The sequence below is a fragment of the Poromitra crassiceps genome, assembly GCF_964638095.1.
Source record: "Poromitra crassiceps genome assembly, chromosome: 14".
Lineage (NCBI taxonomy): Eukaryota > Metazoa > Chordata > Actinopteri > Beryciformes > Melamphaidae > Poromitra > Poromitra crassiceps.
In genome coordinates, this window is record NC_139633.1 from 32,830,915 (window position 1) to 32,890,914 (window position 60,000).

The following is a 60,000-nucleotide window of genomic DNA, read 5'->3' on the forward strand; positions in this document are numbered from 1 at the left end:
TTTATTTAAGATACAAAGGGTGTGTTCCCAGTGGTGCACAACATGCACAGCATCCTGAAATATATTTACATATTCTAGTTGGAGGCAATACTGTCAAGCCCTCACTTTAAAGACACCCCAAGTAAAAACTGGCACAACTCACCCCACTCTCCCCTATGCAGCGTAGCGGTCAGGTCAATATACAGAGATAAGAAGTAGGAAAGATAACAAAAAGACAATCACAACGTTGCAAGTGCAATCAAATCAAATGTATATATATATACAATATGTTAGCCTACATGAGTGGAGGAGTGTTCCGTGGACATTAAATATGAATTTACATGTCAGTGTTTTCTCGGCACAAATTGCTCATAATCACAAAGCGCCGCCCCCCTGGAAAGGCTTGTTACTGTTGCCTGCTTATCACACAACAAAGTTTCCAGTTTGTCCAGAGTCCAGCCACTTCCAGTCCCTCACATACCAAGGCCAATGATGGTCCAATGTCTCCTGGGGCCGGTTGCACCAAGTGGTCTTAACTATGCCTGGTCGTAACTCCTACGTCGGTCTTAGTTAAGACCAGTCTTTAGAGTGGATTTATGCCTGTTGCACCAACACGGCTTACGTCTGGTCTTAACTACGCCGGTCGTAGCAATGCGCGTCCATGTGAATTGCCAGGGAATGCACCCTGATTGGATGATGTTGCAAAAATGTGCCTCGCGACCTGCTTGGAGCACTGTGCCACTACGCTCTATCAGCCACTACTGTATGTGCATCACTACACCCTCCCTCATCCCACCCTCCCTCGCTCCGGGGGAAAAATGGCGGTGATTGAGCCAGACAGACAGTCTGAATGAAATTGAATGTAACGTTCCCAATTCTATGTATTAAATTCTAAAAAATTAACGGCAACATTTGGGAAGGCTGAGCCACACAACTAGTTAGTTATAATCTAACATCGTGCTTCAAAGACGGAGAACTGGCTGTGTTACGACGATGACGGTAAGGACTCAAAAAGGTCTTCGCGGAGATCTCTGTTACAGGCAGGCTCTACGCCTCCTCCTGACCAGGCGTAAGAGTTACGCCTGGTCGTAGTGAAAAGAAGACTTAAGCCGTCTTGGTGCAACCGGCGTAGCTGTTCGGTCGTAAAGTTACGACCAACTCAGCTTAAGACCAGTGTAAGACCAGTTGGTGCAACTGGCCCCTGATGTCCTCTTCCTTTCTTCTTCCACAAGCAAAAGACCAGGTGAGGGCCGACAACGCGCCATCAGCGCCATTTGCAACTTTTGATCAGACATCATTCCTCCATTAGAAGTAGCTCTATTAGGAAACCGGAGAGTAGTGTGAAAATGGCAGGCATGCTTTGTTTCACGTAGGCTATGTATCATAATAACCATTGACAGTATATAATTATATGGACCCACTGAGCCCCTTGGTTTCTAATACTTCAAAATTAAGCTCAAAACTCTTATTTCCGGGTCATGTTTCCTGGAGCATTCTGGGATTTCCGTTCAACTCTGGAGTCCATGTTTGTTGCTCTTTCCGACCCAGAGCATTTGAACGGTGTCCTGTCGTAATGACCACGTCACCACTGGTCAAATGCGATATATCCGAGGAGCACCTGAATGCACCATGTGTCACGTGAGTGGGGTCTCAGCCAGGCTGTGTGAGTCTCCTACAGTCAATAGGCTCCTCCAGGCCAGCCTAGTAGCCCCTCTTAAGCCTCCACAAAGTCAAACCCTTTTCAAAATAAGCTTTATTTTTGATAAAGGACCTCCCAATGAGGCTCTATAGAGTTACGTGTCTAACATTATTAAAACATCATCACACTGTTTCCGATAGTTTACTAAATGACTACTTGCAGGCGTGTAGTGGTAAATACAGAGGTGAGTAGTTTACCCGCCTTGTTTCCCATTCATTCATTGATTTATACAGGTGATCTGAAAATAGGTGAGTAAACTATCTGCCTCATTTAAAATGGTGGGTTAAACTGTGTTTACTCATGTTTACCCTCCACACGCTGACTACTAGCTGCCAAGCTTCTTCTTCTGCTCCTTCTAAAGCTTAATTTATACTTATTATAAAGTGTCGCTCAGCACATGGTCGCAGACGAAAAAGAAAGTGTCGCTCATGGTGTTGCATTTATACTTCAGTGAATGTTCGCCTCGGTTCAACGGTCACGTGACACTCGAACGCTATTAAGTGCAGACAGCCAAGAGAAGAGAGGGAAGCACAGTGAAACCACATCGGAGGCAAGATGTAACGTACTTGACTGCAGCCGCATATAAACGACACACAACTCACCTCCTCTCTCTCTCTGGGAAATGTACAACGTTCTTTGTGATTTTCACGAAGTCATACATCAAGGACAGGCTGATAAAAATAGCGGAGACACGTTCATTCATTTCAATCGAGTGAAAACCAAAACAAGGAAGTCAAACGCATGCCGTCTATATAGCCAATCAGACTTGCGCAACACTGTGACGTAGTCAGCGACACTAGACATTTCACTAGGTAGCAGACACTGCTCGCAGACACTTAAAAGTGTCGACTCAAGTCCTCATTTCTGTCGGCAACCGTTTCAAAAGTGTCGGCAGACGAAGCATAAATTGGGCTTTAGCCTTTGTTCACCCCTGGCACTTAACATAATAAGCAGAACTGGAGTTGAGCTCACGCTGAAGTTGAGCTCACGCTTAACCGGTCACACCATAAGCATTCTCCTTTCCTCAACACCTCGCTCGGTGTGCCGAGCGAACCCGTCCACAACTCCCATTGACTTCATCCCATTGACTTCATGCCTGGCAGCTTCACGCGTCACACTGGGAAAATAGGACTGAATCCTGAACGATCACTTGAGCGTGGCTTCGGCGCGACACGCGCGCGGCTGGTGTGAACGGCTTCGCCTGCTAACAAGGACGCCGAAATGAAACTTGTGGGTTCAGCGTAGGTTGAGCTTAGGTTGAGCGTTGCTTCGGCGTATGGTGTGAACGGCCTGTAATAGCTTTTGGGCAGACCAGATGCCTTGCGGCACATTGCTGCCTGCCTTTCTACCGGTCGGAAGTATTACTGTTCTTACTTATCCGATATATTTATCGTCTATTTCACTCGAAATGGGGCCATCATTTAGAAAACAGAGACGATGAGAGCATGAAAAAGACTTGAAAGTGTTTTTTCAGACCATAAACTCATTTGGAAAGTTTGTATAATTTAAGACATAGGGACAGAGAGAGAAGTCGAGTCATTTTCCCATTGAGAATAATACATAGACATGTCCTTCCGGACCGTAAACGAGCAATAACGAGCAATAATCGAGCAATAATCGACATAATGCAATTTCCGAGTAGGCTTGACCCAGACAGAGGCTGAATTGGCCACTGATCATAGCAATGGTTTGTATTATGCGCAGTCCGAGGTTGCTCCCCCGACACAGGAGACGTGTGCCCACGCAACAGTCGGCCTTCGTTGTCGCTACTCCTTTGCTTTGGCGCGCGTGTGTCCCAGGCTTTCAGTTTGCTTGACTGGGTCAGGCTGATGGCCCCAAACCAGAACAAGTGGCCCGAAAAGCAAACAGCGCACAGCTGGTGTGAAGGAAGAGCTGTAATCAGGAGACAAACACTGCACACAGCCTTGCCTCAGGGTGGTATGGTGATTGCAGACTAGTGTTGGGCAAGTTACTCAGCGAGTGTAATTAAGTAACAAAAGTAATTTGTTACGTTACTTGTTACATTACTATGTTATACTTTCGCTACCACCCTCCCCCCCCCCAAAAAAGTGATGTACAATTTGTTTAGCCAGCTCGTTTTAGAACTGAATCCACTTTATTGGAACAATAATTAATCTTACAGGAGGAGTCAACAATCAGCCAAACTGCAGACTTTTGATGTTATTTGCCTCCCAAGACAAAAAAACGAATTGCGCTGGAGAAAGTAATGGAGTAACTTGAAGTTACTTCGAGTAGTTGACTGCAATATAATTACTTTTCGGAACTTGCAATCCCTTACATTACTATTTACTGGGAAAAGTAATACAAATACAGTAACTAAGTTACTGTAACTAAGTTACTGCCCAACACTGATTACAGATGGTTAAAAAAAAACTGCCTTCAAAATGATGATGTGACAGGAGACTCCGCCCTGCTGAGGTGTCCTTACGAGTCCCTCTACCTCAGGCCCTGACCTCTAACCTCTTATCTAGAGTCCGCAGAATGTGTTTGACCACATTTGCCTGGACCTGTTAGGCCTGTAGGGCAGAGACAGACCGAGACAAAATGGCAAGTTCACAAGTGCAGTTTATTTGAATGGAGTTTGGTCCAGCTGGCAGAGTGAACGCTGAGGACTGACAGACGGAGGAGGTCCAGGCCGGCACAGGCTGGGAACAGACAAGCAGCAGGTGTGGATTGGAGCAGGCAGGCAGCGAGGAATCTGAACAGGAGACAGAAGTTAGGGTTGTTGCACAAAGAAAAGCTCAGGCTCGGCAGGAGCGTTTAGCTGAAGATAGACTGACATGCTGTGAGTTTACAATCTGGAGTCTGGGCCAGGTATATGAAGAGAGCAGGTAATCAGGTGATGAGGAGTCTGGGCCGGGTAAGAGAGCAGGTAAACAGGTGATGAGTGGCAGCTGTGGTAGCTGGAGCCCAGCTCCAGCTACCACAGCTGTTGAGGTCCCTTCATTTGTTTGTTGTTGTTGTTGACGTGAACGTTGTTTGTTTTGAAGTGTTAATCAGAGTGATGGCCTGTGGGTAGAAGCTGTCTTTGTGTCTGCTGGTTTTGGCGTACAGTGCTCTGTATCGTACAGTGCTCTGTATCGTACAGTGCTCTGTATCGCGCCTGCCGGAGGGGAGCAGTTCAAACGGACAGGGCTCAGTGTTATGGCTTTCACAGACAAGTCGACTATCAAAACCACTGGTCGACACTGTGCACATAGTCGACTAATCGTTCATCTGTGGTTTTAGGAATAAATAAAGGAATCAATCAATAAATAAATAAATTAATCAATAAATAAATAAATAAATAAATAAATAAATAAATAAATAAATAAATAAATAAATAAATAAATAAATAAATAAATAAATACTTCTGCCTCCTGAGATTATTATTATTATTTCTGCTTCTGAGTAGAACCAAAACTACAAGGTGCAAAAATACTTGGGAGACTTGTGAAGTGTGAGTGCAGGAGTTTTACACTGGCTACCCGTATACATCCAGGATATATAAGCTGGAGATAGCCTTTCCTATAGCCTAGCTGTCGCTGTATGCCGTATAAATACAGACGCAAACGCTACAGCGCCACTCAGGCCACTGTGACCTTTCTTGCGACTGTGGAAGACCAAATGTCCAGAACAATGAAAAAGAAGAGAAAAAAACAAAGTGACACGTTTACCGAGAGGCGAGGAGGGAGGGAAACGTGACTAGGATGGATGGAAATAAGTGGGCGGGGTCTAAGGGCGTCGGAAGGCGCCAATTGGCTGCGTCCACTGTCTCACCAGAAAGCTGCTGCTCTGATTGGAGAAAGCCCACTGTCTCACCAGAAAGCTGCTGCTCTGATTGGAGAAACCCCACTATTGTTTGGTGTCAGTACATATAGTGTGTTTGTGGTACTAGGATCCAAACACACACAGCACACACTCTCCACCAACAACAAGTCTTTTCTTTCCCCAGCAGACGGCTCAGTGGCTGTTGTCTTTTAGCTGGCTGTCTGATCAGTGCTGCGCTCCATTGTCTCAGCCATAGAAACTAATGAGGAAACAGCAGCAGTAGACACATTGAATTTATAATAATACAAATAATTATTATTATTATAGTCGTGACCAGTGTTGTAGTCGCCACTAGCTATATCTCGAAGTCAGAGTAGAGTCTCAAGTCCCCAGTGTTCCAGTCCACGTGGAGTCCCCATTACCTGAGTCCACGTCGAGTCCCCATTACCTGAGTCCAAGTCAAGTCCCCATTATCTGAGTTCACGTCAAGTCCCCATTACCTGAGTCCACGTCAAGTCCCCATTACCTGAGTCCACGTCGAGTCCCCATTACCTGAGTCCACGTCAAGTCGCCAAGTCCCCATTACCTGAGTCCACGTCCAGTCCCCATTACCTGAGTTCCCGTCAAGTCCCCATTACCTGAGTCCATGTCAAGTCCCCATTACCTGAGTCCATGTAAAGTCCCCATTACCTGAGTCCATGTCAAGTCCCCATTACCTGAATCCAGGTCAAGTCCCCATTACCTGAGTCCATGTCAAGTCCCCATTACCTGAGTCCATGTCAAGTCCCCATTACCTGAGTCCACGTGGAGTCCCCATTACCTGAGTCCATGTGGAGTCCCCATTACCTGAGTCCACGTCAAGTCCCCATTACCTGAGTCCACGTGGAGTCCCCATTACCTGAGTCCACGTCAAGTCCCCATTACCTGAGTCCATGTCAAGTCCCCATTACCTGAGTCCATGTCAAGTCCCCATTACCTGAGTCCACGTCAAGTCCCCATTACGTGAGTCCACGTGGAGTCCCCATTACCTGAGTCCACGTGGAGTCCCCATTACCTGAGTCCACGTCAAGTCCCCATTACCTGAGTCCACGTCAAGTCCCCATTACCTGAGTCCACGTCAAGTCCACGTCAAGTCCCCATTACCTGAGTCCACGTCAAGTCCCCATTACCTGAGTCCATGTCAAGTCCCCATTACCTGAGTCCACGTCAAGTCCCCATTACCTGAGTCCACGTCAAGTCCCCATTACCTGAGTCCACGTCAAGTCCGCATTACCTGAGTCCACGTCAAGTCCCCATTACCTGAGTCCACGTCAAGTCCCCATTACCTGAGTCCACGTCAAGTCCACGTCAAGTCCCCATTACCTGAGTCCACGTGGAGTCCCCATTACCTGAGTCCACGTGGAGTCCCCAATACCTGAGTCCACGTCGAGTCCCGATGTCCCCATACCTGAGTCCACATGGAGTCCCCATTACCTGAGTCCACGTCAAGTCCCCATTACCTTGGTCCACGTCAAGTCCCCATTACCTGAGTCCACGTCAAGTCCCCATTACCTGAGTCCTCGTGGAGTCCCCATTACCTGAGTCCACGTCAAGTCCCCATTACCTTGGTCCACGTCAAGTCCCCATTACCTGGGTCCACATCAAGTCCCCATTACCTGAGTCCGTGTCCACAGTTATTGAACATGAGTGTGATCCACATGTACTGTAGGTGGAACACACCTGCCTGCAGCCTGTCCTTCCACAACATTGAATAATGTCACGGTATTAATATAGCTATATCAATATCTTGTGCCAAATTATCAGGGCCTATACCAGGGGTGTCAAACATGCGGCCCGGGGGCCAGATCCGGCCCCCCAAAGGGTCCAATCCGGCCCAAAGGATCCCTTTGCAAAGTGTGAAAATTGCACTGAGAAGTCCTTCAATCCAATGTGATGCACTTGTGAAGGCTAAGAGGCACCAGGTTTCAGGAGCAAGTTAAATATTAAGTCACCTATTCATGTTATCTGTATTAATCACTAAATGGTCAGCTCTTTCCATGACCTTTGCTTGACTATAGAGAATTGCACAGTTGCCATCAATTGTAATCAGGGTTGTAGAGATGGGTAAACTATTGTAATCAGGGTTGTAATTGATAAATACAGAGATGGGTAAACTATCCAAGGTGAGTAGTTTGGGCTCAAACGTGCCTCAATGTGGGCTCAAAGGTCTAAGGTGACTAAAAAGACTAAAAACTCACCTTTTCAGGCTCCACCTGGGCCCTTCTTGAACTAACATCTTTTAATTATGAAAAAAAACAAAAACAAAAAAAACTTACTAATGCTACATGGTACTTATTCCTTCTCAAACTACTTCCTACATGGTGCTACTCTAGTCTATCAAAATATCTTGGCTGTCATTGATTGTGTTGCATAGTTGTTTTCTGTACTGTTGACGACAAAATGTGATATCGTAAGTCGCTTTGGATAAAAGCGTCTGCTAAAAATGACATAATGTAAATGTAAATGTAGTTTACCCTCATTGGTTGATACAGTTTGTTAGAAACTACACGTTTTTCCCCTGATCTCCACAAGGAGACACCAAGTGGTTGTTCAGTGTGCCTGTGCTAGTACCTCCCACTTTATAAATAGAGGCAGGGACCAGGCCTTCCTCCTCTTTGTCTCCAAACATCTTCACCTCACCAGAGTGCTTGTACCTGTGTGCCATGTGTCTTTTGAATAACCTTCAATGTAAGTAGCAATTCAGTTTCTTTATAAAGTATTTAAGTTTGCTTAAGGATTGATATGAAGGTTAATTAAGCAATATAGCATGAGAGCAAGTGTGTTGTGATGAATATATCACACTGATAAGCTGTTATCCCACGAGGCCGCAGGCCGAGTGGGATAACAGTTTATCAGTGTGATATATTTCACAACACACGCTGCTCGAGTGCTATATTGCTTTTATAAAACGGTTTCCAAGTATAATAATATAATAATAATAATACTATAAGTCCGACTGGCATGGTTTTTCTTTAAGAGTCAGTTGAAACACTACTGTAAGGCGGGACCTCTAGCAAGAAGATAGACGTGCGGGTGATTTGATTGGATCGTTCTGGAGACTGAAGTCGACATTGGCCAATCCTGGCGCTTGCTGAGAGCAAAGCCCGACCAGGGGCCGGTTGCACCAATGGCGGCGATTGAGCCAGAAAGACAGTCTGAATGAAATTGAATGTAACGTTCCCAATTCTATGTATTAACTTCTAAAAAACTAACGGCAACATTTTGGAAGGCTAAGCCACACAACTAGTTAGTTATAATCTAATGTCGTGCTTTCAAAGACAGCGAACTGGCGGTGTTACGACGAACACGGCTCAGTTGACCGCAGTTACGACGATGACGGTCAAAAAGGTCTCCGCGGAGATCTCTGTTACAGGCAGTTAAGACCAGTGTAAGACCAGTTGGTGCAACCGGCCCCAGAGCCGTATGCCGACACCAAGTAACGTACTTTTAGTAAGAGAGTTGCGCCATCATGCGTCCATAATGACTCATTGTACAAAGACTTGAAGGACTAGTGACCCTCCATACAGCAGATCAGGAGAAAGCTGTTTGGCTCGAGCGCAGCGCTGCCATTTAGTAAGAGAGTTGCCATGGTAACCAATAACCCATGGCCATGGGTTATTGAACTCGGTTACTGGAATTATACAATGGCTGTGAACCAATCAGATTGCTTGATTTGAGGTACCCATTTTATAATTGGTATTATACCATGGTCTGGGTGAATACTCGATTCTGATTGGCTGCAAGGTGTCCATTAATTTGTGATAATGTACAGTGATAATGTACACCTACCTAAATGGTCTGTTCACTGTTCATATCAATGCGCCAGGATCACGACAGAGCCGCTTGAGCTCTATACCACCGTTAACGCTTAATATGGCACTAAGTTTAGAAAGAAATTGAGTCGGTCAAAGTAACTATTTAGATGACCTCTGAGTGCTCAGTTTATTAAAATAACGGCTATTTAGAAATCAGATTTTCATTCTGGTCAGCTGACAGAAGCCGGGCTCTCAGCTGTCAAGAGGAAAAAGACGAGATCAACAAAAAGAAAACAACAAAATGGGCAGTTTTATAGTAATAGTAGTTTATTTGTCATTGCATAATAAAATCATACAGCGAAATTGCAGTTGCAAACTCCCCTTTGTGCAAACATACAGTACAACCAGACAATTCACCAATGATTCACCAGACCCCACAGTAGATAGACTTAATAATAAATAGGGTAGTAATGGTAGTAATAGTAGTAAATAACTATATGTAATATACATCTATATATATATTCATAATACATATATACACACCTATGACAGCAGCATAATACTTTATACTTTATAATTTGGGAAGTGATTGTGATTTATTGAGTATTGTGACGGCCCTTGGGAAGAAGGAGTTATGGAATCTGGAAGAGCGAGTTTTTAGTGTCCTGTAGCGCCTTCCGGAGGGTAGGGGAGTGAACAGGTGGTAACCGGGGTGAGTGGGGTCTTTGAGGATGCTCTTAGTTCTGTTCAAGCAGCGGGTGTTGTAAATATCCTCGAGGGTGGGGAGTTGTGTTCTGATGATCTTACCTGCTGTTTTGATGATGTTATGTAGTGGTTTATTGTCCTGAGCCGTGCAGCTGCCGTACCAGGCAGTGATGCCATATGTCAGCACGCTCTCTATTGCACATCTGTAGAAAGACACTAGCAGGTCCTTTCTTATATGTGACTTTTTCAGTGTGCGGAGGAAGTACAGTCTTGTTTGTGCTTTCTTTGTTATTGCTGCTGTGTGTTCTGACCAGGTTGCCTCCTCGGAGATGTTGATGCCGAGGTATTTGAAGGTTGGTACTGTCTCTACTGGCTCGTTGTTGAGTAGTAGTGGTGCTGCAGGGTGGGGTTTCTTTTTCCTAAAGTCCGTGATGATTTCCTTTGTTTTATTTGCACTGAGGTCCAGGTTATTTGATGCTGACCACTCTTTGATGCGTGTGACTTCCTGCCTGTATGCAGTCTCATCATTGTTCTTTATTAGACCTATGATGGCCGTGTCGTCCGTGAATTTGATCAGGGAGGTGGAGCTGTGGGAAGCCAGGCAGTCGTGGGTGTTACAGTGTGTAGAGCAGAGGGCTGAGAACCCGCCCTTGTGGTGTACCGGTGCTGATGGAGAGAGCGGATGATGTGTGTGTGCCCGAGCCGTACTGTTTGGCGACGGTTCGACAGGAAGTCCACCTGCAGATGGAGTGGTCCAGACCGATGTTGAGTAGCTTGGGGATGAGTAACTGGGGGCTTATTGTATATCGAAGGCAGAGCTGTAATCAATGAAAAGTATCCTGGCATCCAGGTGTTTGGTTCTTCCAGGTGCGACAGTGTGGTGTGTAGCAGTGAGGCGACGGCGTCGTCTGTGGATCTGTTTTGCCGGTATGCGAATTGATGTTGGTCCAACATCGGGGAGATGCAGGACTTGATGTGTTTTAAAACATTTTGATGCAATGGATGTTAATGCTATAGGTCTGTAGTCTTTTAGGCTGTTGGGAGTTTTATTTTTCGGGACAGGGATGATGGTGGCCTCCTTGAAATTGGATGAAACAATGGATTGGACCAATGACAGGTTGAAGATGTCCGTCAACACCTCTGTCAGCTGGTGGGCACAGTCTTTCAGTACCCTACCGGGCACTCCATCAGGCCCCGTGGCCTTCCTCGGGTTGACAGCCTGGAGGACACATCTCACCTCTCCTTCGCTTAGGGTGAGGCCCAGACCGTGTGTAGGTGGAGACAGTGGAGCAAGGAGTGTGGCAGCCCCCTCCTGGAGCCGCTGTGTGTCAAAGCGGGCGTAGAAGATGTTAAGTTCCTCCGCCAGGGTGGTGTTGCCGCTGACAAATTTAGCAGCAGTTAACAGCAACACAATGAGAGACATCCTTGCACAAAACATACCCTGGACTCCAACATAGAAAGCTGATGGTTTTCAGTCTCCTCCGAGCGCAGCGCAAGCCATTTACGTCTTATAAGACCCGCAGACGTTAATGTAATTCCCTTGAATGCGAGAATTAACGAGCCAGTTGCATGGCGTTGCATTCTTAGACATTGCCGTTTGCTTTTATTTCGTATGTTACATACAATTGGCTAAATTATTAGTTAGCTTGACTCTAGAATTGTGCCAGGTGCAGGCACTAAGCGGCCATTTTATCCAATGATAGCCTAATCTTGAGCAGGGGACTATTTTGTCTCGCCGGTTCTCAACTCATATTCAAGGTTATGAAAACTAGATTTTGATTGCAAAATGCATGGAAAAATAAATGAATGGTCTTGTTTTGTTTCTTTGGCAAGTGGCCATGGTATAAGCGGGTTAATGCACTTCGAGGTGTCCATTATCAGAAATTATTGCACTTCGCCTCGGACGGTTCACGCCTCCACGTCGTCCAATAATTTCTGATAATGGACACCTCGTCATGCATTAACCCTTACATAGTTTATACATTTGGTTAAATAATGTGTGGTGTGAACATTTGCCTAACCATTATTTTGGATATTTATGGTACTTTAATTTGCATATTTGAAAAGATTGAAATGCTGTATTTATGATTTGTTTGGACAAGATGTAATTTGTCTTTCCTTCTGTTCAGAACCATGGCAATCTTTGGGCAATCCTCATCAACATCAACCTTTAAATAAATAAATTGGACAATGGATTGCAACTCTTGTTTCCTGTTGGTTTGTGGCTCCAGTTAGAACTTTAAATCCAGTACACAGTTGATCTGAAAATAGGTGAGTAAACTATCTGCCTCATTTCAGAGGGGTGGGTAAATTGTGTTTACTTGCATTTACCCTTTTTTTTATTTGGATTTTGATTCTGACATAGTAGTAGATGGCTTTGATGAATGAGGAAATAGGCGTGTCTGGCGCTGTAAAAGCTACGGTTCTGAGCTGGAGCGGTCCATATTGCATTGTGATTGGCTAGTTGTTAAAAACCACGCCTCTTTTGCGGGCACAAGCTCCAGTGCACGGGCATTTTCATGTGCACGCGCTCTCAACTTGATTAGAAAAACCTGGTTCGAGTTAACGACTGGCAAACGAGGTTCGTAGTACAAGTTAACTACAATCGAGCTGATCTGGTTTAGACAAACCAGATCAAGGGACAGATCCTGGATCTTCTTATAGAACATTCGTAGTACAGGCCCCTGGGACATTGTCCAAAGGCTTATCTTTTGTCCCCACTGCTAGATACCAGTCTTTTAACACTAGGATTGACCTACATAAATTCATCCGCAAACTGAGACTCAGACTATACTTCAGGCATAACACTACGAGCAGCGCCCCACCGACCTTGGCCCCCCCCTCCTCCTTCATACCCCCTGGCAATATTGACTCTGCCATAGACACCTACAGCAAACTGGTCCACCAAGACATCACCAAACTAGAACAGAGCATCCCCTTCGTCAAACAGAACATCACCCACAGGGAAAGAACAGCTCTAAATGAATTACAACAGGACGACTCTATTGTCATTCGCCCCGCCGATAAGGGTGGAGCCGTAGTGCTACAGGACTACACCGATTATGTAGCAGAAGCCACCAGACAGCTCTCTGACATCAATACATATGTCAGACTACATAATGATCCCGGGACGCCCACCCGCAATTAGCCTAGGTAAACCCAGCCCCCACGTGACCTGCTCTCTCAGTTCCCAGTCACTAGCATAGTGACTGAGAACAGGTCTGAGAGCAGGTCACGTGGGGGATGGGTTTACCCAGGCTAACCCGCAATGGCATTAAAGCTATAATTGACACGGCCCTCCAATCTGGCCACATCACTAAACGTGACCACAGATTTTTACTCCGTAAACACCACAGGACCCCAATACTCTAAAACACCTTATCCTGGACGCTCTGTTGTATCTGGCAATGAGTCCCTACTTGAACCTCTATCCCAATATGTTGACCATCACATCCAACCATTTGTCCGTACATTACCAACCTACGTCCGTGACTCCTCTGACTTCTTACTTAAACTTGACCATCTTAACCTAGACCTTTCTGATGTCATCCTAGCCACCATGGACATAGAATCCTTGTATACAAACATCCCACAACAGGCGGCTATTGACACGATCAGACAGACTTTACTCAACAGAACCACTGAACTCCCCCTAATGACTTCATCACCAAACTGGCTGAAATAAGCCTCCGCAATAACTACTTTTTGTTTGGTGAGTTCTACCTACAGACCTCTGGAGTGGCGATGGGTTGTGCCGCAGCCCCCTCTGTGGCTAATCTGTATGTGGGCACCTTTGAGAAGGATTTTGTCTTCAACCCCGCAATCAACCCGTTTATCGCCCACATCAGTCTATGGCTGCGCTACATAGACAACGTTTTCCTCATTTGGAACGGCACAGCAGCCTCCCTGCTTGAGTTCCATCGCCTCCTCAACACTTGGAATAGACACCTCCAGTTCACCATCGAGCACTCCCCGGTCTGTATCCATTTTTTGGGGTGTTTCTGTCTTTAAACACAACAATAAATTGAACTCCACTATCTACAGGAGACCCACAGACAGAAACACCCTCCTACACGCCTCCAGTTATCATCCCTCCCCCCTCAAAAATAACCTGCCAGCCGGACAATTTATGCGCCTGCGCAGACTGTGCAGTGATAAGCGGGACTTCGTATCCAAGTCCTCTGACATGCGACTGAGATTTCTGGAGAGGGGCTATGGTCGCCGCCCTGTCTCCCACGCCTACAAGCGTGCACTCCATGCCCACAGAGACATTTTGCTGGAACCCAGAAAAACGGACACTTCCCCTCCAAGAATCACTGCGACCCTCCAATACTCCCCTCTGGCCAACAAAATCAGACGCTGCCTCCTGAAACACTGGAATATCCTTCAGATTCACAACACCTTCACACTACCCCCCACGATTGCTTTTACACGCAATCCGAATATCAGAGACAAGCTGGTTAAGACCTCCCACACTCCCAGCATTACACAGCGCACCATTGACTCGCTGCCTTCCCCCGTTGGACACTTCCCTTGCGCACACTGTTCTTGCTGCGCACAATCACTTAAACTCAAGACGTTCACCACCCCGGACAATCAGACCTATAAACTTAAACACCTCACCACCTGTGCATCACAGGGGGTAGTCTACGCCATCAGTTGCCCATGTCCCTCCCTATACATTGGGAAGACGACCCGCCCATTGCGCACACAAATCACTGAGCACAAAAGTGCTATCCGCCGTGGAGACACTAAAGCTCCACTAGTCGAGCATTTTTTGAACAAGTCTCACAGTGACATTGATCTCCGCTTCTGGGCCATTGATCTGGTCAAGCAACACCCGAGAGGCGGGGATTTAGACAGAGCACTCCTCCAACGCGAGGCGCGCTGGATCCATGCGCTACACACAGCCGCTCCCCACGGCCTCAATGAAGACTTTGATTTATCATGTTTCCTATAATCTGTGCCTGTAACTCTTCCCCCTCCCCCCTCGTTCACATGTTTTACATGTTCCAACTGTATAGTGTGGTGTCTGACCTTGATGTATCCACATCCCAATGTATGATTTATAGCCTATGTATATTTCATATATGTATACTTCTAATAGCCTATAATGTGTGCATAGACCCATGCATTTTGCCCTATAGCCTATGCTGTATTTCACACAGCCTATTGTGCTATTTCTATGCCTGATTTATTTTCTCTCTCTTTGTATATATTTCTGTTTTTGACGTAGTTCATACGTCACAGTAACACTTCCGCACGCCACGTCAGCTCACCTTGTGCCACGTTACGTATTTGCTTTTATACAGGAGCGGCCACCAACTTTTCTGCCTACAGCCTGACGAAGACCAAAGGTTGAAACGCGTGCCCTTGTCCTGTGAAGATGTATTGTGTATTAACTATTTAGTATACCTGTACATTACTTCTTTATGAATTAAATTCTTTATAAGCATCAAGAAGCTCCCTTTTCTCTATTTACTATATAATGATGCTGGAAATATGAAGTTCAATCACATCATACAGGCCAAAAGCAACACAGTTGCAGCTGCAAAATGCAGGAGTAGCCTAGATATGAATCATCTTAATATGGGATCGCCTGTGTGCAGGTGATCCCATATTAAATTGCTTAGATGTAGTAGGCTATTCCAGCATGTAGGCTATGACCATTTCAATTCCAACCCAACGTCAGTCTCAGCTCCGTTGCGCACACGGCACCGTGCGCTTTGGAGACGTTTATGTAACCTTTTTATGCCGGTTTAGTGATATGTCTCCACTCACTATTCAGCTGCAATCGATCAGCGGGGTCAACACAACGTATCTAGGCTACTTGAGAGCACAAAAATGAATATATAAAAACATATTCCAAAGTGGTAAGTAGGGCTTAAAATCTAGCCTGCAACAAGTGCAAGGCTTTAGTCCTTGGTTAATTCAACATTACAATTCGTGCTCCTTCCTCGTCCAGAAAGGGGTTGGCCATTTTTCCAAACTGCTAATTCGATTGGTTCGTGGGCGGTGTATTTAAGGTCTAATCTTATCCTTGCAACTTAACCTGCTGCGGACCAGGTTAAGTGTGAAGCATTGCTATGGAAATATATGTCGGTAAGAAGTTAACTTGCTTTGTAATACGGCCAAACCAGGGTTAAACCTGAAGTTACCTCGCTAAACCACTAATCTTGCTTTGTAGTACAGGCCTCTGGCCTATACAAAACAACAACAACAACAACAACAACAACAGAGTCGTCGTCTCCAACTTCCGAGTCCGAGATTCTGAGATTGTTATTGGTAGTTTGCGTGTGTCTGTTTTGTAGTCCTAAAATGGATGGCTATTTCCATAGTTTTGGAGGGGTTGAGCAGGAGTTTATTGTTGGAGCACCACCTCACTGCCCTGTCCACCTCTTTCCATGATGAGGAGCCGTTTGTCGTCTCGTCTGCATACTTATAGACCATGACTGTCTGAGCTGTCCAGGGAAGTGGAGTGATTGGTATATAGCAGTGCTGACCAATTTGGGGCCTGCGGGCCAAGTTTGGCCGCGCTCTGTTTTTTTGGCCCGCCACGGATTTGGGGATTATTATTTTTTTCTAAATATTTTTTCCCGATTTTTCTATCCCATTTTTATCCCCCTTAGTGCTAATTTTACTTTTATTTATCCTGGTTGCTACTCCACCCTCTGCCGATCTGGGGAGAGCCGAAACTAGCTCCCTCTGAGACATGGGCAGTTAGCCAGCCTTTTCTTTTCATCTGACGGGAATTCTTCACTGGTAGGACATATCACGTGGGAGGTTCACGCTATTCCAACCGGTTCCCCTCCCTCCGAACAGACGCCCTTAACGACCAGAGGAGGAACCACATTAGCAACCAGGATATTGCATGTTCTGGTGAAGGGCGTTCCTATATGAAAAAAAAATGTTATTAACGTTCATTTTGTGTAGCTGGTATTCTCTCTCCCCGACTCTATCACACGGGTGTGAGGCATTGCTGTCTGAGGATTGATCGCTCCTGATTGGTTGGCTGAATCACCTGGTTGGGGGGTGAGCTCTGATATTTGATCCCTCCCCAGTCACTGGCTTTATACCAGCTCAGCAAGATGGACAGATCATCATCACGGGATTCACGGCAGTGGCACACTGACAAAAGAAAGTTTAGGACGGAGTGGCAAGACGAGTATTTTTTTACCGAAGTAAATTCAACAGCGGTTTGTCTCATTTGCAGACAGAGAGTGGCTGTTTTGAAAGAGTACAATATACGTTGCCACTACGAAACGAAACGAAACATGCCCTCGCTTTTTCAAACAGATAAAAAGTAGATTATTATATTGAAATGTTATTTTAAATTTAGAATGTAAATTTTCTATAAAACACAATACATTTTAATGTAATTCCACAACGTTTATTTTTGGCCCTCGGCCCTCCACCCAGATTGAGTTTTGGCCCTTCATGGGAAAGAATCTGGGCACCCCTGGTATATAGGGAGAAGAACCAGGGGGAGAGGACACAACCCTGAGGGGCCCCAGCGCTGAGCGCCAGGGAGCAGGATGTACACTTGTTCACCCTGACTTAGGATCCAGTAGGTAGTAGTAGATCCAGTAGTTTATGGCTGGCTTGATGTTCATGTCCTGTAGCTTGGAGAAGAGTTTATTGGAGAAGAGTTTATTGGGGGGTGATGCTATTATAGGCTGAGCTGAAATGGATGAACAGGATGCAAGTGTATAGGTGTTAGGTGTTAAACAAATATAAGTATATTTACACTGGTAATGAGTTAATTTAGCCTCTGTCTTTGTCCCTCTGCCTGGTTGCTTCTACAGATCACCTGTCAATCAAACCGTGTGGGCAGAGCTTGGATTCTCTGTTGCTGATGGCTCTAAGCTCAGCAGAGGCTAACGAATACTACTACTACTACTACTACTACTACTACTACTACTACTATACTAATACTATACTAATATGAACACACAGTGTTTCACTCGTTCTCTAGAGATCACACCTTCACAGCAGTGACAGTGAACTCAGAACATGTTCTCGTATTGTCCCTCTGCCCTGTTGATAACGTGCTTCTCAAGGCAGGAACAGCAGCGTGTGTTCATTAAAAACTGCATCTCAGCAACATGAGCTAATCTGCACACTGTAGCACAGAATGCTATAGGCTACCAATAACCCAGATCATGCAGGGTGACGTTAATCCTCCTGGTATAGTAATCTTCAAGGGAACAAAAGAGATGGAAAATATGTATTTCAGCAAAAGAGCTACAGTGCATTGTAAGTGCTTCATCAAGTTGTTAAATAAGAAGAGAAGAGAAAGTAGCCAATCACACAAAAAATGCAAACGTAACCCTCACATTAACTCCTATTAACTCATATCAAGCCTTTGGTGAACTCACAATGAATTAAGTTGGGAACTCAAAACTCACATTTCAACGAAACACACATGGGAGGATACCTGACTTACTGAGCATCTAATGGGTTATGCAAGCAGGTGTGTGTGTGTGTGTGTGTGTGTGTGTGTGTGTGTGTGTGTGTGTGTGTGTGTGTGTGTGTGTGTGTGTGGGTGAACTGGCCCCTGGCCTCCTATCATTTCACGAAAGGGGCCCCCGGGCAAAGCAAGTTGAGTATCCCTGCACTAGAGGGAGATAGCGAGTGTGAGTGAAAGATAGCCCCGGCAGACAGCAGATAAACAGACTGTGTTTCTGTTTTTACACTTTTTGTCGAGTCACTGCCGCTAATCCCACTGCAGTAAAGATCTGTTGTTTTGATCTAACACAGCTATTCTCAACCACTGGGCCGTGGCCCACTGGGGGGCCCCAGAGCACCGTATAGTGGGGCCGCAGAGGCAGCGGTACTGCCAAATAGATGAATAAAAATAAAATAAAAAATCATGATTAAAGCTAGTTATTATTATTTATTTTTTTATATCTAAATATGCTCGAGAATTTATATGAATCAAAAAGTTCCCAATTAAAATGCATAATTTCAATGACTTTTCACTCTCTCATTTATGTGGGAAGGCGGTCCTCGGAAATGTTTTGACAATCAGAAGTGGGCCTTAAAGTCCCTGGAAACCTAAATCCACAAAAACGTTCTAACTATGTTATTTAGGGTCTTATGTTAGTAATTGTGTGCCTCAGAAATTATGATACGTTACTTTCAACCCAAAGCCTTAAAATCGCCACTTTTCTACAAGGTCTGGATTTCCACTTCCTCATTGAAGAGAGCGGAGCGCGCGGTGCTAAAATGCAGGAGCTTATCACGTCATAAGATTTAATCGAATCACACACACATGCACGCACGCGCGCACACACACACTGACACACACACAGTAGCAATGTGCCCTCGCAGCGCAGCGGCGAGTGTGTTCGGCGAGCAACGCGCGAACACACACACACACACACACACACACAGTCCATCTCTCTTTCCTTCTCTCTCTCTCTCCTTCTCTCACTGATCTAAAGGACTCCGGTGTTTTCTGTCTGAATCGCTGATCTAAACGACTCCGGTGTTTTCTGGAGAATCACTGATCTAAACGACTCCGGTGTTTTCTGTCTGAATCACTGATCTAAACGACTCCGGTGTTTTCTGTCTGAATCACTGATCTAAACGACTCCGGTGTTTTCTGTCTGAATCACTGATCTAAACGACTCCGGTGTTTTCTGTCTGAATCACTGATCTAAACGACTCCGGTGTTTTCTGGAGAATCACTGATCTAAACGACTCCGGTGTTTTCTGTCTGAATCACTGATCTAAACGACTCCGGTGTTTTCTGTCTGAATCACTGATCTAAACGACACCGGTGTTTTCTGTCTGAATCGCTGATCTAAACGACTCCGGTGTTTTCTGTCTGAATCACTGATCTAAACGACTCCGGTGTTTTCTGGAGAATCACTGATCTAAACGACTCCGGTGTTTTCTGTCTGAATCACTGATCTAAACGACTCCGGTGTTTTCTGTCTGAATCACTGATCTAAACGACACCGGTGTTTTCTGTCTGAATCACTGATCTAAACGACACCGGTGTTTTCTGTCTGAATCACTGATCTAAACGACACCGGTGTTTTCTGTCTGAATCACTGATCTTAACGACACCGGTGTTTTCGGTATGAATCACTGATCTAAACGACACCGGTGTTTTCTGTCTTTTCCCAGAGGCGGCGGAGGACAACGAAGGAGGTGTGACCGGAAAGGAAGAAATCATCTTGATCTACCATGCACCTTTAACAGACGAAATCTCAGCTTCTTCTGCACCAGAGGGGAGGGGCTACCCATGCTGATCCGGCCTGTGATTGGCTGTGACGACGGTTACCATGGAGCGGAAGCTGAGGGGGGTCAGAGCGGGGTTGGGAGGCGCGGCCCCACCGGACGGCGGCTGGGGCTGGATGATCGTCGCTGGCTGCTTCCTCGCCACGATCTGCACCCGCGCTGTCACCAGGTGAGCGTGTGTGTGTCTGTGTGTCACGTGTGTGTCTGTGTGTGTCTGTGTGTCACGGGTGTGTCTGTGTGTCACGTGTGTGTCACGTGTGTGCGTCTGTGTGTCACGTGTGTGTCTGTGTGTCACGTGTGTGTGTCTGTGTGTCACGTGTGTGTGTGTGTGTGTGTGTGTGTGTCACGTGTGTGTGTGTGTGTGTGTGTGTGTGTGTGTGCCGATCACAGACCAATAGCAGACGGAGCTGTGGCTCTGCCAACTTGTGCGAGCTGCGCAAGAACCCCAAGATGGAGACACACACTAGGCTTCCAAACAGAAGTCCACAAACCAAAGGGTGACGTCACACCGACTTAGATGGTCTAATACATCGATCCCGATCTACTGGTCGATCCCAAAGGCCATGCTCGTCGATCATGCCATTCATAAAAATCCCCCCCCCCCCCCTCCTGCCCCGACACATGCACACACACGCACGCACACACACACACACACACACACACACACACACACACACACACACACACACACACACACACACACACACACACACACACACACACACACATTCACTCACAGCACTTTAGCGTTCAGCCATTTCGCTCTTTCTGTCTTTCTCTCTTCTCTCTCTCCCCACCGGCGTGCTCTGCCTCTGATCCATGGAGTGAACAGATAGACAGACGAGGGCTCAGTTCAGCTCCAACAAGACGTTTGTTTTGGAAGTGTGGTGCGTTAAACACCCTGTTGTGTTATGCAAGCATAGCACCTATCTGTTGGATCCACTGATGCAGTCAGCAAGTAAACGCCAGACATGGTAACACTTTATAATAACGTTCAGTCGTAACTAATCACTTACAAAACATGAATATACATTTGTAGATGATTAACTCATTGAGTGCCAAGGACGTCGATCGACGTCAAAGTAAATAGTGACGTAGAGTGCCAAGGACGTCGATCGACGTCAAATGCGTTTTTTGACGGTGGGACGTGGATCAAAGCCTCCTGCATCTCCTGTACAAATATTGTAGCTATTGGAGGTGTATAACCTATTTTACGGACTCATTAGGTGGCAACAGTGCTCTCCAGATTAGAGAAAGGTCCGGAAAACAGCAGGAAAAAGACCCGTGATCAAAGAGAAACCGCTCATGCTGCAGCCAGAGCCATATAGATTGCTCTGTCTGCAGCTGACGTTGGCTGCGAATAGCAGTCAATCCGCGCCCACAACTGAGCCTCTCTGTCTCTGCTGTATAGTTTCTCCACACAATTAGCCATAGTAAAGCAGCACCCGACGCCGAAGGGCAAAACCATTCTCAGCAGTCCGGTGTGGCTTTTCCCTGTCGCGCTGGGAGCCGGCGCACAAAAATGGAGCACTCCGAAAATAGACTGGGTGCGTGTTAGGCTGTGTGTTAGTGTGGGGAGGAGTTTGCAGCTGAGGGGGGGAGAGGGGGGTGGGGCACGCAGGCACCACACAACTACACCACGTCACTACATCAGAAAATATTATCTTCAGAGTCAGTGAATGTGCTTGAAATGCTTCATTTCACAAAAGGCGGAATATCTCAGCTTATAATTTGAAAAGCATGTTTTTGCTCAAAACAACCTATCTTCTCCGGCTCATAACTAAAGAACGGAAAATGGTATCAATAAACTTTTTTTTGCTGATGATACAATAGAGTCTCCTTGTTCTTTGTGCGTGTTCGGTGTTTACATAGTAATATCACACAATATTCTGTGGGCCTCGAGAAATCACTGAAAAAAGCTCTGAAACTCTGGCACTGGGAGCGTCCGTTCTCCAAAAGTGGCTGGCACTCAATGAGTTAATACATGTTATGTTAACATATACAAATGTGTTGTAAGTCATCTATAAACCTTTTGTAAATGAAATGTTCCTCACCTGTAGCCAATTTACAAGGCTTTCTGCATCCCCTAATCTAAAGTGTAAACCATTCATCACACATAAATGTGTTACATACAAGGGGGTAGCTCTGTCAAAATTGAAGACAATGTGGAAGTGCACTTAAACCTGCATTCTTTCAGATAGCCTGCAGGGGGCGAACCATTGGTCTGTGGACTTCTGTTTTTTTATGCCTCACGTATGGCATACGGCTTATAAATGACTTACGACTGAACGTTATTATAAAGTGTTACCTAATTGGGTAATACAATGATTTTCTTTATAAAAACAAGATTTGGCCTTCAAAAAGTATTTTATCCAAAAAATGACTTAAAAAAGGGGGGTCGTCTTATAATCAGGGTCAAGCTGCAGTAATAAATAAAACAGCTTAGTATCACGTTGAGCTGCCATTTCAAAAGTAGCTTGCAAGGCAAAAACCACCCCTGGTCTATGGTGCGTACGTGTGTGTGTGTGTGTGTGTGTGTGTGTGTGTGTGTGTGTGTGTGTGTGTGTGCGTGCGTGCGTGCGTGCATGTGTGTCTGTGTGTGTGTGCGTGTGTACATGCGTGTGTGTGCTTGCGTGTGCGTGCGTCTGTGTGTGTGTGTGTGTGTGTGTGTGCGTGCGTGCGTGCATGTGTGGGTGTATGTGTCTGTGTGTGTGTGTGTGTGTGTGTGTGTGTGTGTGTGTGTGTGTGTGTGTGTGTGTGCGTGCGTGTGTGTTAGACATGGAAATGAGACGTGAGAATGGGGGTCTGTGAAGGCAGGTGTTGACTGGGTGAGATGGGTTATTATTGGCTCGGGTTACAACAGGGAATGCACACACACACACACACACACACACACACACACACACACACACACACACACACACACACACACACACACACACACACACACACACACACACACAATGCAGTTGTTCTCATATTACAGTCTGTTCCCACCTCAACACCTCTCGTCATTGTTTTCAGTTGCTAAGGAGTTTGAGGCTCCACCTGTTAGAATGAGACAGCGCCCCCTAATGGCCGAAGTTCTCAACACATTGTTAGTCTCGGCTCCCAGACGTTTGGTGAGCGGCGCCAACAGCGCCATCTAGAGACTGAGAACTGAGTGTAGTGTAGTCATGTAGTCATTTTTTTCAATATTTTATTTTAATTCTTTTATGGAACAATACAGGAGACAATACAAGAAAAACAGGTTCAGACACAGAAAAAAACAAAAACAAAAAAAAACACATCCATCATCGACATTCAACATTGTAAATAGAGCCGGACTGATATATCGGTCCACCGATATTATCGGCCGAAATTGGCCGATAACCGATATATCGGTATCGGCCGATATGTTGGCCGATATTGCAGATATTTTTTTAATTTTCTATTTTTTAAGTTATTGTGTCAACAAGCCTCATAGGATGGAATCGCCGTACCCTAAAAATAATCCAAGGAGAAACATGCAGCAGGTGAAACCTGCACAAGATGCCCAGTTTAAGTGAAATATGAGCAGGCCTGAAGGCCCAGAACTCATTTGGATTTCTGCTGTAACAGAAAGAGGAAGTTACCATCCTACAGTCGGCGCGACAGGGAACATCTGTCAGGCGCTTCCTGCAGAGAGCGGGAAAAGAGGAAGTGAAAGTAGCCATGCGGCTTTACTGGCGGGAATGGATGAGATCACTGAGAGGCTTGTTGACAAGACAGCATGTTGTGTGGCCATATTTCTGCAATTTCCCACTATTTAGATGCTTAGTACGTTATAATAGCCAGTCCCTCCAGGAAATTGCGATTTTGCGATCGCAATAATGAATGCAAATTCAACCAAACTCCGCGATATTTGCGGGGGCTTGCAATTTTTCAAAATTCCCGCAAAAAGTTAGTAAAATGCCGCATCTTTACCTGGGTTTGAGATATGTGTGCGCTGTCATCTTGCCTGGTTGCTGTGGGAACGAGGGACAACAATAGGAAGTGACGAGAGTATGGGACGTAACGTAACACGTCATCGCATTGCGATGAGGAGGGCAAACCCCTCACATTTGCCAACAAAAATAACCGCAAAACAATGACCAAATGTTTTGCATGAAAGTGGAGGCAAACTATTTTGCACTCCGTGCAACACTGTCGTGGAGGAACACAAACGGAAATCGTCACTGGACAGCCACTTTGCTAGTGCGAAGCATTTGAGACCCACGCACACACACACACACACACACACACACACACACACACACACACACACACACACACACACACACACACACACACACACACACACACACACACACACAGGTGGCATATTTAGCTTAGGGTCTAGTAGTTTGAATATTTAACAAGGAACAAGGGATGAGGAGGACAGGGAAGGCATGAAAAGGAAATAAGGATACGAGGAAAAATATGAAGCACTAAGTATGAGAAAAGGCAAAGTGATAATAGCATTATTGAGGATGAGGAAGAAAGGAGAAGAGAAATGATGAAGGGAGGAAAAGAAAAAATGTAATTAAAAATTAATAAATTAAATTTTTTCCGCAACTCCGCAATTTTTGCCAGTTCCCGCAATTTTACCGCAAAAAAATCACATAAAATGCCGCAAATTGCATCGCAAATTTTGAGAAAAGCCGCCGCAAAATCAAGCATTTATGATCGCAATAATCACAAAAAAACTCTGCGAAATCCTGGAGGGACTTAATAGCTAGCTTTGGTTGAACTTTTATTGTAGTTCCGTGTTAATTGAACCTACCTCAATGTAACGTGAATGTGGGACGAGTCCTCACTGCCTCATGGACCTGACCGGAGCAACGAGAGCAGAGGTGGATGGCCTGGATGTAGCCGTAGCCTGTTCAGCTAGCTTGTTGTTAGCAGGTTGTCTGACCTAGCTTCAGCTAGCTTGCGGAACTTCCACTTCGAAGCTAAGGTGGGCGTGTTTGTCAGCACGTGAGCTCACCCCCATAGGCTGTGCTAAACGACGCTCATACCACGCTACCCCTAGCTCCACCCTCTCAACCTCCTGTGTCCCACTAAAACCAAGATGGCGACACCCGTCATTTGAACTCAGCCAGCGAGAAGAAATTTAATTGGATAGCTATGTCCATATTTTTATACAGTCTATGGTACAATATAATAAAGGCAAAAAAGAAAGGAAAGCTCCACTATGAACAGACGATGTTTCACAAGCCCCACAGGAATGTTGTACCGTTATTCTGCCTCACCCATAGGCAGATTATGACATGATATGATAGATCGGCAATATGGTCCCACCTCCTTTTGCACGTCATCCACCTCTCTGCCCCGAGCCCAGGACCTTCACCACACACATCATCCACCTCTCTGCCCCAGAGCCCAGGACCTTCACCACACACATCCACCTCTCTGCCCCAGAGCCCAGGACCTTCACCACACACATCATCCACCTCTCTGCCCCAGAGCCCAGGACCTTCACCACACACATCCACCTCTCTGCCCCAGAGCCCAGGACCTTCACCACACACGTCCACCTCTCTGCCCCAGAGCCCAGGACCTTCACCACACACATCCACCTCTCTGCCCCAGAGCCCAGGACCTTCACCCTGCATGTCATCCACCTCTCTGCCCCAGAACCCAGGACCTTCACCACACACGTCATCCACCTCTCTGCCCCAGAGCCCAGGACCTTCACCACACACGTCCACCTCTCTGCCCCAGAGCCCAGGACCTTCACCACACGTCATCCACCTCTCTGCCCCAGAGCCCAGGACCTTCACCACACGTCATCCACCTCTCTGCCCCAGAGCCCAGGACCTTCACCACACGTCATCCACCTCTCTGCCCCAGAGCCCAGGACCTTCACCACACACGTCCACCTCTCTGCCCCAGAGCCCAGGACCTTCACCACACACATCCACCTCTCTGCCCCAGAGCCCAGGACCTTCACCACACACGTCCACCTCTCTGCCCCAGAACCCAGGACCTTCACCACACACGTCCACCTATCTGCCCCAGAGCCCAGGACCTTCACCACACACATCATCCACCTATCTGCCCCAGAGCCCAGGACCTTCACCCTGCACGTCATCCACCTCTCTGGCCCAGTTCACCCTGTCAATGATCAAAGAAAGGCCAACATGTCGAAAAAGAACCCATGGTCAATAATGCACTCCAGCTGCCCGGCCTTGATCACATCGGAGTGTGGGCTGAAACAAAGTTGACGTTTCTTTTTTGTGCTTATACAATCTTTTCTGAAGCACGTGAGCGTTTCATATACAGAAAAGGAAGTCAGTCTGCTCATCATATTGATTATCATATTAAGCACAGTAAAACCTAATTTAATTTGCTGCCTGAATGAAGACAGAGAGATTGAGTCTGTGCTGGAGGACTGAACCGTCTGTTTCCAACAGTAATGAACTTGACTTTAACTGTGCAGAGAGGTTTAGCTCCTGGATAAGTGGTTTTGTGCGGCCTACAGTTGTGACATGCAGCTGTTCTTAACAAGGCAACATGTTCTTAGCTCAGGATTATACCAGATATCTTATTAGCTGGCCAGGCATTACACCCAGCTCACAATGCAAATGATCTCAGCTGCAGCCACTTTCCCTTTGCTTGACTTTGGATTTTTACATCCTGCTGGAATGTTTCCATGTCTGGTTTAATATGCACAGACAGAAAATCTCCTCCACAACTCAACTATAATTGAATAATAAATCAATTTGACTTCCTCTTAAGCTGCGTTCACACCAAACACAATTTTGCAAACTTCGCGCGGCCAGATTACATAGAAAGTCAATGCAAACGTGCGAGACGCGAGCCCCGGGCGGATGACGCGGTGTGAATGATGCGTGTGTGAATTTGCTTCAGCCGCTACTCGCTTCAGTTGAAGATTTTCAACTTGAGCAGAGAAACCATGCGGTCGTCAAACTCGAGCGGGTAACATGATTTTCACGTTTGAAGTTAAACAGTTAAAGCTACAACATGCAGATTGTCACCAAAGCCCCTCAGCTTTCTCAACGAAACCTCAATGTGGAATATCTGACTGTGAATCTGCCTAGCAACAGAGTGAGAACTCTTTAGCATTCATATATATATATATATATATATATATATATATATATATATATATACGGTATATATATATATATATATATATATATATATATATATATATATATATATATATATACATACATACATACATACATACATACATACACACACACATCTCGTATGCTATGTGCTATATATATATATATATAGATATATATAGATATATATATAGATAGATAGATAGATAGATACTGTAGATACATAGATAGATAGATAGATAGATAGATAGATAGATAGATAGATAGATAGATATACATACACACACATCTCGTATGCTATGTGCTATATATATATATATATATATATATATAGATAGATAGATAGATAGATAGATAGATAGATAGATAGATAGATAGATAGATAGATAGATAGATAGACAGACAGACAGATAGATACATTATAAGTACTGTATAAGTACAAGTTCATGTTAAACTTGTGATATTTCAGAACAAATCACTTCAGTCTGTATTTTTCGGGTGGATGTTTGATGCGACTCAGGTTCCAGTTTCACTCCTCTGCTGGCATTGAACTGTTCCTCGCTCTCTCTGGGTCGCTTAAGAAAAATAATTCACATTCTTGGCACTTATTCTGTGTGTGGGCATCTCTGTGTGTGTAAGTGAACGAGTATGTGTGTGTGTGTGTCAGGGGCGTATCTACGGGTGGGCCTGGGTAGGCACAGGCCCACCCACTTCTTGCCCTGGCCCACCCACCCAATTTTTTTTTTTTTTTTTAATTGGTTGTTTTCTAGAGGCAAACTTGCTGCTGCATTGCTAGCCAATGGTTTTGTTACTTTTGTAAAAACGCAGGGCACATCATCTCCAGAGTCTAATGCATGACAACTTCATGACATCTAGGAATTTTGTTCTCTCTGTGGATAAATAAACCAGAGGGCGTCTTGTTCAAACTTGAAGCAGCCTCAGTGTTGTTATTTTTTAAACTCACAGCAGTATGGATCAGTGGTTCTAATTTCTGTATAAAGTAACAGTATACACACAAGTATAAGCATTCATGTATGCAACATTTGGCACCTATATGTAACCTTTTAAGGTTGAGATAATTGTATTATCATTATATGGTCCAAATATTTCAGTAAAGCACATGAAACACTTGAAATATTCTTGCTTGGGTGGTATCATTCTACTTGAAATGATGGTCAAATGCATTATTTTTAGTAAAATAACACGTCAAATTTTTCAGGCCCACCCAATTTGATCCAGGCCCACCTATAATTCAATTTCTGCATACGCCCCTGGTGTGTGTGTGTGTGTGTGTGTGTGTGTGTGTCTGTTTGTGTGTGTGTGTGTGTGTGTGTGAGAGACACACACACACACACACACACACACACACACACACACACAGACAGGTTGAAAAAAGTGGTAGCTAGAAAGAGAAAATGGGTCTGAAACAGCCTTAGAAAAGGTGAACGTGGGCTCAGGAATGTGATGAGCGTGCGGCTCGGCTGGCTGTGTCCTGGTCACATGACATAAGCCTTAGCACTGTTAAACCTGCTGGCTGTGTCCTGGTCACATGACATAAGCCTTAGCACCGTTAAACCTCTGCTGGAGTTACATCATAGAAACTCAAAGGTTACTGAGTACAGAGCGCTCGGCTGATGGGTTCATCTCGAGTCCAAGGATCTGGACAGCCAGGAGCGATGGCTGTCAAACTGATAAACGGCACACTCAGCTGTGTTTCATGGACTGGGCACTGAGACCTAATAAGCCATTACTAATGCAACATGTCAGGCAAGTGAGTGGTTGGTTATTTTAATATTGATTGGACTGTTTCCCCATTTTAAACCGAAGAGGAGATTTTGTTTCTTCTTTTTTTTCCTATTTAAAACCAAAAACTGAAAATGTGAAAATGGGCCCGTTTTCTCTCTCTCTCTCTCTCTCTCTCTCTCTCTCTCTCTCTCTCTCTCGCGCCCCCTTGCAAAAAATTTTTTAGGGAAAATGGGCTATACTTGAGTACCCTGGCCTGGTCTATTTTGCACTGTTTATTTTTTATTTTTAACAGTGAATGTTTGTGAAATTATTTGTCTTAACCTTTCGGTACAGGAATTGAAAATACAATTTGAAAACATCCAGAAATACCCATTGTAATAGGTGAGCAGTGAGCACATCAATAAACTATGTGTCATACATTTGTTTAGTTAGAAAAAAAACTCACTTTCACACTTTTTTCTTTTTCTTTGAAAACTGCCACGCTTAATATTGTTTGGCCAGCGACTCCTTATATTTTTGTGTATGCGGCCCACAACCAAATCGTTTTGGCCACCCCTGTCATAGATAGTAGCTGACACCTGTTGCTAACCTCTCCAACATCACACACACATGTTGAGTACGTGGAGGTCAGCAGAAATATAATCACTCTGTTGTTGTATCAAATGGTGTGAGAGTAGCAAAATGGATATGAAGTTAACCTGGGAAAACCATCCTGATCACGTAACCTCACCTTCTGTGATCTTCTTCTGATCATCTGGACTTCCACCCGCCCCCAGCCAGGAGGCCGCGCCGCGCCCCCAGCCGGGGGCCGCGCCACGCCCCCAGCCAGGGGGCCGCGCCACGCCCCCAGCCAGGGGGCCGCGCCACGCCCCCAGCCAGGGGGCCGCGCCACGCCCCCAGCCAGGGGGCCGCGCCACGCCCCCAGCCAGGGGGCCGCGCCACGCCCCCAGCCAGGAGGCCGCGCCACGCCCCCAGCCGGGGGTAAACAGCCGTGCCGTTACTGCAGAAATAGATTCAATAACAACAATTAAACAAGAACAAGTGGAGTTTTACCGGGCCAATATGAAATTTATGCCTTTGTTATCCTTCCTTTATTTATTATATAAAAGGGAGCACGTGGGCAATGTTTGTTTCAATTTTTGTCCCACTGATGATGTCTCAATGTCTATGACATCATCAGTGACATCATCAGTGACAGCATCATTGACCAAAATCATCTTATGACATCACTGATGATGTCATAGGCACTGATGATGTCATAGGCATTGTGCGAGGCAGCGCAGCACCCGAAATGCGTGCGGCGAGCCCGCACGGGGTCCCGTACATGGTTTAAATCAGGACTCTCCTTGCCTCTGTGATGATAAAGGAGTTGGATCTTGGATCTAAACATGGTGAAAGTATCAAAACACACGGGCGCCAACTAAATCCATACAATCCAAAAGTGAGCTTTTAAATGAGCCGTTTGGACTGAACTGCAGAGCTCTCTGCACAGGAAATATGAAGGGAAGGTAAACACTTTCCATCTGCATAATAATAATAATATATAATATATAATAATATATTATATTAGGTACATTGTAATGATACAAAGTCCTCCTTTAAACGTTGATATTCCTTTGATCCAGCGGTTTTCAAAGTGGGAGGCGGGCCTCCCCATGGTCCCTGCAAACAGTTTCAGGGAAGGCTCAGTGAATGGAAGTGAAAAAAATACAAAGCTGTACTTATCAAAATGAGATCACATAGAATAGCCTAAATGTGTGTGATTTGGTGAAAGAGATTTGACTATTTTTCCCACTTTCCCAGAGACAGAAACAAATAAATGCCTCCAGTCCAGACAGATCTTTTGATGTATTTGTTGTAGTCTGACGTCAAGCAGCAATATCAGGCTAGCTTGGCTCAATTGTTGAGTGTCTATATAGACACTTATATTATACTATACACTTATATTATAACCATGATCCCATATGGAATTGAGCAGGGGGGGGGGGGGGGTGCCTTTTTCCAAGACTTGTCTGGGGGAAAGCCCACATTCTCAGACTTTGAAAACCTTGCTTTAATCCATTGTCTCCTCTCTCTTCCTTTTCAGGTGTGTGTCCATCTTCTTTGTGGAGTTCCAGCTGCGCTTTGAGAGAGATTACGCCACCACCGCCTGGATCCACAGCCTGGTGGACTGTACCACCATGCTCTGTGGTAAGTGATCCACAGCCTGGTGGACTGTACCACCATGCTCTGTGGTAAGTGATCCACAGCCTGGTGGACTGTACCACCATGCTCTGTGGTAAGTGATCCACAGCCTGGTGGACTGTACCACCAGGCTCTGTGGTAAGTGATCCACAGCCTGGTGGACTGTACCACCATGCTCTGTGGTAAGTGATCCACAGCCTGGTGGACTGTACCACCATGCTCTGTGGTAAGGGATCCACAGCCTGGTGGACTGTACCACCATGCTCTGTGGTGAGTGATCCACAGCCTGGTGGACTGTACCACCATGCTCTGTGGTAAGGGATCCACAGCCTGGTGGACTGTACCACCAGGCTCTGTGGTAAGTGAGACTCGGGACTAGTGTCAAAACATAAAAACCTCTTCTGTATTGGCCACTGTTTTCCTGGCAGGGTGTTCCAAAACAATCCAGGGGATTCGAACCAGTGACACCTGAGTCACAATACATTATTGCTTCTGGTGCCTGACAAAATATACTTAAAAGATGGCTTTACCAATAATCAACCCACTTTGTATCATACATGGTAAAATGGTAAATGGACTGCATTTATATAGCGCTTTTATCCAAAGCGCTTTACAATGTGCCTACATTCACCCATTCACACACCGAGGGCGGCCAGCTGCCACGCAGGGTGCTGGCACAGCCATCAGGAGCAATTTGGGGTTCAGTGTCTTGCCCAAGGACACTTCGACATGCAGACTGGAGGAGCCGGGGATCCAACCACCAACCTTCTGATTAGTGGACGACCTGCTCTACCGCCTGAGCCACAGCCACCCCTATATATCCCTGTATATTGATGTGACTGCTACGCTGCATACAGACACTAAGACAAATTCCTCGTATGTAACTTGCATACTGTGGCAATAAAAATGATTCTGATACTGATTCTGATATAATCTCGGTAATGTAAGCACATGGGCAGTGTTTACCTTCTCGCTCTGTTTACCTCATGCAGAAAAATCTGCAGAAACTCCGCCCCCTGCCAGCTGCAAGTCATTAAGGCTTGTTAAGGCTTTCAATGTGATTCTCTGTGGATGTGCGCATACTTAAAACATTAAAATAAACAATAACAGCCGCATGTTGGAGCAGATTCCGCGTCTCGAGCAGAACTTCCGCAGCTCCGTTGTGACGCGTTGTGACGTAAAACGTGTCAGAACGGAGAGCTTTGCCAGAGGAGGAAATGGGAGATCTCTGTGAGGAAAACACAGAGAGAGAAGGTAAACACTGCCCATGTGCTTATATTACCCAGATTATTAATGATACAAAGTGGGTTGATTATCGGTAAAGCCATCCTTTAAATCCAAAATTAAGAATGTGATTTTTCAGTGTTGTTTTCCCCAGAATTGCAGTTTCAACGAGTAGCCTACATATTAATTATTTTTATGCAGTTAGGATTATTTGTCCTGCCTTTTTCGGTTTGATTCTGTGTGTGTGTGTGTGTGTGTGCGTGTGCGTGTGCGTGTGCGTGTGCGTGTGCGTGTGCGTGTGCGTGTGCGTGTGTGTGTGTGTGTGTGTGTATGTGTTCCTGATGGTTGCTTATTATTATCACATTACAGTCCCCTTTGGAGAAATGTGTATTAGTTTTGTTTTAACTTGTTTTAGTTTTAAAAAGAGGTCCTCCACCCCTCAAAATGTTACTTAAAAAGCGATGTTTCTTTTTTAATTTAAGATAGTAATAGCGGGGGCGGGGGGTGTGGGGCTGTGGGTCAGGAGGTAGAGCGGGTCGTCCGTTAATCACTTTGGTCGGTGGTTCGATCCCTGTCTGCATGTTGAAGTGTCCTTGAGCAAGATAATGAACCCCAAATTGCTCCTGATGGGTGCGCCAGCACCCTGGTGGTAGCTTGCCACCATTGGTGTATAAATGTCTGTGTGAATGGGTGAATGTACTCATTGTTGTCTTTGGATGAAAGCGCTCTATAAATACCGGGCATTTACCATTAACAGTAGCAACAACAATAGTGAACTGGACAGCACGGTGGCTCAGTGGTTAGCACTGTTGCCTCACAGCAAGAAGGTCCCTGGTTCAAGCCCCGGTCTATCCCAGGTCCTTTTCTGTGTGGAGTTGTGCATGTTCTCCCCGTGTTCGTGAGGGCTTCCTCCGGTTGCCCAAGGATAAGGATAAATGGTTAATACTCGTGTCAAAGACATGTATGTTGGGGTTAATCCTCCTGTCAGTGCCCGTGTGTGGAGCTCCAAGGGACAGCAGTTCGGAATAAAATAAAATGAATAAAAACAAAGCCAGCAAATTTGACTTTGCCCTTTTGATATGAGACAAGATTACTGTGAGATAAAATAACAACAATAACGTAACCATAACCCTTCTCTGTACCTCAGTGTTGTTTCCCATTTCTTTTAGGTTTAAATAACTAATCAGACCAGACATTTTTTAAATTGATGCAGTATTGAGCGAGATCCAGCCGCGCCACGGGCTGGACCAGAGGTCACGGGCTGGACCAGAGGTCACGGGCTGGACCAGAGGCGCGCGGGGTCACGGGCTGGACCAGAGGCGCGCGGGGTATTGGGTATCGGGGTCACGGGGTATCGGGTCACCGTGCATGTACGTCCTTCTTTTTCTCTTCTTTTTTTCCATATTATTATATCATACAAGACAGAACCCTTATTTAGCTTCATCCGCTCGTATCATTATCATATAATCTGTGTCCCTGTTAATTCTGTTCTGTTTTTTACATGCAACCATGTACTCTTGACGTGTAACTTCTCCGCCTTCTTGGCCAGTTCTCTCTTATAAAAGAGACTCCGCTCTCAATGGGATTTTAACTGGTTAAATAAAGGTTAAATGAAAAAAATTAATAACAAAAAATATCATACAGACAGAACTCTTATTTAGCCTCATCTGCATGCATCAATGGCTCTGCTCTGGGACTGTGTAAGCCTGAGAGTCTCACATGAGTCTTGCAAGAGTTGCGTTGTTGCAGGAAAGGTCAGCTGTATTTGGGCAGCCAAGTTTCGCTTGGAGTAATGTAACAGGAAGCGCAGCTAAAATATTTTGGAACTTAAGGCGGAAATAATATATTATTAATAATAATTAAATAATTAATATTTCGCTCATTTCGAGAATATGGACGATGCATTTGAATTCCATGGCTGCCCGTATTTATTTGAGCTGGAGTAACACTATATGACTGAGCTGCCAGGCATGGGGAGACAGAGGGGAGCAGCAGGCAGAGGGTGTGAACCTTATTTCTAGCTGCCATGATGCCTGATGGGTGCTTCTTCCGCTTTCGGTGTAATTTTTACACTGTTTTAACTTGACAAAAAAAACGTCTATGAGGATTTTGATTGAGGCCGTGTCGTTCGGGTGCTGGGATAACGTCATGCATTGTGGGTAGTCGGCTACTGTGGCTAATGCTAGCGGCTAGCGTAATAGTTACTTTACATTGCAGTAAAACGCCACTGAATGACCAAATTGATTTAACTTTTAACAATTTTCGAGTAACACTGTTTCCATACGGACCCGCAGCGTTGGTTAGTTGTTTATAACGTGACTATATTTATAACTTTTATAACGGACTCCAGCTTCCGGTTTATAATTGGGGTCTGCAGCCGAGTACAAAAGCTGCAGAAGAAGCCTGCATGACCTTGCAACAATGAGACACGTTAAACCGGACCTTGTTCTCACAATTATTTTTTACAGTGGGGCATTCAAAAATAAGGTGGATACGTGTAATCGTTCATTCTCTCTCTCTTTGACAATACCAATCTGAGCCTGTGTCCATTGCAAAAAATAAGCTTATTTAGTGGCGAGGAAGGAGCGACAAAGCTGCTGCGATCTTCGTCAATACTGCACCAATTAAAAATAAATCTGCTCACATTAGTTATGGTAGTTATAGATAAAGAATCACAAAAATAAATTCTCACTTAATGAAAGTAATCCAGTGTAACGTGTCTCCAGCTCCACTGGGCAGCCTCCTTGGGACGCGGCTGTCCTGCAGAGCCACAGTGGTGCTGGGAGGACTGCTGTCCTCCAGTGGCCTGGTGCTCAGCTGCTTCGCCTCCAGTCTGGAGTACCTCTACATGTCCCTGGGCATCCTCACAGGTACTTTTATGATTGAAATGTCCGCTATAGGCCTCGCGGATGAAATTCAACTTGGTTGCCAAGAGTTGCATGTTGGGAAATTTGAGTTATTAGCACAATAAGCTAATTAATCGCCAAACACAGGAGAGGAAATGGCGATCATTTTGCTTCTACAGTACTTAACTTCAAAAGGTGACCGAAGAGTCCAAATCCATGTTTGTGATGTACAGAAATTCATAAAAATGATTACGGTGGTGCAGTCATGCAAAATTTCCTCATTAGCATAATCTGCATAAATTATGTACAAAATAGGTCAAAGTCAGGAAATGGCCATGTTTTTCACGTTTAGTCAACGTACAAAGATAATCTTAGTTAAGTCTATGTTCTGATGTCCAGAAATTAATATCTTGCCATAACTAGGCTAATGCAACCTTCCCTCATTAGCATAATTTGAATACATTATGTAATAATTAGGCAGACACCAGGAAATGGCTATACTCTGCTTTATCGTCTATTTGACTCTAACTGGGAGCATCATTGACTAAATGAACATCAGGCTGTATTGAAGAAAAGTTGAAACTAGAGATTGAGATAATAAACTGATTAGGAAAGTGTTTACTGAGGTCATAAATCAAGTGAGAAGTAGGATTATTTTCCCTGTTGACTTCTATACAATCACACTTTTTTTAACAGGTAAGTTATATTACCAGTCAAATCAACTGGTGTAGTCAGATTTTTAATTGACTAGAGAGAGTGAATTGAAACAGTTGTTCAGCGTTAAACGCTGAGGGTCAGGCTGAAGCACGTCCATTTTTGCAGCTGCGCTGGATTAAATTGATTGAAACGTTCTTGTGATCTTCATTTAATCTGATTCTTCATCATTTATTGCAAAATGCAGTGGAATTTATTACATATTGTGTTCAAGTTGTCTATTACAAAATGCGGCAGATTATTACAAAGTGCGGGTGTTATTACATAAAGTAAAGTAAACATGTATTACATGTCATGCTATTGCATAATGCGTTGTCACAAGCCTTTTTTCTGTCGTCTGCAGGCATTGGTTTTGCACTCAGCTACACACCAGCAATAGCAATGGTGGGGAGGTACTTCAGCGAGAGGAAAGCTCTGGCCTACGGCATCGCTATGTCAGGTAACGGCGCGTTCTTCCCTTATGTTGTTGTTCTTCAGTGCTCTTCTGCTCTCCTCTGCCGTTTTCACTTTTATTCTCATCTGATTTCTCTTACTTTTGTCTTTTCATCATCTCCCCTTTGTCCTCTTCTGTCTTTGTAGTTCTCCTCTTCCATGTGATCATCTCATCTCATGTCATCTCCAGGTAGTGGCATCGGGACCTTCATCCTGGCCCCTGCGGTCCAGCTGCTGATAGAGCACTACTCGTGGAGGGGCGCTCTGCTCATCCTGGGAGGCTTCGTCTCCAACCTGTGTGTGTGTGGGGCTCTGATGAGGCCGCTGGAGACCAGAGGAGCTGAGAGCTCAAACCTGTAAGCTTGAAGAACAGAGTACTAAACACAGTAGTACGAGCACAGTACGAGTTAGAGTCATACTACACAGTAGTACGAGCACAGTACGAGTTAGAGTCATACGACACAGTAGTACGAGCACAGTACGAGTTAGAGTCATACGACACAGTAGTACGAGCACAGTACGAGTTAGAGTCATACGACACAGTAGTACGAGTACAGTACGAGTTAGAGTCATACGACACAGTAGTACGAGTACAGTACGAGTTAGAGTCATACTACACAGTAGTACGAGTACAGTACGAGTTAGAGTCATACTACACAGTAGTACGAGCACAGTACGAGTTAGAGTCATACGACACAGTAGTACGAGTACAGTACGAGTTAGAGTCATATACTACACAGTAGTACGAGCACAGTACGAGTTAGAGTCATACTACACAGTAGTACGAGTACAGTATGAGTTAGAGTCATACTACACAGTAGTACGAGTACAGTACGAGTTAGAGTCATACTACAGAGTAGTACGAGCACAGTACGAGTTAGAGTCATACGACACAGTAGTACGAGCACAGTACGAGTTAGAGTCATACTACACAGTAGTACGAGCACAGTACGAGTTAGAGTCATACGACACAGTAGTACGAGCACAGTACGAGTTACGGCGGGTTTACACATATGCCTAGAGCGACGCCTTAAGCAACGCCTAAAATTTAGGCGTCCTTGTTAACAGACGAGAGCGTTCACACATACCGCTGCCACGCTGCGCTGAAGCCACGCTCGCGCTGCGCCTACGCTGCGCTGCATTTACATGTATCGTTTAGGCGTCTGTTCTATTTTTCAGCGTCTAGGCGCGCTGAACTGTCAAGCTGGCTGTTGTTTCTGACGGACTTGGGCCATATTTTCTACAGAGTTTGCCCAAAAGGGAGGGTGGAGCGCAGTAGGAGAGCTGTCCTTCATGTGTTCCTCTAGTAACGTCTTTTCTGTCAGATGTATATATACCCCCCCTGTCTCAATGCATGTATCACTCATGGTGTTGATGACTCATAGTCACATGATTACCCGAGGGAAAATAACAATTACAGCCGGCCAGGAAATAGACAGACATCCTCACTTGCACATTACAATAAAAAAGAGGTTTATGTTACTCACCCATGCTATAAATCAGATCTGAAAAGTGTAAAAAACCACTGCTCATGTGATCAGCATAGCGCAGAGCGGGGCTTCAGTGTGGCGTCCTGTGTGAACGCAAATAGGCACCTAGCGTGCATGAAGCAATGCCTATATGCCTAGGCGTAGCTTAAAGCGTTGCTTAAAGCGTCGCTCTAGGCGTATGTGTAAACCCGCCGTTAGAGTCATACTACACAGTAGTACGAGCACAGTACGAGTTAGAGTCATACGACACAGTAGTACGAGCACAGTACGAGTTAGAGTCATACGACACAGTAGTACGAGCACAGTACGAGTTAGAGTCATACGACACAGTAGTACGAGCACAGTACGAGTTAGAGTCATACGACACAGTAGTACGAGCACAGTACGAGTTAGAGTCATACGACACAGTAGTACGAGCACAGTACGAGTTAGAGTCATACGACACAGTAGTACGAGCACAGTACGAGTTAGAGTCATACGACACAGTAGTACGAGCACAGTACGAGTTAGAGTCATACTACACAGTAGTACGAGCACAGTATGAGTTAGAGTCATACGACACAGTAGTACGAGCACAGTACGAGTTAGAGTCATACGACACAGTAGTACGAGTACAGTACGAGTTAGAGTCATACTACACAGTAGTACGAGCACAGTATGAGTTAGAGTCATACGACACAGTAGTACGAGCACAGTACGAGTTAGAGTCATACTACACAGTAGTACGAGCACAGTACGAGTTAGAGTCATACGACACAGTAGTACGAGCACAGTACGAGTTAGAGTCATACGACAGAGTAGTACGAGTTAGAGTCATACGACACAGTAGTACGAGTTAGAGTCATACGACACAGTAGTACGAGTACAGTACGAGTTAGAGTCATACTACACAGTAGTACGAGTACAGTACGAGTTTGAGTCATACTTAACTGATCCAGATTTAGTTTGGATTCTAGGGACGTGTAGGAGACCAGTGTCTGATGGACACCAGTGTCTGATGGAGACCAGTGTCTGATGACCTTTAGCCCGGTAAATGTCAGACTAATCATTTGTTGTCTATTCACATCGCCTGGTAATTATAATTACTTAATTATAATTATGGTGATTGCAAAATTTTACTTTGCTCATACGAACAACATTGTGATATACATTAGTATGTTTAAAAACTGACCCCTGTGACTATTCGTGCCCATATCGGCCAGCCCCAGTATACCCTTTCTGTTCTGCTCTCCCTTCCCCTGCTCTCTTCCTACCTCTCTCCCTCTCCACCTGCTCCCTTCCCCTGCTCTCTCCTACCTCTCTTTTCTCTCCCCCTTTCTCCCCTTCCCTCTGTCTCTCTCTAACATAAAATCGTCCAACCATGTTATTATTAGTATTATTATTGCTGTTATTGTTATTGTTGTGTCAGCTAGATTTAGCTAGACCTCTCTGTGAAGCCTGCTGAGACATGCTTGTGAATTAGGGCTATACAAATAAACTTGACCTGACCTGATCGTACATCAAATTCAATTAATTTGCATTCTTTCCTGTTCTATCTTAAGGAAGTGGGAGGGCAATGAGGGAAACCTGGAGAAAGGGGGTTACATGGCGACGACGCTGGATGCCAAAGACGTGGACAACGTGCGTGACTGCAGCCGTCCGGAGCCGAAGCCGCTGGCTGCTAAGAACTCAGGGGATCCGTCGCTTCAGGCAGCCGACACGAAGCTCAGCTGTCAACTTGAAAACGGAAAACTTGCTCAGGTGAACCTAGTGGAGGTGTTGCTATCAAACGCAAAACTGTCTGAGCCAAAGTTAGCAGAGTGTATTGTAATTAGCAACAATACGCTAACAGAGAAAATGCTAGCAGAGCTCAAACTCTCAGACCCAAAGCTAGCCGGTGGCAGCACACTGGAGGACTTGAAACTGGTGGAGAGCATGAACTTTAGCAACAAGCTAGCCGGCATCATGGACACTGAGCTATCGAACGCCATGGACACAAAGCTAGAAGACTCGAGACTCATCGATGCCAAACCGACGGATGTCAAACAGTTAGCGGCAGACGCTAACACTAAAGCTGTGAGCTCTCTCCCTGTGCATTTGGTGAACACCGGGACTCCCTCTGGAGGCCAGTCAGGCCACTGCTCCTGCCTGGGCTCCATGGATGAGTTTAGCTTCCTGCTCATGCCTGACTTCCTGCTGCTGGCGGCGTCCTTCCTGTTCCTGGCGTACGGCTGCAGCATGCCGATCGTCTACCTGGTCCCCTACGCCCTCAGTGTGGGGGTGGACCACCAGCAGGCTGCCTTCCTCATATCCATATTTGGAGTCAGCGGCATTGTGGGCAATATCACCTTCGGATGGATCACGGACAGGAAGTGAGTAGGAGAGGGCAGGTGTGTGTCTGTCTGTTTGTGCGCGTGTGTGCTGTTGTGTGAGCTTGACATTGTTCGGCCAAGAAGACCACATTCTTAAAGGGACAATCACACCAAAATCAAAAATAGATATTTTTTCCTCTGACCTGCAGCCTGTACTACGAAGCTAGTTTAACAGATCCGCGATAAGTCCCTTTGATCTGGTTTGACTGAACAGGATCAAAGCTATCTAGTTTAAGGATACTACGAAGCTGGTTTTTTACTCGATAACTGAAGCTGGGATCTGCCTGTGCACGCGCACGTTTTTCGCTCGTGCACAGGCGCGCGTCCACGCGAAAGAGGTGCGCTAGCCAATCACATTATGAACAGCTGAGTTGATCCACGCCCACACCCATGTCCACACCCATTTCCTCGTTCAATGCAAGCGCAGCGCATGATCACAGTTTTAGCGGATATTTAATGTATCCGCGATTTAATGTCAGAATGAAAATCCGCGTTGGATAGTCTGCTGAAGGGCTGTCTAAAGCAGCAGCTTGTATTCACATCAGTCATTTGATTTACTTTGATCAGCGATTTCTGTCTGATACAGCTGCATTGATACAGCAGCAACAAATGTAAATGTGTAATCTCAGTCTATACATTTCCACAATCTGTAAGCCTATTTAGACCATAGATTTAGAAACGCATGCCCAATGAATAATGATCTCTATCACTCATGTGTGTGGTTGCACTGATCGAATAATTCATATATAAAATAGCCTAGTATAAAGCCTAATAGCCTACTATAAAAGATAAAACTGCTGAACTGAATTGAGACGATGCGGGCATAGTTATCATTGATAAAAACTAGCCTATTTTTGCTCATATATTGGCATACAGCCTACAGGACACAGTTCCAGCTGAAAGATGCAAGAATAGCCTGCATATTTAGTATTGGGGCTATCCCATTTATCCCATATCTATATTATATGTATAGGCTTTTCTGGCATGTAGGAGAATATCACCCTCACTCCATTTGAGGGTCCGTTCATGATATGCGCGCGGTGATTAATAGTGATAATATTTCTCCACGCATCGTTGAGCTGTTAAGACATAAAGTGGTAAGTAGGCTTAATTTAATTATGTAGCCTACAGAGCCACGAATGTTTTGCTTGTTCTATTCTCAGTTGACTGCAATCTATTTTTCATATGGCGATCTTATGAATGGTGAGTGACTCCAGAGAGCCGATTATATGGGTCTCTCATGGATTTTGATCTTATCCTCTGAAGCTAACCTGGTCGCGACCAGGTTAGCTTTGCAGCGTCAGTTGCCATGGTGATTGAAAGTTAACTTGCTTTGTAGTACGGCTAAACCAGGTTTAAACTCAAACTTACTCGGATAAGGCATTAAACTAGCTTCGTAGTACAGGCTACTGTAGTGCTATTTATCCATCATAGATCATTTGGGTGTAAGTTGCAGAATTTTGTGAGTTGCCGAATATCAGCCGTAGAGGTTTCTGGCTTCTCTACAATGGAAGCGGATGGCACTCAACTTGTGGAGCTCAAAGCGCCAAAATAAATAAATAAATAAATAAATAAATAAATAATTAAATAAGTAAATAAATAAATAAATAAATAGGGTTAGGGTTAAATAAATAAATACATACATACATACATACAGTACATACATACATACTGTACATACCAACACAGTCTCTTAGAAAAACGTATAATACCAACGATGTGGACCAACGTTGCTATTTTACAATTTCGGCTCGAAAAACGTAAAATATTAACGTTCCGAGTGGTTAGGGTGAGGATTAGAGTAGGGGGACGGGTTAGAAACAGAAAATCTCCATAAAACACGCCCAAACCCCGCCCACCGCTGTAGACGCGTACGTTCCCATTTTACAATTTCTTAGCCGACATCGTAAAATAGCAACGTTTGTCCACAAACGTGCCTATTTTACGTTTTTTTTGGAGATCGGGTTGGTACATACATAAATAAACAAACAAACAAACATATGGAAAAACTCAAATCATGACCTGGTTACTCAACATGAATCCACAGACCTTTTCGTGAACAATTTCATGGAGGAACTGTGTCCTTTTAGCTAGCTGCTGGTAGCTAGTGGGTGTAGTTCAGTCAAAAGAAAATAGTTCCTATATGAGACTACTTGCTGCTGCTAGTGTAAGTGGCCGTTCACACCATACGCCGAAGCAACGCTCAACCTACGCTGAACCCACAAGTTTCATTTAGGCGTCCTTGTGAAGAAGCGAGGCCGTCCACACCAGCTGCGCGCGTGTCACGCTCAAGGCACGCTCTCGCCTTGCTCAAGCGATCGCTCAGGATTCAGTCTGCCATGCCATGCAGGCATGAAGTCAGTGGGAGTTCTGGGCGGGTTCAAGGCGTGCCGAGCAAGGTGCTGAGGAAAAGAGAAGGCTTCTTGTGTGACCGGTTAAGCGTCAACTCAGCTTGAGGCCTGCCTCAAGCTTCAGCTCTGCGTATGTTAAGCGCCAGGTGTGAACAAAGGCTAACCTGAGTTGTGTGTCACCTGTCTTCACCGCCATGCGATAGGCCACCTTATGAAGTGCTACTTCACTCCTAAAGTAAAGTTGCCCAGAAGTCAGAGTTATTGTCCCACAAAACCAGAAGTCAGAGTTAAAGTCTCTGGAAACCAAAATCCACAAAAACCTTCTAACTATTAAATTTAGGGTCTTATGTGAGTAATTGTGTGCCTCAGAAAGTAGTTGACATTACTTTCAACCCTAACCCCAAAAATCGACACTTTTCTACAAGGTCTGTATTTCCACTTCCTCATTGAAGAGAGCGGTGCGCACGGTGCTAAAATGCATGATCTTATCACGTCATAAGATTTAATCGAATCAGACACACGCATGCATGCACGCACACACACACACACACACACACACACAGTAGCGCTGTGCACTCGCAGCAGCAGTCTCTTCCTCTCTGTCTGTCTGTCTGGCTATGCGCCGAGCAACGTGCGAACACACACACACACACACACACACACACACACACACACACACACACACACACACACTCCATCTCTCTTTCCTTCTCTCTCTCTCTCCGTCTCCCTCTCTCTCTCTCTCGGAGACCTGCTGCAGACGGGACACGCCCACACAGTCCGCAGGAGAAAATACACTCTAAAATCTAATTGATTCTCATGACTTTTGCCATGACTGTTAAAAACCTAAATTTATATACTTTGCGACGTTCATCATCGTTCAAATTTGGCTGGTGGCTTATTAACATAGGTTCCTGTGATGTGATGAACTCGAAATGCTAAATAATAAAAAATATATTTCTGGTTTCCAGGGACTTTAATGTCCCACAAAACCAGAAGTCAGAGTTAATGTCCCACAAAACCAGCCAGTGGAAAAAGCAACAATCTGCCTTCAGGAAAAAGCTCCATAAAACACGTCCAGCCTGGTGCCTCAAAGCGCTGCAAGAGACCTTCACACGCTGTCAGACAGACTCGTGACAGTCACTTAAAGCTGAAGACTTTTTTGCACCAGACGCTGGTAAATGCACACAAATCACTTCACCTGTCAGGTAGATTAGTAGCCCGTTTTGTGAGCATCGTGTACATTTCATCCTGTAAATTTCATAGTGTAAACTCTAAATCGTGTACATTTCATCCTGTAAATTTCATAGTGTAAACTCTAAATCGTGTACATTTCATCGTGTACATCGTGTAAATGTCAGACGTAAAAATGCCCCCAGACCTCCAGACATTGAGCTCCAGAAGGTGGCGCCCTCCTGGGCATGATGAGCGTGTGACCGTCCCCTCTCAGACGTGAATCTCTCCCTCGCTCTGATGCACAAAAAGGCATTTTTCCTCAGCTTTCTGGAAGAGACGGGCGTTTTTGGCGAAAACGATCTCCATTCAAGTGTTGAATATACATACATACATACATACATACATACATACATACATACATACATACATACATACATACATAAATAAACAAACAAACAAACATATGGAAAAACTCAAATCATGACCTGGTTACTCAACATGAATCCACAGACCTTTTCGTGAACAATTTCATGGAGGAACTGTGTCCTTTTAGCTAGCTGCTGGTAGCTAGTGGGTGTAGTTCAGTCAAAAGAAAATAGTTCCTATATGAGACTACTTGCTGCTGCTAGTGTAAGTGGCCGTTCACACCATACGCCGAAGCAACGCTCAACCTACGCTGAACCCACAAGTAAAGAACGAAAGAAGGCAGAAACACACTTTCCCCCATTAAAGTAGAGGCTCTCGTCTTTCTTTTGGGATATTCAGTGTTTACAGTCACAGAAGAAAATATTCTGTGGGTCCCGGAAGATCAGGGAAAATGGTCAGAGTCGCCCGTCCCGATCGCGACTCTTCTCGTTCCTGGCCCCTCAATGGTGGAATGAGCTCCCCCCTTCGGTCAGAATGGCCGAATCGCTGCCAATCTTTCGGTGGAGACTAAAAACTCACCTTTTCAGGCTACACCTGGGCCCTTCTTGAACTTGAACTAACATCTTTTAATTAAAAAAAATATATACTTATGCTACATGTTACTTATTCCTTCTCAAAACTACTTCCTACATGGTGCTAGTCTATCAAAGTATCTTAGCTGTCATTGATTGTGTTGCATAGTGGTTTTCTGTACTGTTGACAAATTGTGATATTGTAAGTCGCTTTGGACAAAAGCGTCTTCTAAATGAGGTAATGTAATATAATGTAATGGTCAGAAACCCCTTGCGGGGAATGAGTTAAGGTGTCGGCGAGTGAGGTTTACTCACAGTACGACCGCTGGTTACCGTTACACTAGCAGTATAGCTAGGTGGGTGTAGTTCGGTCGAAAGAAAATACTTCCTACAACAAACTGCTTGATTCTCCCATAACTGTGATTTGCCCTGCGCCCCCTGCAGGTGTCTGAAGAGGTTTCGCACGGCGAGCTACATGCTGGCGGTGGGCATGGAGGGCCTCTGCTGCATGTTCATCCCCCTGCTGCGCTCCTTCCCTCTGCTGGCCCCGTTCTCCATGCTCTACGGGTACTTTGACGGGGCGTACGTGGCGCTCATGCCCGTCGTGACCTCTGACATCGTGGGCCCCGCCTACCTGACCTCTGCCCTGGGCGTGGTCTACTTCCTGCACGCCATCCCCTACCTGGTCAGCCCACCAATAGGAGGTGAGCATTCTGGTTTTCAATGCATCTGCTCTGCCATCATCACTATCACCTGTGACACCTTGTTATAATTAGCATTAATGAGACCATGGTGGAGTTGATTGGTCGCCTCTATCTCAGGGTTTTCTCAAGGTTCAAGGTTCAAGGGGGGGGGGGGGGGGGGGGGGGGTAGAGCTGTCGCCTCACAGTCAGAAGGTCCTGAGTTCGATTCTCGCCTGGGACACTGTGGGCGCTGTGGTTGTGTTCCCCCCCATATCTTCAGTGCCCACTGCCCAGGTGGGGTATCTCGTCGTAAGGGCCTTTCTCTCTGTGTGGAGTTTGCATGTTCTCCCCGTGCTCGCCCAGGGGGTTCCTCCGTATATAACCCCCCCCCCCCACTAAAAACATGCAGAAGATCAGATCGTCATCGTCATCCGACCAGTGACGACAACATCCGAAGTTGGTCCCGGGCGATGTACGAGAAAGCGACCACTGCTCCTGGCCTGCCCCCCGGAGGAAAGGACATGCCTGGATGGGTTAAATGCAGAGGACACTTTTCACCGGCCACCGTCAGCATGAGTGTGTTGTGGCCGCATGCATGTGTTGTGATGTTCGTGTGACAATAAAAGACGGGGCTTGTCCCGTTACAAAATTTTTTTTTTTTTTTTTTTTTCAAGCATATTTATTGTCATTCCAAAACATGAAACATGGAAGGGAACGAAATATGAACTCAAGGTCCTGGTGGATATATCAACTAGGATATCATAAATCATAAAATGTCATAAAAACAACTGAGTACTAAGAAGGAGAACAATATAAAAACATATTAAATTAGAAACATCATAAAAACAACATAATACCTGATGTAAGAGCAAGGAAAACAATTTAAGGTGCATGTGTTCGCTCAACAAGGAGCCACTTAAAGTTAATTTTGTTACGCTCACAGCTGGCAGCATTAAAGTGCAAGGAGTGTGGCAGCAGTTAATTTCACGAGCAGCCGATTTTAGATATATACATATATAGATATAATACATACTATGTACTATATATAAAAAATAATATATATGTACCTGTATATAATTAGATAGGTAAAAAAAAAAAGGTAAAACGTTATAAGAAGCAGCAGCAGTACATTACACAAGCAGCATTTAGATATATACATATATAGATATAATACATACTATGTACTACCGTAAATTCCGGACCATAAGGCGCACCGGTATATAAGCCGCAGCAGCAAAATTGACTGTTTTTTACATATATAAGCCGCACCGGACTATAAGCCGCGGGCGTTTTGATGTTTAATTACCATATGTAAGGGTTCGTACACAGAGGGGATTGTCGGGAAAGAGATGGCTGTTTGGGGAAGCTCCCATTTATTAACATTTCAACAAAACAAAACAAAAGTCAGGTCACTAATCCCCAGACAAAATCACACAACAATAGGCTATATGTGCAGCAAACGGCTGTAACCAGAGAAGTCAAGTCACTAATCCTCGTCTTCCTCTTCTTCCTGCGTACTGAAACCACCAAAGTCCTCATCTTCAGTGTCGGAAACGAACAGGTTCAGGGTGGCTTCGTCAACCACTCTCCTCTCTCCTTCATTGTCACTCAAAACCAACGAACTTCGTCACTGTCGGCATCGAACAGCCTCTGAAGCCTCTGACGGCCCTCAGCGCCAGCTGTGGCGGCGTCATCCTCTTCATCCCGCAGCAGTCCAGCCTTTTGGAACCCATTGGTGATTGTGGATGTTTTCACACTCCTATAATATTCCGTGATCTTCCTTTGTGTGAATTCGCCGAAGTTTGTGATTTTCTCCTGGTAGTCGGGAGGGAGTTGTTCAGTAGTTCTCGCCCGGACGGACAGTCCCTTTCGTCTCATGAATCGGAAGCACCAAGATGGGCCACCTATGAAATGTTCAATTTTCATTTCGGTGGCGACTGTTTTGGCCTTCAGTCGGATCTGCACCGTGGAAACGCCTCGGCCGTCTGCTCTCTGGGTCAACACCCAATCTTCAAGGGAATCTTCAAGTTCGGGCCATCTGCTTTTATGACCTCTGAAGGACTTTTTGGTCTTCTTGCACTGAGACAGTTCCTCCTGCTGCACCTTCCAACGCCTCACCATTGACTCGTCGATGCCCAGGTTACGCGCTGCTGCTCTATTTCCCTCTTTTAATGCGAGATTGACTGCTTTCAACTTGAAAGCTGCGTCGTGTGAATTTCTGCGTACCTTCCCCATGGTAAGTGAGAGAGAGTTGCTTCTACTGCTCGTCTTGTTGTGATTCCGGGCTGCTGATGAACTTTGAACCGGTAGGAGTAACCGGTTGATTTCCGCCAATGATGTCAAGTCTTTCATACACAAAGGCAATTCAAGGTGCTTTACAAAAAAATAATCGAAAAAACAAGCAGCAAAGCAATGCACATAAAATGTGCTGATGAAGCTGTGTAACCTGTAAAATCCATCGATTTTGGAGGTCACCGAGTGGCCGTTTGCTTACCGTAATTACCATATGTAAGGGTTCACGCACAGAGGGGATTGTTGGCTGTTTGAGGAAGCTCCCATTTACCGTATTACCGTAACATTTCAACAAAACAACATAACACAACACCACCTTTGTTTATTTTTACAGTGCACACAGTGTCCGCGGTGTGGTGAAAAGAGGGCAAGAGAGGAAATTAAAACAGAAGTGGATTTATAGTTAGAAAGAGTGCTAAAAAAGAGAGATTTTATTTGTATTTTTTTTTTTTTTCTGAAAAAATCCATAGATAAGCCGCACCGTTATATAAGCCGCAGGGCCAAAAAACGGGGAAAAAGCCGCGGCTTATAGTCCGGAATTTACGGTATATATAAAAAATAATATATATGTATATAATTAGATACGTGAGAACTAAAGTATGCAACGTTAGAGTGGTTATGCATTGTTCATAATTCTCACAGCCACCAGAAAGAAGCTATTCTTGAGCCTGGTGGTTCTGGCCTTGATGCTGCGTAGCCTCCTACCAGAGGGGAGAGGGGCAAACAGTCCATTGGCAGGGTGGGTGCAGTCCTTCATGATTTTCGCAGCTTTGTTCCTGCATCTGTCCTGGAAGATGTCACTGATGCTTGGCAGGCTGCAGCCAATGATCTTCTTCGGTTTTGACCACACGCTGCACGCCGCGTCTCAATATTGAAGGTGGTGATCCACCAGACCTGTCATTCCACCCTTCCCATTCATTTGTCAACGTCAGCAGCATGCAACGTCAGCAGCATGCAATGCATTCTGGGAGCCAGGGAGGGCATTTTTTTCCAGAGATAGAGCATCATTTTCCCCATGCTTCAGACGGCCCAGTCCGTGTAATAACTGGACCAGACACAAGACTGCCATTTTCAAGAGCGCATGTTGATTGCTTCAACCACCTACATGCGTACATGTCACATAGTTCAATGCAAAGTAAATAGTTAACCAGCGCCATCTGTAGGCTGTATCAGTACATCTAAAAAAAATTAAATAGCAAAATGTACCACAACAATAAGCAACTGCGACACTATACTAAGACCTTAGCAAACTGTAACATTGGGAAAAAAGGTTGTCCCTTACACTTACCTTGGTCGATAACAAAATATCTACCAGATAGAGCTGGACTCGCAAAGCTGTGCACATTCAACACGCCTTTTGGAAGGCACTGCTTCCTCCGCACGCCTTTTGGGATAGCCTCAGCTCTTCCTCCGCACGCCTTTTGGGATAGCCTCAGCTCCAGAGGTTTTTCACAGGACAGTAACGCAACTGTTTGACGGCAAGGAAGGCGTGGGAGTTCTTCTGGATGACGTGGTCGTTTGGGGAACTACAAAGGCAGAGCCTGATGAGGGACTCAAAAAGGTGATGAGCACAAACATCTGGGCTAAAGCTCAAACTGAGAAAGAGACATTGGGAGCGGTCTTTGGATGTAAAAAGTTCCACTACATCTACGGAAGAGGGGTGATCTAAAAACCACTGATTGCGATCTCAACAGATACGCCACTGATGCTCCGTCTCCAGAAGTACAGTGAGACGCTCGAGTTCACACCAGCAACGCATCTGGCAGATGAGCAACACAGGCCCAAGCAGTTGTACTGGACATGGTGTACAGATATACTGTACATGTGGACTGCATACTGAAGCACGTACACGGCTGTGTCTACGGAGAAAGCAGAAGCAACTGCAAGTGACTGCGAGCTGCAGATTGTGATGGAGAAAACACACCAACCAGGAGACCAGAGGCTGACACATCCCTACCAGAACTTCAAGGAGGAGCTGTCAGTGGTCGGCGCGGAGTTCTTATGAAAGGCAAAACTCACACACGACACGAGGGACATTGAGACATTGAAAAGTGCAAGAGACGAGCAAGAGCTGTGATGTTTTGGCCACACATGAACACAGATATCTGAGATATCTTACACCCAGTGCAAGGGAAAGGGAAAGCGGTATCTTTGATAGTTTCTAGCACCACTCAAAATCTCACTTTTCCCCCTTTTAATTTTTTTTCACCTTTATTTATACAGGGGAGTCTCACTGAGAGCAATGCTCTCTTTTTCAGGAGCGCCCTGTTCACATTCACACACACATTCATACCTGGAAGCTGACCAGTACAACCACAGTCTGATCTGTTGGCCACTGATCAGCTCCACTGGAGCGGTTGGGGTTAAGGGCCTTGCTCAAGGGCACCTCAGTGGTGGTAATGAGGGAGGGGCAAGCGCTGCCTTTTCACTTTCCCCACCCAGATTTATCCTGCCGGTCCCGGGGATTGAACCGACAACCTTCCGGTCACAAGCTCGCTTCTCTAACCATTGGGCCACCACTGCCCTAAATTGCCCTTAATTACCACTGGTTCAGTACATCAAAGGACATATTTCAGTGACCCAGTGGTAATTATTATTATTATTATTATTTTTACATTTTGAGTGCTAGAAACTAGCAAAGATGGCGCGTGCACATGGATGTATTAAAAGAACTGGATAGGGGACGAGCCACGCCCACCCATGCATTCGGACGGAGGCTGCTCACTGGCACATGAAGTCATCATGGGGGGGTTTTCTTCCTGGTTTTACTTCCTGACCATGCGGCCTAGGGCGAAGTGCGCATGTGTGCCATGACGTATTCCATGACGTCTCCCACCCCTCCCACCCATGGATGTATTAAAAGAAGAAAATACACCCGTATACGGCTCTTAGTGGCTTCTGAAGAGAAAATGCCCCATGAAAAATTATTTGATAATTAAAAGAGTCGTTTTATACTTTGAGTGACACCCGGAAAAAATTCCCCTGGGTTTAACAGCTGCCGGGGTCCCCATGCAAGTGGATGGGAATTTTGCTTTCTGGGCTGCATGGCGTCACGTGACTTGCAATACAGAGCTTCGCCACCATGTTCAACTGGCTTCACAGCCCAGCGCTATTCCTGGGGGCTTGGGCGTAAGATATGGCGAGTTACTTGTGCCGCGCTGTGAGACTTGTCAGCAGCACAGCTACCAGGAACCAAAGGTGCCTCTCATGGCTCACGGCAAACCTGTGGAGCCATGGAGAAAAGTAGGAACAGATTTGTTCCAGCTGGCAGGGAGAGACTACCTTGTCATCATGGACTACCAGTCATTATAGCCCATCCAATCAGGGCTGAGCAACAGCGTTCGTCCAATCAGGTGCAGCAAGGAAGCAACATCGAAGCCCGCCTGCAAGCATGCAATACTGGGAAGTGGGGCGATCCCCTCGTGTCCAAACACACCTCTGTGGATCACTTGCATAAAAGACTACATTACCCATAAACCCCCTTGTCTCCTGCCTCCCTCCCCCACCCCACTCCCTAAAGAGGATCAACCAACCCCCTGAACAGCTCTGGGCTGCAATTTTAGCATTGTGGCCAAGCTCGGTATTGGAAGTCACGTGACGCACTGGACCCAAGTAACATCACGCATTGTTCTCTCGCATTGTTCTATTCTCACAAACATGGCGCTCCTCCAGCTGTTCTCAGCATAGGGTATTCAACAAACATGGCGTCAACTCCGCAACGTTAGCCAGCTCTATACACGGGAAAAGAAGGTGCTTTAAAGCAGCACCATGTCGTTTTAGGAGGCAAATCTCAAGCTCTGAACTGTCAACACACAAAAACCACGTCTGCGCAAAATTTAAATGCATATTTCTGACACAATGAGATATTTTGTGAAAGATAAAACTGCTGTCAAATATGAACAATCAAACACTTCTTTTTCATTCCACTCCTCTCCTACATTCTCTCTCTCCCCTTACCTCTCTCTCCCCTTACCTCTCTCTCTCCCCTTACATATCTCTCTCTCCCCTTACCTCTCTCTCTCTCCCCTTACCTCTCTCTCTCCCCTTACATCTCTCTCTCCACTTACATATCTCTCTCTCTCTCTCCCCCCTTACCTCTCTCTCTCCCCCTCTCTCTCCACTTACATATCTCTCTCTCTCTCCCCTTACCTCTCTCTCTCCCCTTACATCTCTCTCTCTCCCCTTACCTCTCTCTCTCCCCTTACATCTCTCTCTCTCCCCTTACCTCTCTCTCTCCCCTTACATATCTCTCTCTCCCCTTACCTCTCTCTCTCTCCCCTTACCTCTCTCTCTCCCCCTCTCTCTCCACTTACATATCTCTCTCTCTCCCCCTCTCTCTCCACTTACATATCTCTCTCTCTCCCCTTACATCTCTCTCTCTCCCCTTACCTCTCTCTCTCCCCCTCTTTCTCCACTTACATATCTCTCTCTCCCCTTACCTCTCTCTCTCCCCTTACCTCTCGCTCTCCCCCTCTCTCTCCACTTACATCTCTCTCTCTCTCCCCTTACCTCTCTCTCTCCCCCTCTCTCTCCCCTTACATCTCTCTCTCTCTCCCCTTACATCTCTCTCTCTCTCTCCCCCTCTCTCTCCCCTTACATCTCTCTCTCTCCCCTTACCTCTCTCTCCCCCTCTCTCTTCCATTACATCTCTCTCTCCCCTTACCTCTCTCTCCACTTACATATCTCTCTCTCTTCCCTTACATCTCTCTCTCTCCCCTTACATATATCTCTCTCTCCCCTTACCTCTCTCTCTCTCCCCTTACATCTCTCTCTCTCTCTCTTCCCTTACCTCTCTCTCTCCCCCTCTCTCTCCCCTTACATCTCTCTCTCTCCCCTTACCTCTCTCTCTCTCTCCCCTTACCTCTCTCTCTCTCCCCTTACATCTCTCTCTCTCTCTCTTTTCCCTTACCTCTCTCTCTCCCCCTCTCTCTCCCCTTACATCTCTCTCTCTCCCCTTACCTCTCTCTCTCTCTCCCCTTACATCTCTCTCTCTCTCTCTCTCTCTCTCTCTCACCCCTTACATCTCTCTCTCTCTCTCTCTCTCTCTCTCTCTCTCTTTCCATGCAGGTTGGTTAGTGGATCAGACGGGCGACTACACAGTGGCCTTCCTCCTCAGCGGGTGCTCCCTCATGGCCAGCCCTCTCTTCCTGGCCAGCGGCATGTTAGTCAGACACTGCTGGAGGTCCAAGACCAACTCAGCTCGGACGCAGACTATGTACTAGTCTCTAGTACTTGTCTGTAGTCTCTACTAGTCTGCACTAGTCTCTACTAGTCTGTAGTAGTCTACTAGTCATATGTCAGAAGAACCAAAGCTGCAGAACCCATGCCTTCTTCAGAGACAATGCTGGGACTCGTTTCTTAGTATGTTGTTGTTTTTTGATCTCATAAAGTGTACTCGTTTACCCAGAATAGACACATGAATATGTTGAAAATTACACATTACTTTTGTTGTTGTTTGATGTGGACGTTTTTTAATACACATTGTGGTCATCTGTAATGTATGTCATGTATTATAACTATGACCAGATGTGCATTGGTGCACACTGTTATCATACTTGAGAATAACTTTGGAGCACACTATGAACCTATGCACGTCTATGATAGCGTACTTTATATAAATCAGATGTGTTTACAAGACAGGTTAGCTGACCAGATACTGTGATTTGCTAGCTAGCAAGCTATCATGATATAGCAGACTATTAATACATTAATATTAATTCAAATATTGATCAATCATATAAATCATGATCAATTACAAATATTTGTCATTATATGACAAAATCAATCAGACGTATCAGTGGGGAAGTGATCAGTTTGCAAAAAACAGCACAGAAATTATTAATTATTAACTAAATTATCATTGAACTCTGACGTCTCAGAAACTCAATCACTCATTCACAGCCACTGTTCAACAGCTGTAGTCCTCCAATATGGCCACCAGAGGGTGCACTATGTCACCTTAACCTCCCAATTTTGCAATTCCCCAACTGTATATATTATGCCATGCACAAAATAATAGAAAACTGAAAGTCTGTTTAAAAGCTTAAAATGCTATAATTTTTTATTTTTACCAAGTGGGCCTTACCAAGTCCCACGTTTCTGAATAGGAATCATGAGTCGCAGGGCCATTCACATGGTCTTTTCCTATTAAGAGAGGTAGGAAGTTCAATAAGCCTTTCCCAAATCTGAAAAGAACTTTGTTTTACGTATCATTTTTAACTGACATATAGACAAGTAATTGAGATATTTAAGCCAGTATGTTCTGTTTGTTGTTGTTGCTTTGTGTTTTGGAAATGTTCATATATCCTAGTACAAATGTGGTAAAACTAAATGTAGATGTGAGAATATATTATTCTACTATACTATTCTTATTCTATACCAATTCTTTAATACACAATTGTATTTGTAATCTGTACTAAGTGGCACCTGATGAGCTTGAAATTTCCAAATGTGATGTCTTAAAATACTTTTTTTTAATATCATGATTGTTCATGGTGTTGTAAGCATTAATTGATTCCAAGATGATCAATGTCATTACTGATACTGTAATCATGAATTCAAGATTCAAGAAAGCTTTTTTGTCTGTCACAAAGTAACAGAAGATTCTCATTTGCATTCAAACTTTGTTTCAAATATACTGTACATACTTCTGCATGTGCTGGGACGCGTCATCAGTGACGTCATCATTCATTGTTTCTTTTTATTACCACAGGACAGTGACATTTGTCTCTGTACATGATGATGGCGAGTTTTATTTTTGAAATAAGTGCTGTGGTTGAATTGAGGAAGACTTGTCCAACAGAAGACTTTACAGTTCACATCAGGGAATCTTACACTTTTTAAGCCCATCATAAATCCAATAAATTAAATGACAAATGATTGATGGCATGAATGTGATTAATTCTATGCAAAATATGTGTTATGTTTTGCGGTGGTATGCTGAGGTGGTTCAGCCCCCAGGTCTCAGCCTTGAAGCAAATTGAACTTGGTGGCCAAGGTCGGTATTGCAAGGCACATGAAAAGGACTGCGTTCGGGGGGGTACGGTGGTGCAGTGGTAAGCGCTGTCGCCTCACAGCTCGAAGGTCCTGGGTTCGATTCCCACCTGGGACGCTGTGAACGCTGAAGGAATGCGTGCCCGTCCGCATGTCCTCGAGTGCCCACCGCCCGGGTGGGGTCGTCAAAAGGGCCTTTCTGTGTGGAGTTTGCATGTTCTCCCCGTGCCTCCCGGGGGTTTCCTTCATATAGGAACCCCCTTCACCAAAACATGCAATATCCTGGTTGCTAATGTGGTTCCTCCACTGGTCGTTAAAGGCGCCTGTTCAGAGGGAGGGGAACTGGTTGGAATAGCGTGAACCTCCCACGTGCTATGTCCTACCGGTGAAGCTTCCCCTGTCAGGTGAAAAGAACTGGCTAACTGCCCATGTCTCGGAGGAAGCATGGAGCCAGTTTCGGCTCTCCCCAGATCGGCAGAGGGTGGAGTAGCAACCAGGATAAATAAATTAATTAGCACTAATGGGGGATAAAAATGGGATAAAAAATTGGGAAAAAAAGAAAAGAAAAGGACTGCGTTCACAGAAGTGTTGCTGTTTTGCAAGTCAAACTCTTTAAATAGCTGGTGGTGACATTAGCAGCCATCAATCATTTGTCATCATTTGACATTTAATCTTTTGTCTTTATTGGGGTCATGGGTTTAAAAAGTGTAAGATTCCCTGATGTCATCCGGGTCGCAATGTAAAGTCTTCTGGTCTTCCTCAATTCAACTTCAAAAGAGCACTTGTTTCCAAATCAAACTGAATATATGAACAATATCTGCTTTAATCTTTTACTTAAAGCAGCTACGAGCAAGATTTTAGATTGTCATTAAACAGTCTAAATTCAATATCGATGCCTCACATCTTACCTCTAATAGTAGATGAGACCAACACCGAGTGAATCGGCGAGTGTTGTCTTGCTGATTATAGTCTGTGTGCGGGCCGGGGCAGATCAGGAAGTGAAACGTTTACGGCAGCCACTTCAGCCATAACCACAAAATTACAAAGTTACTTTCAAACAAACTGTTAGGATATAACGAGAGATGTTCGCGAGTGTAGAAAGCCCTATGAAGTAGCGTGGTAAGCCGCCCTTCTTGTTTTGGGTCTGTTGCTAGGCAGAGCGAAACGGTTTACGGCAGCTGTAAACCGTTGCTAGGCAGAGCGAAACGGTTTACGGCCATAGCAACAGACTCAAAACAGCTTTCCTCGCTACTTTCTGGTCTCGCGAACATCTCTCGTTATATTCTAACAGTTTGTTTGAAAGTAATTTTGTAATTTTGTGGTTATGGCTTAAGTGGCTGGCGTAAACCGTTTCATTTCACTTCCTGATCTGCCCCCGGCCCGCACACAGACTATAATCAGCAAGACAGCACTTGCCGATTCACTCAGCGTTGGTCTCATCTACTATTAGAGGTAAGATGTGAGGCATCAATATTAAATTTAGACTGTTTAATGACTATTGAAAATCTTGCTCGTAGCTGCTTTAAGGCTTTTGCAAGCCTTAAGTAAGCCCAAGTCCGTAATTTTCATAAAAATAAATATGACCTCATGTTGTGTAATCACGTTTACACACTGACTCAGAAACTTTCGTCGGTCATTAAAGCAGGACTAAACCCCAAAACACTTTTTTTCAGCTTTTAACCAATATGTATGACTTTGGGGGTGATGTGTGAAGAATTCTGGTCAAAATTTCCACATTTGAGACCAAACTGTTACCATTGTACCATTTGTATCATTTTCAGCAGCTAAGTTCCCTCTATGGGTTGAACACTGCTTTTTTTGTGCCCTCAAATGAATGGGATATTTGGTACATCGTGACGTCACGGTGGTATTTGCGCATGCCCCACTCATGTGAAAAATTGTTTTTTTCCCCATGTGATTATTATGTAGTTCACGCAGCGCGAGCCCTTTAAGAGCAATGCATCCATAGGTAATCGCCTACTGTGGCTAATATTAGCCGCTAGTTAGTTATGTTACATGGCAGTAAAACGCCACTGAATGACCAAATTGATATAACTTTTAACCATTTCGAGTAACACTGTTTCCATACCAGCGTTAGTTTGTTGTTTATAACGTGGTTATATGATCATTTATCGTTATCGTTCTCTATCCCTCTTCCAGGACCTCCACTGGCTTCCCATCTCGGCACGCATCAAATTCAAAACACTACTGGCCTACAGGGCTGCACACCAGTCAGCTCCCCTGTACCTGCAATCTATGGTCAGGTTCCAAACCTCTCAGCGCTCCCTTCGCTCCTCCACTAGTGCAGGTCGCCTCGCCCCTCCTTCGCTACGGGGGCTCAAAAGGCGCTCGTCCCGATCTCGACTCTTCTCATCCCTGGCACCTCAATGGTGGAACGAGCTTCCACCTTCGGTCAGGACAGCTGAATCACTGCCGATCTTTCGGAAAAGACTAAAGACACACCTTTTCAGGCTTCATCTGGGCCCTTCTTGATCTAACTTATTTCTCTCTCTATACAAAAAAAAAAACTACTAACCTAAACTAAACTTGTACCACTGTTCCTTCAGAATTTGTAGTTGTCATAGACTGTGCTCCATAGTTGATTGCTCTATTGCTGACAAAAATGTGTTATTGTAAGTCGCTTTGGATAAAAGCGTCTGCCAAATGACGTAATGTAATGTAATGTAATGTAATGTAATGTAATGTATCTCTGATACAATGAAAATACTGGGAGGCGGGCCATAGCGTCTCTGTCGATGATTTGATTTAACAGTTCTGGGCACTGGCGTTGGCCAATCCTGGCGTGTTCCACCCCCAAATGGATTGTGTTCTGGCGCAAAGCGAGTGGGTTTCAGAACGAAACAGTCTCGAGCCAACTACGTTATTTTAGAGCAGCGCAGTAAAAACAATATTCCTGGAATGCGAGTTTAACTACACAGTTACATGTCCTCTGCATTCTACAACAAATCAAGACATTACAATTTGTTTTATTTTGTATCTTACATACTTATTGGCCAAGTTGTGATGTTTATTCTCCCAGGGTACTAGAAGGGAGTATAGGCGGCCATCTTGCCTGCAGAGTTTTCAAACCAAGCAGCATGCCGTTCTGCCAGAAATCTGGGGGGGTTTAGTCCTGCTTTCAAGTTTTCGGAACAGGTTTGTTTTTTCGCATCAGTCAAAAGCCGTTTGCGAGTGGTTGTTTTGACACGTGTTTGGGCGAGAGAGCTCGAGGATCAAGCTCCAGTCTGAGCGGAGGCAGCCGGAGAGACGCGGTGCTCACTGGCCCCTCTCCCCCGGGAAGCGCTGCTGCTGCTGGCGATGTGAAGGTGAGCACGGAGCTCCTGTCCAGTATGATACGGTTACCATTCCCTGACCTGCTGCCATCTGCCTGCTCCACCGCTGCTGCAGATCAGCCACTGCTGCCTTCACCTGTCATGTTGTCATGTGGATACAGGAGAGATATTTGTCTCGTATTGCGAATAGAACGACAAACATAATAATTAAATGCATCAGCATCAGACTCAGTGTGCAAAGTTTCTGTGATAAGTGATTTAGCCACTCAGTAGTATGCATGTTGAGCCCCCCCCTAAGGTGTGATCGTAGAATTGCCCCTGCCCTTAACCAGTGTTGGGCAAGTTACTTTCAAGATGTAATATACAGAGGTGGAGAGTAAAATTACTCAAGTACATGTAGCCTACTTGAGTCGTTTTTTTTGAAGATTTGCACTTTATATTTAGTATTTAGTATTTTTATAATGCTATATTTTTACTCGAGTAATTTTAATAATAGATATTCTACTTGAGTATTTCTAAATGTACACCGAGTAAATGAGTAAATTTAGATTTTTGTTTTGCACACTGCACTATGAAAACAGCACAGTAGCATTGGGACTGCATCTGAATGAGCTGTTCAGTATGAAAGACAAGACAGACAAAGACGGGGACCACTTAGGTAACACGTTAGATGTGTGAAATGTATTGGGGTACATAATTAAAATATATATATTTTTTTAAAGTAAAGCCAAATTAGAGCTTAGATCAGGCGCAAAAAAACGAGGGCCGTACACGTTCTGTCTGAGCCGAGCCTGGCCCAAACCCGAAATTGTCTCAGTGACGCCATTTCCAAGCTCGGTAACACCATATCTCAGTAACACCTTGACGGAATTTCTTCACATTTGGCTCAAACGTCAAAGTCTGGACAGACATGGATGTCGAGCGCTCGCTTGTTGGCGGAGGCATATCCGCGGTGCGGTCGTTCTAGTTGAATCTTTAATTGTCAAGGACCCCTAAACTGACACAAATTAGACCACAGACGATACGGTTGTGTCCCAGGGTCCCCCATCTGATAAGATTTTTGCTTTTAGATGTTTTACTACAGAAAGTGACCCAAAAAAAAACAGTCATTCATTATGTCATTGTCTTACTTACGGATGGAATTATAGTAAAAATAAATTATTAAATATTTTTGCTGCGGACCTCCTGGAACCCCCTCAAGGACCCCTGTGGGTTGTGTTCAGCAAGATAATCTTCACAAATTAGGAACATAAAACTGTCATGACTTTTGAAGCGTAAATGTGTGTTTTTTTACGCGATTTTCAGAAAACGCTTCAAAAGTCATAAAAGTGGTGTAAGTGTATACAGTGTGAAGGCTTTTATGTAAAATGTTAATGAACACTGCAACAGACTCACTCTAAATCAGTGAAAGGTTAAAGGTTACAGTGATACCCCCTAATGTCGTCCACATTAGAGCCCCATCTGATTGTTAGATTTGATTGAGTCCAGGGTGACCGTCTGTGTTGTAGCTAGAGAGATAGCCTAACAGAGAAACAAGGCTCAAAACAGTCATTCCTCTACACATTCTCCAACTGTGTTAACTTATATTAGTTATAAATTAAATAATGAAGTAAATCATTTACTGGGGACCCCCTGGACCCCCGTGGTCCCCGCACCCACGTTGAGAGCCACTGCACTAAATGGCTGCTGTACACACACACACACACACACACACACACACACACACACACACACACACACACACACAGACGCGCACACACACACACACACACACACACACACACACACACACACACACACACACACATGCACAAGCAAATGCACACACCGACACTCAGCAAGCAAAACGTGTGTGTGTGTGTGTGTGTGTGTGTGTACGCGCGCGCGTGCTGTGTGTATCCGCCCACACAGGGAGCCCTGCTTTGTTCCGCTGCTGCAACCGCTACTGCGTGTGTTCTCTGCATCCTCACATAATATGACACGTGTGTGTG

The 60,000-nt window shown here is 45.1% G+C and overlaps 1 protein-coding gene across 1 annotated transcript; it reads left to right on the top strand.

The window, feature by feature from the left end:
• Positions 1 to 20,243: 20,243 nt before the first annotated feature.
• LOC310789156 (monocarboxylate transporter 12-B-like) lies at positions 20,244 to 52,945 on the top strand (the record flags this gene model as incomplete). The annotated part of the gene is made up of 9 exons (XM_083650745.1): positions 20,244 to 20,368; positions 31,129 to 31,232; positions 35,177 to 35,320; positions 36,354 to 36,449; positions 36,633 to 36,788; positions 38,131 to 38,704; positions 39,474 to 40,283; positions 45,193 to 45,452; positions 52,791 to 52,945. 9 exons carry the CDS (start codon positions 20,244 to 20,246, stop codon positions 52,943 to 52,945), a joined length of 2,424 nt encoding a protein of 807 aa, XP_083506871.1.
• Between the last annotated feature and the right edge of the window lie 7,055 nt (positions 52,946 to 60,000).